The sequence below is a fragment of the Hordeum vulgare genome, chromosome 4H (genome assembly GCF_904849725.1).
Source record: "Hordeum vulgare subsp. vulgare chromosome 4H, MorexV3_pseudomolecules_assembly, whole genome shotgun sequence".
Taxonomy (NCBI): Eukaryota; Viridiplantae; Streptophyta; class Magnoliopsida; order Poales; family Poaceae; genus Hordeum; species Hordeum vulgare.
This window is the reverse complement of record NC_058521.1, coordinates 589,799,036-589,871,124: the sequence shown is the minus strand read 5'-3', so window position 1 is coordinate 589,871,124 and position 72,089 is coordinate 589,799,036. Positions and strand designations below refer to the sequence as shown.

The window sequence follows — 72,089 nt, the reverse complement described above, 5'->3', positions numbered from 1 at the left end:
TCCATCACACGGAGTGACAAATCCCAGTCTTGATCCATACTAACTCAACGGACACCTTCGGAGATACCTGTAGAGCATCTTTATAGTCACCCAGTTACGTTGTGATGTTTGATACACACAAAGCATTCCTCCGGTGTCAGTGAGTTATATGATCTCATGGTCATAGGAATAAATACTTGACACGCAGAAAACAGTAGCAACAAAATGACACGATCAACATGCTACGTCTATTAGTTTGGGTCTAGTCCATCACATGATTCTCCTAATGATGCGATCCCGTTATCAAGTGACAACACTTGCCTATGGTCAGGAAACCTAGACCATCTTTGATCAACGAGCTAGTCAACTAGAGGCTTACTAGGGACAGTGTTTTGTCTACATATCCACACAAGTATTGTGTTTCCAATCAATACAATTATAGCATGGATAATAAACGATCATCATGAACAAAGAAATATAATAATAACTAATTTATTATTGCCTCTAGGGCATATTTCCAACATAGGGAGCGTGTGATGTTTGATCACATCAACCTTGGAATTACTTCCAACACACATCGTCACCTCACCCTTGCTAGTATCCGTTTATTCCGTAGCTTTTATTTCAAGTTACTAACACTTAGCAACCGAACCGGTATCTAGTACCCTGGTGCTACTAGGAGTACTAGCAAAGTACACATCAATATCATGTATATCCAATATACTTTTGTCGACTTTGCCAGCATTCTCATCTACCAAGTAACTAGGGTTGTTCCGCTCTAGTGACCATTCCCCTCATAATAGAAGCACTTAGTCTCGGGTTTGGGTTTAACCTTGGATTTATTCACTAGAGCGGCAACTGGTTTGCCTTTCATGAAGTATCCCTTCTTGCCCTTGCCCTTCTTGAAACTAGTGGTTTTACTAACCATCAACACTTGATGCTCCTACTTGATTTCTACCTTCGCGGTGTCAAACATCGCGAATATCTCAAGGATCATCTTCTCTATTCCTGATATGTTATAGTTCATCACGAAGCTCTGTAGCTTGGTGGAAGTGACTTTGGAGAACTATGTCAATCACCATCTTATCTGGAAGATCAACTCACACTCTATTCAAGCGATTGTAGCACTCGGACAATCTGAGCACATGCTCAACGATTGAGCTTTTCTCCCTTACTTTGTAGACAAAGAATCTTGTCGGAGGTCTCGTACCTCTCAACATGGACACGAGCATGAAATCCCAATTTCATCTCGTGGAACATCTCGTATGTCCCGTGACATTCGCAACGTCTTCAACGCCTCAATTCTAAGCCGTTTAAGCATTACGCATTGAACTATCACGTAGTCATCAAAAATGTGTATGTCAGATGTTCGCAACATCCACAGACAACGCTCGAGGTTCAGCACACCGAGCAGTGCATTAAGTACATAAGCCTTCTGCGCAGCAATGAGGACAATCCTCAGTTTTACGGACCCAGTCCGCATAATTGGTACCATCATCTTTCAACTAAATTTTCTCTAGGAACATATCTAAAACAGTAGAGCTACATCGCAAGCTACAACATAATTTGCAAAGACCTTTTGACTATGTTCACGATAACGAGTTCACTTAATCATATTACTTAAGACCTCCCACTCAAATTGAAATCCCTCTAGTCATTCGAGTGTCGCATGATCCAAATTCACTAACTCAAGTCCGATCATCACGTGAGTTAAGTTTAGCTTCAATGGTGAACATCTCCATGTTGATCATATCCACTATATGACACATGCTCGACCTTTTGGTCTCCTGTGTTTCGAGGCCATGTCTGTACATGCTAGGCTCGTCAAGTTTAACCCGAGTGTTCCGCGTGTGCAAATGTTTTGCACCCGTTGTATGTGAACGTTGAGTCTATCACACCCGATCATCATGTGGTGTCTCGAAACGACAAACTGTCGCAATGGTGCACAGTCGGGGAGATCACAATTTTATCTTGAAATTTTAGTGAGGGGTCACCTTATAATGCTACCGTCGTCCTAAGAAAAAGAAGGTGCATAAAAGTATTACCATCACATGCAAATCATAAGTGATATGATATGGCCATGAACTTGTGCTTCTTGATTTCCATCACCATAGTACCGGCATGATCTCCATCGTCACCGGCATGACACCATGATCTCCATCATTGTGCTGCCATCGAGGTTGTCGCGCTAACTATGTTGTTACTACTAAAGCTACTACTAGCGATAAAGCAAAGCATCACCAAGGGCAAAATAATTAAAGACAACCCTATGGCTCCTGCCGGTTGCCGTAGCATCGACGTGCAAGTCGATATTTAACTATTACAACATGATCATCTCATAAATTCAACATATCATATCATGTCTTTGGCCATATCACATCACATGCATACCCTGCAAAAACAAGTTAGACGACCTCTAATTTGTTGTTGCATATTTTACGTGGCTGCTATGGGTATCCAGTATGGTTGCGTATTACTTACGCAAAACCACAACGGTGATATGCAAATTGCTCTTTAACCTTCTCCAAGGACCGCCTCGGTCAAATCCGATTCAACTAAAGTTGAAGAAACAGACAACCGCGAGTCATCTTTATGCAACAAGTTGCATGTTAGTCGATGAAACCGGTCTCTCGTAAGCGTACGAGTAATGTTGGTATCGGTCGCTTCAATCCAACAATACCGTTGAATCAAGAAAAGACTAAGGAGGACAACAAATTGAACATCAACGCCCATAAAAAATTTTGTGTTCTACTCGAGATATCATCTACGCATGAACCTAGCTCATGATGCCACAGTTGGGGAACATTGCATGGGAAACAAAAAAATTCCTACGCACACGCAAAACCTATTCATGGTGATGATCATCTACGAGACGGGAGAGTGAATCTACATACCCTTGTAGATCGCTAAGCGAAAGCGTATATAAAGCGGTTGCTCTAGTGGAACATCTTCGTGATCCAAATCGCAGCCTGTCCCGCGATCTCATCATGATCCGTCTCGCGATCCCATCACGATCCTTCCCGATCTAGTGCCGAAGGGACGGCACCTCCGCGTTCAGCACACGTATAGCTCGATGACGATCTACGCCTTCTTGATCAAGCTTGAGGGGCGGATAGGTAGATGAGTTCTCCAGCATGATGACGTGGTGGTGGTGGTGGTGAACTAATCCAGCAGGGCTTCGCCTAAGCACCGCAGAACTAGACTAGAGGAGAAACAGATCTAGAGAGAAGTAGAGGCAGCCGTGGCTGATTTCTGTGTCTCAAAAACCCTCAATACCTCTAGTATATATAGGAGGAGGGAGAGAGGGGGATTCCTTGGCCCCTCCTACAAGGAGGAGAGGTTCGGCCGAAGCTAAGGGAGAGTCCTCCTCCCACAGGGGAGGTGGACTCCCTTGGGAGGACTCTTCCTCCTTTCCTTTTAAAATTTCTTGCCTTATCCCTCCACTCCTAGCCGCATGGGCCTTTAGGGGAGGCTTTGGCAATCCCACCAAGGGATGGTACACCTCCTCTCGCAGCCCATGAAGCCCTTGGGTCGTCACACCCCTCCCTATGGTCCCCCGGTACCCTCCCGACACTCCCGATACACTATCGATGAGCCCAAAACTTTTCTGGTGACCAAAACAGGACTTTCTATATATCAACTTTACCTCCGGACCATTCCGGAGCTCCTCGTGATGTGCAGGATCTCATCCAGGACTCCGAACAACCTTCGGTAACCAACACGTATAACTCAACTATACCGAAACATCACCGAACCTTCAGTGTGCAGACCCTGCGGGTTCGAGAACTATGTAGACATGACCTGAGACATTCTCCACTCAATAACCAATAGCGGGACTTGGATTCCCATATTGGCTCCTACATATTCTACGAAGATCTTTATTGGTTGAACCTCTTTGTCAAGGATTCAGTTAATCCTGTATGTTGTTCCCTTTGTCCTTCGGTATGTTACTTGCCCGAGATTCGATCGTTGGTATCTCTATACCTAGTTCAATCTCGTTACCGGCAAGTCTCTTTACTCGTTTCGTAATACAAGATCATGTGACTAACTCCTTAGTCGCATTGCTTGCAAGGCTTGTTGTGATGTTGTATTACCGAGTGGGCCCTGAGATACCTCGCCGTCACACAGAGTGACAAATCCTAGTCTTGATCCACGCCAACCCAACAGACACCTTCGGAGATACCTGTAGAGCACCTTTATAGTCACCCAGTAACGTTGCGACGTTTGATACACACAAGGTATTCCTCCGGTGTCTGGGAGTTGCATGATCTCATTGTCATAGGAACAGATACATTGACATGCAGAAAACAGTAGCAATAAACTAACATGATCATATGCTACGTTTATAGTTTGGGTCTTGTCCATCACATCATTCTCCTAATGATGTGATCCTGTTATCAAATGACAACACTTGTCTATGTACAGGAAACCTTGGCCATCTTTGATCAACGGGCTAGTCAACTAGAGGCTCACTAGGGACAATGTATTGTCTATGTATCCACACATGTATTTGAGTTTCCAATCAATACAATTCTAGCATGGATAATAAACAATTATCATGAATAAGGAAATATAATAATAACCAATTTATTATTGCCTCTAGGATATATTTCCAACAAGTACCACCCACGAGCGGTAGTACTACCCGCTACTACTGCTCAACTACCGCCTAACCTTTTGGACTCGGAATTCTCTCAGCGGATATAGGGGCACAAGTAGGGCAAGGCACTACCACTCATATGCGGTAGTACCGCTACAACGGTACTACCTCCATTCCTACCTTAGTCTTTCGTCCATGGGCCATGTACTACAACCCCAACGATAGTACCGACTGTATCGCTGGGGCGAGCGGTAGTTTCGCTCTAGCGGCACTACCATCTCATAGCCCTGTGCCATTGCACTCTACAACAGGCACAACCGCCCAAGTAGTTGTACCGCTCCTATGAGCGATAGTACCACTTGTGTGCACGCTGAGAGGGGGTAACGGCTAGATTCTTTTCCCCACTATATAAAAGGGATCTTCTTCCCCAAGAAGACCACCTCTTCTTTCCTCAAGCTCCATTGTTGCTCCAAGCTCCATTTTCACCCGATCTCTCTCCCTAGCCAACAAAACATGTTGATTCTCTAGGGTTTGGTTGAGAGGGTCCCGATCTACACTTCCACCAAGAGAAATTTGATTTTCCCCACTAATCCCTTGTGTATCTTGTTACTCTTGGGTGTTTCAACACCCTAGATGGTCAAGGTCACCTCGGATCCACAATCCATCGTGGCGGAGCTTTGTGGTGGTGTTGGGAGCCTTCGATTAAGTTGTGGAGATTTCCCCAACCTTGTTTTTAAAGGTTCGATCGCCGCCTTGAAGGGAACCACTAGTGGAATCACGACATCTCGCATTGTGTGATGGCATGAGGAGAATATTGTGGCCCTAGTGGCTTCTTGGGGAGCATTGTGCCTCCACACTGCTCCAACAGAGACGTACTTCCCCTCAAAAGGAAGGAACTTCGGTAACACATCCTCGTCTCTATCGGCTCCACTTGTGCCTATTTCTTACCTTTACTTCGTGCAAGCTTTACTTGTGTTGTATCCTTTGCTTGCTTGCTATTTTAGTTGTTGCTACTATCATATAGGTTGTTCACCTAGTTGCATACTAGACAACCTATTTTTTGCTAAACCTAATTTGTTAAGAAAAGCTAAAGATTGGTAGTTGCCTATTCACACACACCCCTCTAGTCAACCATATTGATCCTTTCAGCAATGCTAACCTGTAATTTCTTAAATATGTTTGGGCTTATTTTCTTGTGGAAATTATGTCCTTTGTGTCGTTGTTCTGGTATTCTAGTAAATAACTTTTTCCTAATTTTCTCCTACATGGAAATTAAAGGATAAAAATCTTGCTTCAACAATAGCATGATTGAATGATTCACACGAATTGTTGTCCACTGATTCACAGTAGTAACCACTTGAAGAAATGTCCTAGCCCAATGCACTAGTTCTATTCTCATGATATCTTTTTCACCCTCTCGAGTTTCTTGAGCAAGTTTTGCTTTGTACTAATTGAAATCATGCTTGTTTGAAGCTTTGGCAACTACCCAAAACTTCTTCTGCCACTCATGTGCCCCGTGATTCTTCCTCCAGTTGGCATAGATGTGTCTAGTACAAATTCTATGCTCAGCACCAGGGAGGTAGTCCTTCATTGCATTAATGAGCCCCTTTTACAAATCAAAAATGAATACCCATCCATCACCATTGTTGTTAATGTCAAGATCCTTGATAAACAAACCAATAAACCACTTCTATGTTTCATTCGTCTCTTATCAACAACTCCTTAGACCTGTGGATACATTTCACTGTTGGCATCTCTAGCAATGGCACACATCAGCTCTCCTTTCAAAGATCCTTTCAAAAATAGCCATCTAACCCTATCACTCTCGTGTAGCCAGCTTTGAATCATAGCTTAAATCCATTAAAGCACAAATAAAAGCTTTGGAAAATGTTTTGGTCCATATTTTTTGGATCCAAACACCCCGCGACAGTGCTCCCAGGATTACTTCTAAGTAGATTCTCATGATAGTCAAATACCCTGTTATACTCACTCTTCATGCCATCCATTCATTTTTCCAGCACTAACTTTTTTGCATGCTTGCATTTGGAAGTTGAAACATCTGCAAACATATTTTGAAGCAATGTTGCTTTCATGCTTTCAATTTCCACATTGGATTTGCTAGAATGAAGTGCTCATATCTTTGGGCGATAACCTATGATGTCACTTGTTTGTTTTCCCTACTTTGTGGACACTACTGATCATCATTGAAGGTTATTATTTGAAATATTTTTGTTATTGAGTTATTTGCATTATATATCAATCAAGGGCAGCTGGACCATCCACACTTGGGCCTAACTCTGTTACTTTCATATTTCATGAACACTATGCTTCTCTTTGTTACAAAACCATATCTCTTGAATGCTTTGACAAGTTGGTTCTTGCTTCTAAAGACCATTTCCATGCTGAAATGAGGAATTTCTATGACATTGTTGTATCTTGGATACGTGCTCTTCCACCTCATTGTTTGTTCATCAGAGTCTTCACTATAAGAATAGTCTTCATCAGATGAATCATAGCCTCATTCATGCCCTTCTCCCACTATCTGTTCTTCCGTGTTTGCTAGTAGCTCTACCCGAATAGGAGTTGATGGACCACTTCCAATCTAGCTTTTTGTATCTCTCGTCTTCTTGAATTTTCTTGCATGTTTTCTAAGCTCAACAACTTCAGAGTCTTCCCTACTATCCTCACTATGTGGCGCATACTGAGGGCCAGACTCTGAATCAGTACCTGGAACTACACCTTGATGAGTTAGCATTGCAATATGATCACTAGCACCTCCTGCTACACTAGATGGCATCTGATGTTGAGCTTGATGTGGCTCTGCTGGCACTTGACTTGGATCATCTATTTGTGACACTGGTACCTGAGACCCAGACATTGCATAAACAACCTCCACTACTGTTAATTGCCTCCTTCTACCACTAACTTGCTTAACTGGACTAGTAATAACATGTGCTATCACACTGGCTAGTGTCTCCAGTAACAAGCACATTCTCAACTAACTGAACTTGTTGATCAGAATCTTTAGTTGGCTCTGCACTAATGACCATGTTAGGTTCTTCATCATCACTAAGATTCACAAACTCATCTTGTTCAAAGACACAACCACTTCCACTACCATTATTGTCTTCCTCTCCGTGATACTCAACATAAATATCTGCTACTCCTCCAACACAAATATACTCTTCCATTTGCACACATGTGTTGTCATCATTCAGAAACACGAGTCACTCACCAAGTGTTTTCCCATGCATCAGAAAATAAAATTCCGTAGACTCCTTCAATTTCATATGACCCTTCAAGAAACCTTTCAACTCTTGCAAATACATCTTGTCCCTCTCAATATCTCACATCTCCTCATTGCCCCCAACATACTGCAGATTAGGACAATTCCCCGCAAACTTTCCTCCAAAATAAAATGTGACACTCAAAATCTATGTCGGGTCCATGCTTCAAACTGCAATAAAACTGATAGAAATCAACAAAGGAGCAAAAAATTGCATCATTTTTTCATAAAAATCGCCGCTTTACCTACACCAGAACCCTCAATTTCGCACCCCCCCCCCGATGCCTCTACTACCGTCGTCGATAGACAACAATCGTCGTCGTTGCCACCGATCACCTCCCCGTGGCCACTGCCGCCGCGGAAGCAGAGACAGAACACCAGGGTACACCACCTCGAGCACTACAGCGGACAAGCCGCGTTAGTGCGGTATATTGGCCGCGCTACTGGACCGGGCCGGGCTACGGCGAAGAAATTCCCGTGCCGAACCGGCCTCTCCCACCCCCTCTCTCCCGCCGATCCTGCTCACACATGCCACGTCGGAAATCCCTGTTTGGGAATGCTGTGAAGGTTGAAATTAGACCGAGATTTGTGAGTTCAGTGTGCTTATCTCGGGGATTGTGAGTTCAAGGTTTGATTTCGCCAGCGTCTATGACTTCAAGGTTCTTTTTGGACTTTTTCCTTTTTGTAGTATTGATGTGAGTTATGGCTTTAAATGCCTGGTCACACTAGATAAAAAACGTGGCTGGATATAAAATTGTGTTCATATTGTTTACATGGTAGAGATAAAATCATATCTCATTGCACACATGAACAAATATATTTTATCAATTTCCGATCCAAGTCCACTCCATTTTCGATCTGAATCCGTAATCTGATAAAATCCGCATTCAAATTCGGTCATTCTCTTCTCTGCTCCGTATCCAACAAAAAAATATGGTAAATGATATGGGAAGGGCATTATCCAATCCGTTTACATCACTAGCTTCCAGGGCTTTGTAGCGCTTTCTGAATCTGCGTAGCGAACCACCATCACTGTCACCAACTCTAAATTGCATAATAGTACTACCAAGAGCAGTTCACCTCTGCTCGAAGTACTGGACGAATTACATCACACTGTTACAGCCTCCGCCTAAGCAAGCAAGACAAGGGTCATGAAGATACATCCAAACCCTGACGAACGCTGGCATATTGCTGATCAGATATGTATCCGCTGCAGCAAGGCTTGCCTTACACTCTGAAGTCTGAACTACCATTATTCATATTCTTAAATGCTTCCAATACAAAATACAGAAAGGCACACAACCCTGGTGCAAACTAAAGCACATTCAGGATGCCTGTTAGGCACCCCGTTGCAATATTACAAGGAGCTTGTCTGGGAGGGCCTCGTTGTACATGTAAGTGTACAATCGCGCTCGGTAAAAAAAAAAGGCGCTGTCTTCGACAAGAGACGGCGGACTGGACCATCGATGCGGTGCCGGAGAAATATACAGTACCCAGCACCCAGCGGTATCAACTGAAGGGGTGGTCCACCGGTACAGCACCGCTAGATAGTTCCATTCCGTGAAGTATCAATCATCTGGAGGATAGAGCAGCAAATGTGTTAGGACAGGGAGAGAAGAGGGTGGAGAACAACAGTTAGGAGTTAAAGGAACACCGAAGCTCACCACGACTATTTCGCAATTGTGTTGGATTCAGTTTTCCACACAATGTCTTTTAGTTCTGATGAGAAATTCTGGTAGAACTGCATGCAGTTTTGAGAAAACGGTGTTAATTGTTTCAGAATTCAGAATGGTTGGCAATTAGAATTGAAATGTAAAAATGATATCATACACTGTGAAACTCCAAGGTGTCTCCTCCAGTTTTACGAAGTTCAACCATATGGAGTGATGGAGCAACCTCAAAAACCTGCAACAGATTGTATGCAATCATCAGGCTAGTACTTACGCAAGTAAAAGGATCACACCCCAGAAAACCTAGCATGATTAGCACTTTGAATGAGAACTCAAAGCAAAAGTAGACGCAGCCTTATAGAGCAATCGTGGTGCCTTTTAAAATTACTTACTCCCTCCGATCCATATTAATTGCCGCTGATTTAGTATGGATTGGAGGGAGTATTGATTTCTGTTTTCAGATACAGTGCCTGGCTGAAGGATCTTTTAATTAGAGTTAGCAGCAGAATTTTAGTGGAACTTGTAAACAAGTTTTAATGTCTCGGTATCAGCAACAGAGTCGGTACCTCCGTTGCTACAGATAAATGACCTTTTCTTCCTGTCTTGTCACCTTTCAGTTTCATCTGGAAGTTCACAAACAGAAATCCATATCAGTACTGAACTGCTCAAATTCTAACAAACTCTTGAGGAACATAATGGTTACCTTATAATTTTGTTTCCGCACATTGAAACCAAGAGGGCCACAGGCTTCCTCTATTTTAGACATGATCTCTTGTGGTGTGCGTTGTGACGCAAAGGATGTTTCCCGCTTTACCATCCCCTATATAAGGAAAGATCAAATTATTTGCGAACCAACAAGGTTTAGTAATAATGCAAACTTGTGCCAAAAGAAGATGCCTAGATTTCTAGAAAGGGACAGTTAAGTGACTGGCATAATGATACACCCTGCTTGTCACTACTTCAGTAATGACATGCAGACAGTCAGGGATATCGAACTATCAAAACTATTCGATTATAAATCAACAGTTCTGTGAACCTACCATCATCTCTTTCTCAAACAAATTTCCGAGGTTGAATCCCGCCGACCTTGAAATAAGAGCAAATGCATTCATGGATTCTGGTTTTTCTCTTCTCTCCGCCACAAGGTGTTCCTATGAAATAGGAAACCAAAAGTCATAAATAAAGAGGAGCCTTTGAAACATATTTTTTCTGGGAGAACAGATATGCCAACTGCAGAACAGGAAAAGACATTCAGATTTTATTACCTCTGAACTATCGAATGCAGCGTCGACATCTTCAAGGCTCACATCTTCATTGTGCTCAGAAAGAGGTGGTTTATAGTCCTTCTTGAACCATTCATCTTCCAAAATTTGGGCGATTGTTATCCTCTGCAAAAAGAAAAGGAAAAGAGCAAGTGTAAACTAATTATTTTCTCATTCTCCGACGCAAGTAAAGCTTCTAAAGAAGGAAGTTTCAGATATAGAAGAATTCAAAGGTGAGCATAACAGGCACTTACAGTGTGAGGATTGGGATCGAGAATGCGCTTAATAAGATTTCTTGCACCCGTAGAAAACCAGGGTGGACAAGAAACATTAGCTCTGGAGATCTGTAGAGAAAACGGCAATAGTCTTGTTACTACCAATTTCACATGACAAGAAAGGCATGTCTACGGCAGCAACTTACCAATTTATACAGAGTCATTAAGTTAGGGTCATCAAAGGGCAAATATCCAGCCATAAGGACAAATAAGATTATGCCACAGGACCACACATCAGCAGCCATACCATCATAACCTTTATCAGCAAGCACCTAAAGAAAAAAAAATCAATAATTACACTGCTAAACATATTTTTTAGACAAGCTAGAAACACAAAGGCAAAAAAAATCACCTCAGGTGCAACATAATTTGGTGTTCCACAAGCAGTATGCAGAAGTCCATCATCCTAAAGTAAAAATAAAAACGAGGTGATCAATACTCTTTCCGTTAACTCTTTCTCGTGCTCAAGCACAGTACCTTATGTTTCTGAAAATGAAAAGAAATGCATACTTCTAGCTACTAGCCAACTAGGTAGAGATCATACTTTTGTTTGCGGAGAAAATGCGCTGAGACCGAAGTCTGAAACTTTGAGAGCTCCATATGAATCAAGGAGCAGGTTTTCTGGCTGCAAATGGCACATAAAACATCCATAAATTAGGAAATGTATCACGGAGCATCAACGTTTAAGCTACATACATATATCAGGAACTGGGTAGGATAACTGGACAAACCTTGAGATCTCTATGGTACACTCCACGACTATGACAATAATCGACCGCATTTATAAGTTGGTGGAAGTATCTTCTTGCTTCATCTTCTCCTAGCTTCCCGGAATTGACCTGATTATTGACAAAATAATGATGATTAATAAATGAGTAAAACAACTAAACCATTAATGTGGCGTTATATAACTGACCTACAAGATAAGCTCATGACATGTAAAAACGATTGCATGCAGAGTAAAAGGCATAAGTAACATCCAGCACGTGAAGTTTGAGGGTCTTACGATCTTATCAAAAAGCTCGCCTCCCTCAACAAACTCAAGAACCATGTATATCTTCGATTTGCTAGCCATCACCTATGAAATGCACACATGTTAATTAAGTGAGATGAAAGATATATAAAAGATGACGAAACAAAACTGTCTCTGCATAAAAACTAGAGTATACCTCATGCAGCTGGACCACATTTGGATGTCTTATTAGCTTCATTGTGGCGATCTCCCGTTTGATCTGAAAAGGTGGGAATAGATGTTTAGTGTTCACGATCAGACCAGATCTTCTGCACGGAGAGTACACTGGACAATTTGGGCGATTGTTATCCTCTGCAAAAAGAAAAGAAACACGAGATACAGTTGTAGAGCGTGCACCCTAAGAGATCCATTTTGCAGAGCTAACTACGTAGATTCGTCACAATTTTCAATTCGTATTCGTTAGCACCAACCTGTTTTAATTATTTTTTAACGTTGACGACAAAAGAAATCATCAGGTAGCGGCTGACGCCCTTGCGCTTGACATTTCCGCCCGGAGGAACAATAATAATCCCCACGGACGGACGGACGGACGGAGAGAGAATCTCGACCATGACAGAGACCTCGACGTCCCATGGTTATTTGGGACGTTCTTTTCGGATTAGGTGGTCGGTCCTCCGATGAATAAATTATACTACGAGATGATGCTCCGGTCATAATCTATATAGGGGTTTGTTCCTCAATTCGACGAATCATTAATTAATCAATTACGGTGCTTGTCCGGAGCGATTGGAGGAAGAAAGTGCAAGCAGGGAAGCAAAGAAGCGATGATGGTGGTGGTAGGGGGATTGATTGATTAGAGATTAGAGAGGGGCGGGGGGGGGGGGGGGGGGGGGGGGGCGGACGGACCTGCTCGACCATCTTGTGTCGGAGGACGTGGTTGCGGTCGAGCACCTTGATGGCGCAGGTGGCTCCGTTGCGGGTGTCCTTGGCGACCTTGACCTTGGCGAAGCTGCCCTCGCCGATGGTCTTGCCGAGCTCGTACGGCCCCACCCGCGTCGTCCGCCTCGGCCCCCCGCCCCTGCCCGCCGCCGCCATCCCTCCTAGCTTTCTCCACGGCGGTGGTGGCGGACCAATGAATCAACGATGGATCAGGTCAGGTGGGTCGCTGGTGTGGTCTCTGTCTCTCTCCTCCTGCCTCCCGTTGTTTTGCTTCGGAATTCACGGCCAGTTTATAAGAGAGAGAGAGAGGGGGGCAGAGGATAGAGCCGCGGGCGGGTGGAGGCGCGTGGAATGAGACGGATGGCGGCGGGCGGGCGCACTGAGTGCGCGGGTCCCATCCCGTCCTCTCCCCCGTGGGCCGCGCATGGGCGCCGCTTGGCTCTGGCTGTGGCTGGGCGTGGCGTGGATAACTCCTGCGGGCGGCGGTGACGGGACGGTTTGCAGCACGCGGTGGATAGCTTGGCCTTCGAGTAGCATGGTTTCGTGGGTGCGGGTAAAGATGAGGTTTCCCGCGTCTGTCTGTTCCGATCGTGTTTCTTGGTCGTCGATTTTTTCTATTTTGTTTTGGGGGGGTAGATGCAGCTTCGAGGAAGGAGCGGCGGCGTACGGGTGCGGGCCGTGCGCCAATCACGCACACGCTGAAAACGACCCTACATCTACTTTATCTTTATCCCGGCAACATCTCTCGGCATTGGCTGGTCGGTCAGTTAGGTCATCTCGTGGACGCGTCCCGCGAGTCCGCACTAGCTAGTCCTTGACTCGCAGCCTGCACATTCATGCGGTATCTTACATGACGGCTGCTACAAATCATGCAACGTCAATAAATAAAGGAAATTATTTAAAATCAACCGGATGAAAACTCTCTCTCTCTCCCTCTCGTAAGCACCCGTTTCCACACACCACGTGTCGCCGTGGAGCCCACCACCGCTCCCATCCCCTCCCCTTATTTTCTTCCCTGGCGTATCCTCCACCCATTTTATTTTATTTTCCTTTTCTCGTTCGTCAAGCGGCGTAGCGGAGGCACCACCGCATCGGAGGCGCTCGATTCAGCCTCACGCCGTCGGGCAGTAGAGCGCCAAGCAAGGTTGTTTGAAGCTTCGTTGCGGCTGCACTGAAGCTCCTCCAGGGATGCATGGCACCATTCCCGTGCTGCATCATAGCTTTCACCGTCATTGTCGTGCGCTGCGTCGTAGCTCCTGCCATGGCCGCCGCATGCTGCGTCGTGGCATCCGTCGTCATCTGCTACGTTCGAATGGAGCACGCCACGGGTTGCAATGGAGCACGTCGAGCCACCACGGCTGTAAGGGAGCTCCGCCGCGGTTACAATAAAGTTTCTCCAGTGTTACAATGGAGCACGGTCATGGCTGCAATGAAGCTTCGTCGGCCACGTCGTCGATGCGGCATTGATGATTTTTTATGCTTGGAGTTGCCATGTCCATGGCTGCAATGGACCAGCACCCTAGTACTCTCGGTGCTACATGTCGGTGCTCCCGGAGCGCCGCCCTGCGCTACAATGAAAGGATGCAAGCGATGCAGCGGCCGGTGATGGCTCTTAGAGATATATTGCAGCGCTCGCCAATGGTTCTAGCGCTGCGAGGACGGATTTGCCATGGCAGGTGTTGCGTTGCCCCCATGGAGAAAGATACGGGAAGAAGACATGAGCTGGGATTGTGTTGGTTGGATCCAATGGTCATCCAACGATAGATCGGATGGCTACCCACTCGGATGATTTCTCTAAGAAATCATGCGACTGATTTATAGCAGGTGCCACAAATAAAACTACGTAGATCATCAAATAAAGGAAAAGTCCAATTTAAACAACGTGAATAAGACTACGTAGATCATCAAATAAAGAAAAAAGCCTAATTTAAACCTTAAACTTGTATTGGTCGGACGGAATGAACCCTCAAGTCAAAACCCCTGTTGATTTCACCCTCAACTATGCAGTTCCGGTCTAAATCAAACCCTGACATCATATCAACCGAGATTCGTCTTGTGGGTCGCCCCGTCTTAATTTTTTCGTTCAAAATAATAAATTTCAAAGGAGGCACACCCTGCTGGGATGCGCCATCGCACAGGGTGCGTCCAACTGGGCTGGCCCATTGCGATGCACCGTGAGCGCATGTGAAAAACCGCAAAAACAAGAGTTAAAATAGTAGCAGCGGACGAAACACTATTTGAAACATTTCTGAATAACATTTCAATATTGTAGTAATTTTGTGGACTTACAAACAACTTTCTGGAATGGTGAACACATCTTGAAACTCCCCAACAAATGCCCTCAAGTGAACGCACGATGCACCACTTCGATGCCATGACCGTTGCCACTGGTTACCGCAACGCTGTAGAACAAATGGTTCAAGGGCCCAAGAATTATGGGCAGTCGGCTGATGAACGGCGACGACGAGATGTCGGCCACACACGAAGTACATCCTTGAGGGCATCCGCAAGCGGCTACCATTACCCGTCTATAATCAAGAAAACAGTCGTTTTCTTCAACTTTGATTACTTGTCGAGTGATGCATGCATGTGTTCTTGTAGTTGTGAGTATATTATGATTTTCTTTCTAATCTTGGTTAGTTTTGTAGTGATTTGTCATGATTTTATTGATTTTGAATTCTCACCGTAAATGTAATGCATACACCACGGGTTAACAACACTACGAGACAACGGATTCTCAAAAAAAAAAAACACTACAAGACAACGACTTTACAAAAGGAATCACTGCTCGACAGTCGATGTTGGTTTGTCTTCCCAAGACTGAAGCTTAAGCTCTACCTGGTCAGCACTTTTCTTAAATTCGTTAATTTTATTTGAAAACGATGATTCTTTTAAATAATTCATGCAGTGTGTTGGAACAAATCCTGTCGGCGATGAAGGCCCTAATAGCCTACATGTACGTACAATACGCACCATGACGATCCACACATATATGCACATGCACACGTAATATATAATAAATATTTTGGCAACCCACAATGAACTCTGTATAATATATGAGAAAATAAACAGTAACAAGAAAATAAAAAAGAAATCAAAAAATATAAAGTATAAAAATATATAATTGAAACAGAAAATAAAAATAAAAACAAAAGGAAAAAAATCAAAAAAGAAAAATATAAATAACAAATAACAAACGAAAAAGCAAAACAATACGCAGCAGGCGTTACCGTGAACTGGGCTGGCTCAATCTCGGTCATCCTCTCCACGTCAACAATCCCCGTTTAGAAAATGATCCGAAGGTTTGATTTAGACCGGAATTACATAGTTCAGGGTACAATCGGTCAGAATTTCGATTTGGGGGTTCATTCCGTCTGACCTCTACAAGTTCGATGTATAAAATAGACTTTTTTGTCAAATAAACATAGAATTAAACATCGTCAAAATGCATATTTCGATCACCAGCTGACCTCTAAACGACCACCAAAGTTCATATAATCTACTACATAAATGAAAAGTTTAAACTATATTAGTAAAAACTTGAAACTAAAGGTGAAGAAGGCGGATCTTCACCACTCTCTCGTCGACCCTTTACCCTTTCGATCACCAACGCTGCTCTAAGCATCCGAGTAGGCATCCACGTCACGAGGTGGGTCATTGGAGTTGGAGTCGTCACAAGAAGAAGAAGAAGAAGAAGAAGAAGAAGAAGAAAAGATGACAATGCATCCCTTCAAATGAAGGACTGTCGGTCCTGCTTGAGCTTGAGCTTTGCCACCCTCGTCGTCGCCTCCGTCACCTCACGCTCAAACTGCTCAATGACTAGCCAAAGTGCACTGGCGTTCTTCCTCTGAATCCGACGAGCGCCCATCTATGTGGTCGTAAGCGACCAGCGGTAGGCCCAAGCAAGGAGTTGCTCCTCCTCGTCAGGCACTGCCGGCAACCCATGACGACGCGAATGGATTGCTCCATCGCCTCCCTCTTCCTTGCCCGTTGCCTCCCACGGCGGCAATGCGTGCCCCCAACTCCGACGTGCGTGTCCGCGACTAACGGGGATGTGGACGACGGAGGGGCATCATGGATTGATCATCCCTCACAGAGTTGCGTGCAAGCTAGGAGGGTCAGCTCTGACATCCGTGCTGCATCGGTGGGCAAGCGGTGCCGGAGCAAATCCCGAACCGATCCATGTGTCCAGCTGTCGGTGTCAAATCTGGCATATCTCATAGTAGGGGTCCTATGCTAGGCGTCTTGGAGCGATGGTAACATGGACACGGGATTTTACTCAGGTTCGGGCTCTCTTAAGGAGATAATACCTCTCAGGTTTGATTGTATTGATATGGGGTTAATACATAGTACACGTATCTACCACGAGATTGTTGTAATGAATATGAGATTCTCCGATCGTCTGTTTACTAGTCTAGCCTCGACTTATATAATGTACCAGGGGTCTAGGGTTTAGGGGAGTCCTTGTCGTGTGCGCCAAGTCTTGAGGAATCTCCCTTGTATGCATCATGGGTTGTCCGACCTAGCCCATCAGTGAACCACCGTGGGGGTCCTCGGTCCAACCCACTGGTCGGGAGACGACATGGTGACCACCCCATAATCGAGGACACCATCAGTAGCCCCCTGAACCGGTCTTCAAGTTAGGGACTCTCCTCCGTTCTTTCAAACTTTTCTTCATCATCGGTCGCCGGTCTTGAAAACTGGTTCAATAAATCTTCACATCTTTGATCTTGAGGATCGCCGAGCTGAATCCGAAGAGTTCACACGTCGGGCATCCGAGGACCACTGGAAGGGTTCCGGAGGCCCACCGGGAGAGGCAACCAGCCCCACGAGGCTACATGGGCCAAGTGTGAGAGGGAACCAGCCCCTGGGTGGGCTGGTGCGCCCCCCACACCCAGCCCATGGCACCTAAGAAGGGAAAGGGGGAACCCTAGCGCAGGTGGGCCTAAGGCCCACCAAGGGGGCGCCACCCCTCCTCCCCTCCTGGCCGCCACCCCTCCCCCCATCTAGGGCTGCCCCCCTCAAGGGGGAAACCCTAAAGGGGGCGCCACCCTCCCTTCCCCCTATATATAGCGGGGGTTTTGACCATTGGAGACACGGTTTTCCATCTCTCTCTCGGCGCAGCCCTGCTCTTCTTCTTCCTCCTCTCCCATGGTGCTTGGCGAAACCCTGCCGGGAGACCTCGTCTCTCCATGGACACCACGTCGTCGTGCTGCCGGAGCTCTTCCCCAACCTCTGCCTCCTCCTTGTTTGATCAAGGTGTGGGAGACGTCACCGGGCTGCACGTGTGTTGAACACGGAGGTGCCGTGGTTTGGCACTAGATGGGAATCACACCGTGATCTGAATCGCAACGAGTACGAATCCATCAACCGCGTTCTAGCAACCCTTCCGTTTAGCGAACTTCAAAGGTATGAAGATGCTCTCACCCCTCTCTCGTTGCTGGTCTCTTCATAGAAAGATCTGAATATGGCGTAGGAAAATTTTGAATTTTTGCTACGTTACCCAACAGGTCAGTCATGTGAGAGTCAATCAATGGACCAAGGCCTCGCTGAATACCGCTAACATGAACCCTAGGAGTGAAAGTCACGACGCAATCTACCCACTCCCTAGTAAGTTGAAGGGGTCTTTCACTAGTGGGGACAGGGCCTTTAGTCCCGGCCCGTAAGGGGCTTTAGTCCCGGTTCATCAACCGGGACTAAAGGGCGGGACTAAAGGCCTAACCTTTAGTCTCGGCCCTGTTCCAAGTCGGGACCAAAGGTGCTCCACGTGGCCGCCTCGGAGGGACTACCTTTAGTCCCGGTTCTACTTACGAACCGGGACTAAAGGATCCGTTTGTTTTTTTTTTGTTTCTTTGATCCGAAAAGGTAGATTTAAAAAAAAATCAAATTTGAATATTTTTTTTATGTTTTATTCCAATTTTCTAATCTTTGAATTATTTGACAATTTAATCTCTAATCACCCATCCTCACTGCTCTAGCGTGGATCACTCATTTCAAATCGTCTAACTTCCCGGCCGATCACCGATCCTTTCACTGCTTCAGCCCGAGCACGCTTAACTTTCTGGTTCTATCGCCCCTAGTTGCCAAGTGTGCACTTATTGTTTTCCTGACAATAGTAAGCTATCAATCCTAAACAACTTGGGTCTTGATGTCATGTCACATGATTTAATTTTTTGAATTACAAACATTTATTAAAATAAACTTAATAAGTAACAATAATAGTGAATTTCAATGAAAACAACCTAATATTTTTAAATAAAATTATTTTTCTTGTTTTTCTAGAAAAAACTTCTTTTTGAAATAACTTTTTTTCCATTTGGAATTTTGAGCATATGAGAAAACTTCACCGGACAAGCCGGGGTGAAATCGAGTACCAATTTTTTCTAGTTTTTTTTATATATTAATTTTTTTTAACGTCGTATGCAAAAGTTATGGCCGTTTAATTTTTTTCCTTTTTTTGCAAAAACGGTCAAAATTCATATCTCAAAATTTCTATACCGACTAGACACTAAAACCTAACAACATCTCAAAGGATTTTATTTTTTGAAGATTTTATCATTTTTGTTTATTTTTTGAAGATTTTATCATTTTTGTTTATTTTCTACAAAACTCAAAGTATCAAGGTTTAAGACGAAAACCCATCTGCTACAAAGGCATTTTTTTAAAATTAATTGAACTGTAGATTTTTTTTGTGCATTAAATATGCACCATACTACAACATGTTAAAATTTACAGAAAGAACTAACTAAAAATAATAATAAACAACAATTAAATGACTAAAACAACTATATAAGCAAAACAATATTTTTTTAATTAAAATCCTAATTTAAATTATTCTAAAAATAACCAAATAAATCTTCCTCCATTTTATAGTGTAATTTGTCCGTGTTCTTAAGATTTAAGTATGATCATAAATTAAACCAACGTAATCAACTGTGACGTGAGTAAAAATTATCACGTTGGTTAAATCTATAATTAAACTTAAGTCTTAAAAAACACGAACGCACCATGTTATAAAATGAAGGGAGTATATCAACTTTCGCCTTTCCATTTGGTAAAAAGGAAAACGGCCTGACTGAATGTAGCACATCGCTCCAAAACATCGCCTTCTTGCCAACTTGCCATCTCCCTATCCCCCATGTGAACAAATCTACATACGTCTTTGAGAATCTAGGGTCGCGCTGTAAATTCTGCTTATGATCATTTTGGTAAATACTCACGCACAAGTTGAATGAACGTCCGCCTGATCCGCCAACCGGCCCGCCGTGACTAATCAGGCTGACGTGAGACGGTTTCAAGTGCAAACGAACGCAACAGCCAACTTGACGTGAGATGATTCCAAGTACTCCTACTTACAAACGAACGCAACAGCCAAGTCGACGGAGCCGCTTTCGTAATTTGCTGTTAGGCGGACAAAGCTGTGCCTAGCTGCAAGTTGATGTACCATCCCAATTCCCAAGTTCCCAAGGACCAGCGCAAATCTCTCCAAAACATATGTGGATGGTCCAATCAATCCAAACACACCTCGATCGATTTCTGCCGATGATTGCGGGGCCGGTCGAGAGCGACGGCGCATATGCACGGGGCCGGTCATGATTTTGCTGATGACCAATAATGCATCAGTCGACTGGCGCTTTGGTAGGCCGGCGGTCGCAGTCGCAAGTCCGAACCACTCCTCTCCGATCCGTGATAGCGCCGCGGCGGCGGCAGCCTCACGATCGACGGCGTCGCGGAATGGCCACACGTTGCGCTGCCAGCCGCGTCGCGCACGACAGCCATGGAATTGGAATTGGAATTGGAATGGATCCAGCTACTGCCTCGTGCCGTGTCCCGATCGCCGCCCGCACAGCCACATTCTCGCCATGCCGCGCCTGCGTTCGCTATCAGCAGCTCACTAACTGCGTTATGGACCGATGGTCTGTCACGGGGAATCTTTTATAGGCTCAATTATTTGCCGTTGTTTAGTGGCTGGTGTTGGAGTAGCAGGGGGTTTTCGCTGGGTTTGGACTTTGGAGGCAGAGACAGAGCAGTCGCTTAATCACGCAATGGTGATTACGTGGCATGGAGCGAGAGGTCCACATGTGGCTTGCTGCGTGCCCATGTTCTCTTGCAGCATATTCGTTCGGATCCATCCACATATTTTCCTTCCTTTGTCCAACCGGAATTTTCCCCTCTCCATTACTTTCGTGACGGAAATACGACAAGAAAGTGAGCTCAAGCATTATAAGGAAACCCGCTGCACATGTCCGCAGTCGGCACAGCTACGGGGTAAAAACCTAAGGCACTCTCTGATTTGCAGGAAATTCAGAACGTAGGAATATGAAAAACACATTATTTGAGTGACACGTTTATTTCAAACCTGTACGATTAGCAGAGTGTTTGATTCCACGGAAAAACAAAGAAATTCTATAACAGTGATTAGAGTGAATGCTTGATTTTTAATGAAATATAGTACGCTTGATTTCATAGGAAAAAATCATATAGGATTCAATCTTGTGAATCATACGACCAACGTATGAAAAAATCCTAAGGGTTCTAACCCTACAAAAATCCTATGAAATTCCTTTGAATCTAAGAGATTTTTCTTTCTATGTGAATGATCCACCGTGTCGTGTCCAGCTTATTGTCAAATGTAAAAAAGTGCTCGCCTTCAGTCCAGTAGAGTGGGCCGACCCAATGTAAGGCTGGTTCGAACCTTTCAGGGAGCAAAACCGAAGCGCCTTTTTGAGCAGACAGACGGTTATGGGAAGGTTCCGCCCCGTTGTCTCTCTCTTTTTTCTATTGGTTTTACTCTTTATTACTAGTAAAAGAGTCCGTGCGTTGCAACAGAATAGAAAATAACATCCGCTGTGAATGCAATATATTTTTACATGGCAACACATTTGTGTTGCCGACACTGGCCTCAGTGCTCACACAACAAAAACGCGTTTGAATGAGTCACTTGGAATAAGATGAAAAATATGTTGTTTCTCCCCCATGAGGTTATCCAAAGGTGTGCATGTGTGGTTAACGATGTTTTCTTTCCTCTCAATTTGGTTTTAATTTAATGAATGTTTATTGCAATTCGTATCATCGCTGGAAAGAGAGGGAAAAAAATGACCATGCACTACAGGTTAAGTTTGCATCAAAAATAATATTTAAAAAGTATTCAACTCCTAAAAATAACATCCTATTTAGATTCTACATTTTTTTAATTAAATTTTATATATAACATGTTAAAATCGGAGTTACGGTTTAAAAGATATGAATAATTTTATTTTAGGTAAAATGCGGATTAATTAACTGAAAAGTCAGGATTTTTTTGTTAAAACAAAAAACATTTCGGCTGACTTAAATACGGATGGCGGGTTGATTACTTGAAACATCACGGGGTTTTCTAAAAAATGCAAAAAAACGGTTTGGTCGTGACTTAAAGATGGACTGTGGGTTAATTATGAAAAAAGACAGTAATTTTTCTACAAGATAGTCACGACGAACAACAAAAGCACTACATGCTTTATTATTAGGGAGAGATCAGGTCTTTTATTTTCGTCTTGGTCTTCTTCGATTTATTTATTTTCCATATTTTCATTTTTTACGACATTTTTCCAAATAGGTGTTTTTTTTATTACACATTAAATATTTTTCAGATACAAGTTGAAGATTTTTTGTTTTTAAATGCACGTTGAACCTTCTTAAACAATTGTTCTGTGCACATCAAATATTTTCTGAACACACCTTAAATATTTTTCAGGCATAAGTTGAACTTTTTTCGAACACACGTTGAGCATTTTTTTAGTACATGTTGAACCTTGTTTTGAATACACATTGATCATTTTTAAACAATTTTTATATGCATGTTTAACATAGTTTTACTGCACGTTAAACTTTTTGAGACATATATTGGATATTTTTAGAATACACGGTTAACATTTTTTCTAAACACACATTGAACATTTATCGAATGCACGTCAAACGTTTTTCTAGTTATACGGTGCATTTGTTAATGCATGTACAAAACATTTTTTACATCCACGACCATTTTATATATATATATATATATATATATATATATATATATATATATATATATATATATATATATATATATATATATATATATATATATATATATATATATATATATATATTTGAACATGTGTATTTCGAAGATGCGGCATTTTGCCTGGCAGGTTATCTCAGGGTCTTTACCCACAAATGCAGAGAAGCTCAGGCGGCATATTGGGACTTCAGCTCACTGCAGTCTATGTGACAGAGAGGAGGAATCGTCATTCCATGCGCTACTAGTATGCCCTAATGCTGCTCACATGTGGGACACAATGCAGCTGTCATGGCATTTGCCTAATAGGTCGGATATCATATGTAGTGGCTCGGAATGGTTGATGCATCTTCTTGCTGAATCAGACGAACATATCAGAAGCAGGATCATCATGGTGCTATGGCGGACATGGCATCTTCGGAATGAACTTACGCATGGGAAAACCATCCCCCGAGTGGAAACATCTCGATCATTTCTTTCTAGCTATTACAACACATATCAACAAATCTCGCTGAATGTCGAGGAGATTTTGAAAGGGAAGACTCCGGTGATGGATGTGAGGCATGGTGCAGAGCCCCAAGTTGTGGAGAGAAAACCCCATCTGCTATGGCCAAGTCCGGCGGTGCATGAGGTAGCACTTTCAGTAGATGGCTCGTTTGAGTCTGAAGATGGGTCGGCTGGATCGGGCATGATTCTTAGGGACAGTAAGGGGGCTGTCATCTTTGCCTCGTACCGTAAGCTTTTCTATTGCAATGATGCCCTGGAGTTAGAACTACAAGCAATCAAAGAAGGTCTAAAGCTCGCGACTGGGCACTCTCATGCTACAATCATATTACAATCTGATTGTGTTGTGGCACTCAAGATGCTTGCGGATGTCTCCTCCAACAGACCAGCATATGGCCATTTGATGTCGGAAATCAAGAATTACATGAGTAATAGGGTTGTTATTCCTGTTAAAATTCTTCGTGAACAAAATAAGGTTGCACATTGTTTAGCGAACTTTGATAGATGTGGTGATAGCACAGCCTGTTGGTTGGGCCGTCCACCTCCATGCATCAGCAGTCTAGTCGCTGAAGATTGTAACACTATCATTTTGGAATAAAAACCCTATGATTCTTTGCAAAAAAAAGAAGGGAAAATCAAAAATAAAAATGTAGAAAAAAGCACAAAGACAAGAAAATAAGTAAGAACGGGGTGTTGGCTTAGCTCACAGCCTTTTATTTTCAGAAGAAGTGCATTGCTAGCCTTTCTTTTTGTGAGCAGGTCCTTTTTTCTCTTTTTTAGGCCTAATATAGGTAGCTAGATATATTTTTCCTATTTTTAGGGCCGTACTATCCCGTGTAAATAGCTGCCTCGGATGAGACCAAAGAAGTAGAGGAGAAGCATGCTCGTTGTGAGAGCAACTCTTACCGGCCGACCAATTTTATTCGTGCGTTTTCGTTTGGTTCAGCCTGGATCCAAATAAACGCGCGTCCGTTTTTTGTCCGCCTGTGATCCATTTCATGCTTAAATTATGGCCGCATTTGCATCGGCATGGACACGGGACAAAGCATGTAATGTCCTTCCTTCTTCTCCCCCTCGCCCACCACCTGGTGGCACGCACGCTAGGCTTCTCTTCCTCCCTTTGCCCCCGACTCACCCGGTCACCCCACCTCCCATCTCCGCCGCCCAGTTTCGCCGACGTCGTTATCCATCCGTCCATAGATAGGTCACCCTCCCGACCGCCTCATCTCCCGACGTCGTCGCCCAATTTCGCTGGGGATAAATGGACTTCAGCGACTAGTTCTTTTTGTACAACATTTTTTCCGATTTGGAGTAGGCAGTGACCGATGTTTAGGGGCTCAATACCGAGGCACTCGTCGGCATTGAATCACAGCCGAAAGAGTGGCAATTTCCTACTCTGGAAGAACTACTTCGAGACCCCAACCCGCTCTTCAAACATCACCTATTTCGGCGTCGTTTCCGTATGGCTAGGCATGTTTTCAACCGTATTCGGGAGGGGGTGGTTGGGCACGATGACTACTTCGAGTGAAAGACAGAAGCCCTGCGAAAGATTGGCTTGTCCGCTTTATCAAAAATGCGTTGCTACCATTCGGATGCTTCCATACAAAGTTCTTGGTGATCTCATTGATGAGTATGTCCGGATGAGTGAGTCTACCAGCCTTGAGTCCATGTATAGGTTCTGCAAGGTTTTCGTAGTTGTGTTTGGGTCGGAGTACTTGAGAGAGTCAACTCTTGCTGATACAACACGGTTGATGGCGATGAATGCTATAGGGGTTCCCGGGATGCTTGGTAGCATAGATTGTATGCACCGGGAGTGGAAAAATTGCCCTTCTTCTGGGCAGGGGTAGTATAAGGGCCATGTCCGAGCTTGCATCGTCATACTTGAGGCCGTTGCTTCACGAGATCTATGAATTTGACACTCTTTCTTCGGCATGGACGGATCTCACAATGACATAAATGTACTCTCGTGCTCTCCAATGTTTGCTAGGATGGTAGAAGGCAATTGCCCCGAGGTCAATGGTGAGACCAATGGCCATCACTACAACAAAGGATACTATCTAACTGACGGTATCTATCCACGGTGGACTACTCTTGTGAAAACAATCCCCAACCATGTAGGAGAGAAGAGAAAGAGCAAGAGAGTGCTAGAAAGGATGTGGAGCGTGTCTTTGGTGTTCTGCAATCTCGATGGGGCATTGTTCGGTATCCTGCAAGAACATGTGGCATCCAAAAGATTTTAAAGGTGATGATTGCTTGTGTGATCATGCACAACATGATCATAGAGGAAGACCGCCCAGAACGTCTCTATGACCAAGGATTTCAGTTTTAGGGTGACAATTTTATGCCTCAGCATGGAGGAGCGGCAAAGTTTGCACAATTCACCGAGTTTCATCGTCACGTGCATGATTGGAAAACTCACATTCCACTGCAAGATGATTTGGTTGAGCATATGTGGGCTCGTGTTGACAACCAATAGATGTATTGGTCACCTTTTCTTTCAAATGTATTTGAGATAATTTAATGTTTATTTCGTTTGTAAACTATGACATATTTATGTGATTTTTGAACTATGCAACATTTGTATTTTTACTGAACTATGTTAATCCAGGTTTATACATATGTGACAAAATGATCAAAAAATGAGCGCAATCCGGCCGCACGGACGAAAAATGGTTGGTGTGTTGGGCGCATAGCCGACCGAAGCAGAAAACGGGACGGACATGTCGACCCAAACGGACAAAATACGAACAAACCACGTGTTCATTTGGGTCGGTCAATTGGAGTTGCTCTTACATTTTGTCCCTCGGTCATTACTTCACCCCCCCCCCCCCCCCCCCCCCCCCCCGGCACGCACACATAGAAGGACGACCCTGGCAAAACAAATGCACCCCCACCCCATGCACGCTTTCAGCTGGTCCATTGCGGGACGGGCCTTTTTTCTTTGTTCTTTCAACTTCAAAATATGTTCACAATTTTAAAAATGCAAATTTGAAACAATACGGGATTTCAAAAAAGAAAAGAATTTGAAATATTTTACTGGATTTCCAAAAATCAATAATGACCTTAAAAATTATTTCTGATTTTTTAAAACTGTTAATAAATTGGAAAATGGTCCAAAATTAAAATGAGTCATAAATAGGGAAAATTTTATTGTATTTAAAATATCTTACAAATTTAAAATAATCTTCATGAATTTTGAAAATGTTCCATCTCAAATTTTAAACATATTAAAAAATATGAAAAATATCGATGAATTAGAAAACTAATACCATGGTTACAAAAATGTTCATGAAATTTAAATGGAAAAGAATAAACAAGTCAAAAAAGAAAAGAAGAAGGAAAATAAATGTGTGAGAAAAGTTCTAGAACCTTTTCAAAACTGGGAATGGGTCGGGGGCTATATAGGAAAGGGTACACGTTTGCCCCGTATAGGACGAGTACCATGCAACGTTTTATCTTTTACCTCCATTGTTTTTATGGGCAATGCTCTGTGTCGGCGCGTCGGTCGAAACTTTCGGCAGACCGCGCGCGGGCCGCACAATCCACCAACCCTCGCGCGTCCTCATCGTTGGATTTTCATGCAACATTTTTCTCCCCGGTGCAGCAAAAGTTCGATGCGATGCAGTAATTTTTTCAACGGTTGCAACAAAAAGCAAAATTTGTAGCAAAAAAAGTATCTACGTGATTGTAGCAAAAAAACAAAGTTGATGGTGCGTGGTAGCAAAAGTCAAACGCCGGTTGTAACAAATATTTACATGACGTGTATGCAACTTTTTTAGTAAACGGTTGCAGCAAAAAATAATGCCGGTTGTAGCAAAAATTAACACGGTTGTAGCAAAAATAAAAAACATCGATTGTAACGAAAAATCCGACGAACTGGAGTTGCAACCAAACGTATATGCAGCTTTTTTACTGGACGGTTGTAGCAAAAAAATAACGCTTGCAACAATTTAAACAAAAAAAATGTTGCATGCCCACTCCGCGGGCGCGGGCGCGCGGTCCCGTGCGGCCTGCCGAACGGTTCGGCCGGCGCGCTGGTCCTAAACGATTGCGTTTACATATTTTTACACCCTTTTTTCTTTTCCAGATATTCAAATGATTTGTTATATATTTTTTGCTTTGTTCCTTTCTCCTTATCTTCTTAGCTAATATTTTTAATACATGATTTTCAAAATATATTAACTTTTTATATATTTGTGACTTTAAAAATAATCATGAATATGATCTTCAAATATATTCGAAAAAGTTGAAGGAACGAGCTTGATCTTTGTGAGCAACTGATTTTTTTCATTTTTTTCCTTCAGAGCAAAACGTGCGGAGATCTAATCCTAGTCGACGACCACGCGTGTTAAGATGCTCAGGTGACGCCTGAGCGAGCAGAAATGGGTACACTTAGGGAATGCTTATTCCAGAGGTTTTTATATTTTCCCCACTTACAAAAGAACATGTTGTTGGAAGATTGGTTTTCCTTCAGTTTTTCTATATATTTTTTTGCAAAAATGTTTGGTGTGTGCTCAAAAAAGAAACATATCCATTTATTGTTCTTACTATATTTTTTTTATCTTGTATTAAAAACAGTCGTCAGTATATCTTGAAAAAGTTCACTGTATATTAGGAAATAGAAATTCATCGTATAGTTTTTGAGTCACTTATTTTGGGATGGAGGGAGTATATATATGCTCGGTACAAATTAAAAAAATCATCATGCATTTAAGAAAATCAAAATTAAAAAAGAAATGATAATACCAAAAAAAAGAAACAAAACCAAAACCAAATAAATATAAAGAAAAACCAAGCGAAAAACAAACAAAAGATCAGGTAGCAGCTTAGCGAATGCACAAATGGAAACCCGAACCCGGTTAGCCCAATTTCCCCCGCCCGTGGGTGTGGTCCCATCTATTTGCCGCTGACAGCAGCAAATAGGATCCACCCAAAAGTGTTTGTTTCTATGAAGTGAACGGGTTATTGGGCCGCCCCACCCATGGGTATACCTCCCATTGCAAAATCACTAATAGAGGTCACCAACCCCTAAAAAAAACTAATAGAGATCACCACCAATATACCATCTCCTATTCGCTGATTACAACGTGTTATTCTTCAAGGCAAATGGTGTAGGTGCTACCGAGGTGAACCAAGTGTTGGAAATATACAGTTAGGCAATAGGACAGAGAATTAATTATGCTAGGTCATCCATATTTTTCAGCAAGGGGGTGCATGACATTGTCTGTAATGAGATAAAAGGAGTGCTTAATGTTACCAATGAAACTTTGAATGAGAAGTAGTTGGGCATACCATTGAATTGAAAAGCATCAAACCGCTTTGCAAAAAGCTTCAACCGGATTTTTTTGCTGGAACCAAAAAGAGAGCGAAGGAGCTACAAGCAGCATGCTACCGGTTGCAAGATTGTTGCAATGCTATTTTTGAAAAGCTTCAACCGGAGAAACGGCATGCACAACCAGCTACAGCCAAAGGCAGTGATGTTTTTGGTGCAACCCGTTGTAGACTTTTGCTACAATCGGTGATACAAAATGCTACAACCGAACGGCCATGCTATGACCAGCGAGGTCATTTTGCTGGAGCGTGTGAGGTCGATTTTGCTACAACCGAGGCTATGACCAACGAGGCGTCTTCCTTGACAGTGACGGAAGACGGCGAGCGTAGATGGTCGGGGCCGAACGCGGGGTTCGCGGGGTAGCCAGTGAGCGCGGGTGACCGAGGACAAGCGCGAGGCTGTCGGCGAGCATCGCAATCATCCTTTTTTCCCTTCAAACGTATGCGAGAAGGGAGGAAGACGATGACCCAACCGATGCGTTAATCAGGGCCCTTAACGCGCACTTGATCGAACACTAGGGAGCCTACCGGTCAAAATTTCGACCGACGCGCCGACGCGTAACGGTCCCCATTAATGAAGCCATATCAGCTAGTAGTGCAATTTGATGAAGCTCGGGAAACCCAGCTCCACGTTTTCAGGAATCTGCAGTTTCTCTTATTTACGAATAGAATGCCACCTCGAAACAAAACACTTCGACCCTGCTATTCCTCGCTCAAACAGGTACACCACGACTACTTTCTCTAGCCCGAGCGCTAGGGTTACCCGCCACCGCCACCCCTCGTTAGCACGTGTAGCTGCCATGCCAGCTTCACAGCAACTTGCCTCGCCGCCTCCTCTCCTCCATGTTCCACCCCATTAGCGTGCCCCAAGTCCTTGATGCTCTAGTGCATATATAAAAACACTCTAGTCCGGCCATGATGGATGCATTTTTTTTATCTCCGTTGTTAATGAACAACAGTTTGTGCACTTTGACAAAATGGATTAGCGGTGAATAGGGCGACAAATTTGATGTTCACGTTGATGTGATTCAAGGTCTAAATCACCTGATTTGATGTGTAATATTGGTAGTAGTTATGGGTGTGTTTGGTTTGAAAATCGGGAAGCATGGAAAGGCATGGTCTCATTCCAAAGGAATGGGTTGGTTTCATTCTTGTCTTCCATTGAAGATGAAAAATGTCATGGGTTGGTTTCATTCTTGTGTTTGGTCATAGAGGTAAAATGACAAGAATCTGATTCAACTCACCTTGGTGCGATTACCTTTCATATGCATATCAAATATTTGACCTAAACCAAAAATCCCATAATAATACGCCAATCATGAAAAAAATAATCACAAAACAAAAAAATAACCATGAAAAAATAATCACAAAAAAGTATCACAAAAAAAATAACCATGAAAACTTTTGTTCGGGTGCGGGGTGAACGCGGTGAGAATTGCTTGGTTATTTCTCTTTTTCTTTGCTTTCATGGACGAATAACTAGTCGATTCCTCAAAATCGACGGAATCACTCGGAGAAGCATCTGGAGGAAATATTTCCTGCATGCAGATGACCCCATTCCGATTCTTAACCCAACTAAATACGAGAACGACTGCTAGGGAAGGAACCAACCCGTCCGATTTCACGTCATTGTGAAACCAAGCACACCCTGTGTGTCGAGTTTGTTTCTATGTGTGATTGAAGGTTGAAGACGACCTGTAGCGAAGGTGAGCTAGGTGGAAGGTTCCCTTACAATAGCCCAGCCGCCCCAATATGGCGTTAGAGAGGCCAGCAGCCACTGCAAGCCCAAGGTGGCGATGGAGAACTGTCCTTGTTGCAGAACGGATGAAAGTCGATGTGTGGAGATAGAAGCCAGGATGAGAAGCTGAAATTATGGAGTTTTGAGAAGCTAGAGAGTTTCAAACAGGACCGAAATATCCTCCTCGTAACTTTTATATGAATAACAAGATAACTTAGATATCACAAACTAGATAACTTATGTATCACGTTCGTGATAACTTTGCCATGGGGGAAGGGGATGATGAAATATCCCCCAATAACTTTGGATGAATAGCATGGTAACTCACAATCGCAGATCTGATAACTTATATGCCTCGGTCCTGATAACTTTGACGAGTGGGTTGTTTAAAAGCATACCCCCGATAACCTTCGTGTAAATAGTTTGGTACTATACGCATCATATACGTGACAAATCACACACAAATATTACGATAACTTTAAGCCAAGGTTTTTAAGAAGGTTAGAGCTGCAAAACGGAATTTCGATGGACCGACGGTTTTGAGTTGCAAACCATTTTGAAATTTTGAAATAGGGGAAAATCTAGAATGACATCAGCAATTATGTCCTCTAGTTCATTTGCATGCCGAGAGAAGGTTGAAGGACCATTTTTATGCCTTGTTAATTTATATTTAAACAAGATTTAACTTAGTTAACAAAGACATGATAACTTACTTAGCCCGAGCCTGGTAAATTTTGATAAAAGAAAGCGTTGGAACATATCAATATGGGATCTATTTTTAAAGGTATTGTCGCGACAAATCTTTTATGTGAAAACGAGTTTTCAATCAGACCGGTAGTTTAATCTACAAAATATTTTGAAGATTTAAAATATAGGGGAATCTAGGATAACATCAGTTATTCTATCCTCTAGTTCATTTGCCCATGGGGAGAAGGTGGGTTGATGATCCCCCCCCCCCCCCCCGCGGTAATTTCTATATGAAAAATATGGTAACTTATGAGGCAAAGACGTAATAACTTACATAGCTTCGGCTTGATAACTTTTGACCCAAAAAAACGTCGTCGGAACATATCAATATGAAATCTAATTTCAAAGATCTGCTTGCTATGAATATTTCATTTAAAAATGATTTTTCAATTAGAATGGCGGTTTGATTCACAAAACATTTTGAATTTTCGCATTGAGAGGAATCTTTTATGAAATCATTAACTTTGTTTTTTCTACATGTATATGACTAGTAGCAGATAATTAAGTGCTAGTGGATAACGGACACGAATAGAAAGTACAAATAAAATTAAGATGGAACTCATGCATGCAAGTTAAGGGCATCTCCAACTGTTTGGCCCTCGATGAAGCATTTTTTTTTCGTTGTTTGGGAGGTTGCCGACGAAAATTTTGGCCCGGGAAGACAATTTGTCCACTCGTTGCGTCCCCCGGGGATCGTGTTCGTATGTGCGTGGAGGGAGAGAGAGAGGATGGTTGTTTGCGGAGGGGAGCATGTGGGTGGGCCAGGGAGAGAAAGGGAGGAGAGAGGGAAGAGAGACGGTGGCGGGTGGGCCACCGCCTTCATGCCAGCGAAATTAGCCCCCCAAGTGCCCCAGCTCCCTGGGTTTGCCTCAGGGATGCCAACCCATTTTTTGGGTCAAATCCGGCAAAAAATGTAAAGATGGGGGCAATACTGGGAGACTTTTTTAGCGTCATTAGTTCAAAAATGCTTTTGGGGTCTGTTAGGCCGTGATTGAAGATGCTCTAAGAAAGAGAGAAATCACGGATGGTTCGGATATGTTACTGTGTGTCGATCAAACGGAACATAGTCTAGTCCAATTTAAAAATTGTTCAAGTTTCAACAATTGTTTGCAAAATGTCTATTTTTCGTGAGTTCAAAAAATGTTCCCGTTGAAAAAACTGGTCATTATTTGCAAAAAATCCTATTTTTCGATTTTTTTTTGTTTTTAAAAAATGTATCCACAAATTGAAAACTTGTTCATAAATTTCAAAAACTGGTAATGTTCTCTTATTCTTTAGGTGTTTCAAAAAATGTTCTAGTTTAAATTTTATGCACAATTTCTGAAAAATATTAGTATTTTCAAATTTTGTTCGGAAGTTTCAAAATATGTTTGCGTTTCCAAATCTTTTTCTGGAATTTCAAAAAATGTTCCTGTTTCAAAATAATTGGTAGTTATTTTTTCTGACGAATTTCAAAATGGCTTTTAGAAATTTCAGAATTAAAAAATGTATGTGAATTTTTAAAAATTGCTATCTATTTTCAAATATGGTTCTGTTTTCAAAACAATTGTTCGTGTTTTCAGATAATGTTCAATTTACAACAAAAAACTTCGGAATTTTTAACATTTTTTTATTTTTTTCGTTTTGTTCAGAATTTAAAATTTTCTCTACACTTTTAAATGTTCCTATTTCCTAAATATATTAGTACACTTTTGAATAATTGTTCTATATTTTTTCTCAAATTTAAAATATATTTTCAAACATTGTTTCTATTAAAGATATGGCGATATTTATGAAGCGAGAAAGCTAATGTCGAGTCGATCGAACTTAGCGACAGATCCATACGGCCTGGCAATCGCTCGAGCCTCTTCTCATGTACGATCCTCCGCTTCTCAAAATGGATGGGGAAGCTTCTTGTGGTGATGATGTACAGGTTCCCTACATGTTTGTACGAGAAGAGAGGTGACCGAAGAACAGATCGTGTGAAGGGATGAGGTTGGGCTCGAAGGCAACGTTATATGAAACCTGTGGGTGCTGCACTTAAGGACGTGGGATCCTTATCTAATTCAACGACACGAGCGCGGCCGGCTGAGCGTTCGGACAAACTGTTCGTTGTGATATATTTTCCATTTAAAATTTGCCATATGAGATGTTCGGTTGTGAAAAATAAAATTTAAGATTTAATCAACGTGTTCACAAGCATTTTGAGGGGACGAATTTAGTCTATCACGGCTGTAGTTGTCCTGGTTAGTGCAGTTGGATCGAAAGAGGCGGTCACAACTCGCGAGTTTGAATCACCGGGAGCGCGATTTTAGGTGCTCATTTAGCAAATGCCCTTCCCGTCGCCCTCAGACTACTCACAATAAAAAGTAAACCCTCCGTTTCAAAATATAAGTCTTTTAAGCAATTCTACTAGAAGTCTACATACGTAGCAAAATGAATAAATCTACACTCTAAAGTATGTCTATATACATCCGTATATAGTCTACTAGTGAAATCTCTAAAAAGACTTATTTTTAGGAACGGAGGGAGTAACATATAGTGGTTATTAGTTTAAGTTACTCGCTTCATAGTGGATAGTAACATAGTGATAGTAATATTGAATTTATCATTTATTAGACTATAGACTCATCTTGTCTTGCTATCCGTTATGTTACTCACAGAGCTAATAACATACTAGGTTATTTAATTTCTCTCTCTTCTCATTTATTAGTTGTCACATTATACTTTTTTTAGGCGACATTTATGTTACTACCTATGTTAGGCCAACTCCACCGCACGACCCCAAACCGACGTCCGGTTTCGTCTGAATTTTGTCTGTTTGGGATAGAAAAACGGACAGCGAACGCGAGACACAGGCCGAACAAAGTCCTTCCACCCAACGCTGCTACCCCATTTCTACCGCATTTTCTGAGAACTTGGTTCCGGCCGCTCCCGCGCCCGCGCCTTGAGCTCGAGGTTTGAATTTCTTCATAATAATAGTCCTACTGACTTCGGCTTTAGTAATGAATAAATTTGCTTTGTCGAAATCCCTATAATGAGTTGCCGTTGCCGCTGCCGCTCCTTGTGGTTGCCGCTCCCGTGCACGCGCCCTGCCGCTGCTGCGCCGCGCCCTGCCACGCCTGCACCCAGCGCCCCTCCCGCGCCCGCGCCCCGCCCCTGCCTCGGCGCCGCTCCCGTGCCCCACCCTGCCTCGTCGGGCCCGCGGCGCCGCGCCACGCCGCCGATGCATGGTAGTCGCGGGAGAGAAGATGGGGAGAAAGGGTGACATGTGGTCCAGAGGCGAACACAGGCGGACGAAGAGGACGCGAAGGCGGACGTTTTCTGTTCGCTTTGGTCCTAAACCAAAACCAACTTTGGTTTAGAAATAGGATAGAAACGGACCCAAACCGACGCCCGGTTTGTCCGGATTTTGTCCGTTTGGGATAGAAAAACGGACAGCGAACGTCAGACAGAGGCCGAACAAAGTCCTTCCATCCAACGCTCCTACCCCATTTTTACCCTTTTTCTAAGAATTTGGTTAGATCCGGCCGCTCCCGCGCCCGTGCCCTGAGCTCGAGGTCTGAATTTCTTCATAATAGTACTCCTACTGACTTCGGCTTTAGTAATGAATAAACTCGCTTTGTCGAAATCCTTATAATGAGTTGCCGTTGCCGCTGCCGCGCCCACGCCCTGCGGCTGCCGCTCCCGTGCGCGCGCCCTGCCGCTGCCGCGCCGCGCCCTGCCGCGCCTGCGCCCAACGCCCCTCCCGCGCCCGCGCCCCGCCCCTGCCTCACCGCCGCTCCCGCGCCCCGCCCTGCCTCGTCGCGCCCGCGCCGTCGCGCCACGCCGCCGCGCATGGTAGTCACAGGAGAGAAGATGGGGAGAAAGGGTGACATGTGGTCCAGACGCGAACACAGGCGGACGAAGAGGGCGCGAAGGCGGACGTTTTCTGTCCGCTTTGGCCCCAACCCAGACCAACTTTGCTGTAAAAATAGGGTAGAAACGGACACGGACATGGCAAAAAGCGGGTATGCTCCCGTACGGTGGGTCGTCTATTTTGTTCGTTTTACCTCAAACGGACACACCCGGATGATTTTGGATCGTGCAGTGGAGTTGGCCTTAGAGGGTGCTTGGATCCAAGGGGCTAAAACTAGTCTGACTAAAAATAGTCTCTTTAAGTTGCTAAAGTACCAAGCACCCCTGACTAAAGAGGGGCTAAAACTAGTCTTAAGACTAAAACTTTTTAGTCAGGGATACCCTACTAAAATGTGGATTAGTCCTCTCTCTTCTCATTTAACTCCTCTGCTTTAACACATGCGAGTTCTGGATTGAAGGGTTTGAAGAATAATAAATGTTCATTAACTTGATTTTAGTCTCTTTAATATTTGAATCCAAGCATGAATGAGGCTAGCAAATTTTAATCCCACTACTTTACGGAACTAAAACGTATCAAACACCCTCTTACTCGCATTATGGGTAGTCTCAGCCGTAAAGGACAAAGAGGTCAACACTGCCTCGTCCAATCATGGACACATCGAACACACAGATGGAATCAATTCAACGAGAGGAAACTGATCGCTTTCGTCGGGCCACGCAAGTTGCAGCTTGCAAGCTAGTCCCGGTTGATCGATCACCTTGCAACTCCGGCTGCCTAGTCAAGGTAGGCCGCCATGTTCACGTCACCACATGGCCGCCTTCCCGGGTCGACGCGGCACCGAGTGGCACCGGCCCCGGGGCCTCGCGCGCCCGCCCGTGACCGGCGCAGCATCGCATATATATCGGGACTCCACGCCGCCGGACCGGACCGGTTACCGTTGGCACGCAAAGTAAGAGGGTGTTCGGATCCATGGGACTAAAACTAGTCTGGTTAAAACTAGTAAGTTTCAAGCACCCCTGACTAAAGAGAGGCTAAAACTAATCTTAAGGCTAAAATCTTTTAGGGTGTGTTTCTTTCTAGAGACTTTTTTATGTAAAGAAAGTTTTTTTTTTAGTCTCATGTGAAAGAAACAGGAGGGACTTTTAAGGACTAAAAGGTGGGTATTTGGGACTAAAGAAGAAGTCCCTATGGAAGGACTTTTTGGCACTTTTTTGGCACTTTTTCTAACAGTGCCCCTACTTTTAGCATGTTATTTAATAACTTTTAGTATATTACTAGGGTTAACATGGTCTTTTTGCATGTCATTTAATGACCTCTAGTCCATGTTTAGTCCTTGGAAAAAAACGAATAGGGACTACAGACTTTTTAGTTGGGACTAAAAAAAAGTCCTAGGACTTTTTAAAGAAACAGGGCCTTAGTCAGGGGTACCCCTACTAAAAAGTGCATTAGTCCTCTCTCTCCTCATTTAACTCCTCATGCAAGTTCTGGATTGGATGGTTTGGAGGATAATAAATGCTCATTAACTTGATTTTAGTCTATTTAGTACTTGGATCCAAGCATGGATGAGGCTAGCAAGTTTTAGTCTCATTACTTTTAGTCATGGGACTGAAATGTATCCAAGCACCCTCTAAAGTTCCAAGCACCCCTGACTAAAAAGAGGCTAAAACTTGTCTTAAGGCTAAAATCTTTTAATCAGGGGTACCCTATTAAAATGTGCATTAGTCATCTCTCTCCTCATGTAACTCCTCGGGCAAATTCTGGATTGGAGGGTTTGGAGGATAATAAATGTTCATTAACTTGATTTTAGTCTCTTTAGTATTTGAATCCAAGCATGGATGAGGCTAATAAATTTTAGTCTCATTATTTATTATTTTTAGTTATGGAACTAAAACGTATCAAGCACCCTCTAGACCACCTTGCCTCAACCTCAGCTCGGAGTGTAGCTAGCTAGCTAGGCGGCTATGGCTATAGCCTGCCTGGCCAGGCATCGGAACTCGCAAGGTTCGCCGCCTGCTAGCTACCGTCGGGTATCCCCGTGTCGTTGCTCCTGTAGGCGATGCTCGATCGCTCCAGTGGGCAGGCAGGCATGCATGCATCCATCGCAGGAAACGGGATGCGAATCCACGAGTTGGATGGACAGCACGTTGTCGTTTGATTAACTAAAATTCGTGCTTACCCCTCCACTACCTAATTGTTAAATTCGTGCCTACCGCTCCACTACCTAATTGTTTCGCTGTAAGAGCAACCCAGCGAGGACCCATTTCGTCCGTCCAAGTCTGTATAGATCCACGAGTATAAAAATGATGGCCTAATGTGGAGACACATTTTCATTGTGTGTCCGTCTTGTGTCTTTACCAATCCATTTTTTACATAAATTTATCTCACGTTTGGATCAACGCCAGACACAAAACAAACGTTTTATGTGCTTGCGTCGTCCGCATGTGTCTGACCTGATCGTCTCTCCTACCCATCGCAAACGACCAGACAAGCCGTCCGTTAGAGACCGGTCACAAGAACTCAATTTAATCGGACCTCTCAAAACCCTTCTCACGAGAATGCGGCTCCGTCAGGTCCAGCATCGTCTCTTTCCCCTGTTGGTCGCTCCTTCACACACGACAATAATGAGTGCTATTGCCCGCGTCGCCGGCCCACACACACACTCCGAAATCGAAGGCGTGCACCACCTGCCGCGAGAGGCACCACGCAAGGGAAAGGGAAGCAGCAGAGAAGTCTGTGCTTCGTCGTCGCAGGATGCAGGTGGAGCCCGACGAGGATGAACGCCTTCACGAATAGATGTATAGTCGTCCCCTTACGACGGAGAAGACGACGCGCGCCGCCTCCGACGGAAGAACGCCAATGTGCTCCAGTTTTGCTATTAAACAGTCAAAACGCGAGGCGAAGGACACAGCGACGAAGGCGGCTCGGGTCGCCAAGTTAAGAGCATGTCTAGTAGAACCCTCAAACCCTTAAAGCAGTTTTAAGGGTTGAGAAGTGCCAGTTTTGGCATTTTTAAGGGTTAAAAAACAGGGGCAAAGGCTAGAACCCTTAAACCCAACCCTTAAACTACTTTAAGGGTTGGGTTTGAGGGTTCTAGTCTTTGCCTCAACCCCAAACTTTAAATCTATCATTTGACATCTCACAATTTATGACTACAAGAACACAATCAACCACTAAACAAACTACCAAATGACAATCATTGATGCATGGTTTAATAGTTTACATCACAAAATCATCATCTTCCCCCTCTCATCGGCACCATCACCAAAAAGTTGCACCTCGGCGCCATCTCCTAGACCACATGTGGGCTCCATCAAGCATCTCCATAGGCGCTGGTGGAGTCGTCCACACCACCATCGGCACAACTACTCATCGGAGTGTCACCTCGAAAAGTAGAGAACGCACCACACAACATCCTCTTCCTCTCCGCAATGTCCTCCTTGTAGTCCTTCCACCATTGCAATTGGTCTTGATCCATGTCCTTCTTGGACATCTTCATGTGCTCCTTCTCTTCCACCATGAGTTCTTTCCATACCTTTGCCTCTTTGAGCTTGATCATCCTCTCCTTCAAGTCGGCCTTACGCTTTGCTTCTTCACGCTTTGCTTCAACTTGTGCAAGCTTGACCTCTTTCTTCTTCTCGGTGATAAGAAGCTTCGTCTCCAATGTCTTCGTTGTCAATTCCTCTCCTGCCTTCATCATGTGCTCCATCTTCTCCCTTAGGCTTGACGCCTCTCCTTCCATCTTCACCCTTAGCTTGCCCTTCTTGGTTCCCTCGGGCTTGCCCAAGTTCCTCTCCTCCTCATCTTCACTATCATCCATCCTAAGCATTGCCGACTTCTTGGGTGCGGTCTCTTGATCCCTCAACTTCCACTTGTCAAAGGTTTGAAGAATTGCCCAAGCATGCTTAAATGGGAATGGCTTGCCCTTGGAAGCGGCCATCTCCTTGTACCTCATGCCGGCAATTGTCTCCTATCAACCACACATAATCACATAAAAACCCACCAATAGCATAGTACACACACATAATCAAAATAGTGAAGAGATATGTACTCACAGTCACTCTCCACGGTTCCACTAGGTGGTGCATCCCTCACTTGGTCCATGGCCGCACTCCAACGAGCACAAGCGGGCTTCATCAACTCCCACCGGCCTTGAAGCGACCAGTAAGTGCGAGAAATGAACCCACTATTCTTCGGCTTGATCCTACAATAGTTGTCCTCGATCCTTTGCCAATACCATTTACCAGTTTGATCGATGCCGGTGCTTGCATCCATCCCCACAGCTGTCCAAGCACGAACCAAGAGGATATCTTCCGCCTCGGTGTAGTTTGTCGACCGCGCGTGTGGGCGGGAAGCTGCGGTGAATGCCTCCTCCCCTATCTCGGCCACCTCCTCCTCGTCATCCCCTTCATCCTCCTCATCTTCCTCCAAGTCGTCACCAACCCTAAAGGGTTCTAGAGGCGGAGCCCCGAGGTCCACATCCGCGTCTTGGAGGAGGTCCATGAACAAGGATGGGGTTGCCATTTCCTCGAACACCTCGTGCGCGGCGGGAGGAGATTCGGCGACGACGGCGGGCGGGGCCGCGGGCTTCTTCCGCGGCTTGTTCACGGCCGAGGACGAGCCGACGACCTTGGAGGAAGCCCCTCGCAGCCCATGGGAGGCCGCCTTCGGCCAACTCTTCTTGGGAGTGGGCGCGGAGGCGGGGGCGGGCGCCGGGGCGGGGACGGGAGCCGGGGAGGCGGGAGGAGGCGGTGCGAGGCCCGCCCGGCGCCGCTTGGCCCCGACGTGGGTCGCCGCCACCACGTCGGCCACGGTCGGGGGCGGGGCGGGCGCGGCGGCGGCGGAGGCCTCCATGGCCGGCGCGGGGCGAGGCGGCGGGAGGAGCCGGGGAAGTGGGGATGAAATTTCCCTCCCGCGCGAGAGGAAAGGGGAGTGCGGGTTGGGGGGAGTTTTTCTTCCCAACACTCACTTCTACAGGTTGGGAAACAATTTGAGGGTTGGACCTCTAATTATTTTCACGGGTTTGAGCGTTTAGAGGTTTTAGTCCACGGTATTTTTTTGACAAAAACTGTAAAAAAAACAGTTATTTTTAGGGGTTTGAGGATTTGAGGGCTCTATTAAACTTGCTCTAAATGAGGAGCAAGATAGGGCGGTACGTTGGATAAAGGTGCTCATCATCCTCTCAAACTCTAGCACTCCAACAACTAAGACCCTCCATCGCTGTGGACGGCTACAGTTGCGTCGGCAACCCAAAGGGCAAAGGCCCGGCAAGGAAGCGGTGACCCCTGCATATGTTTCAATAGATTTTAGTTGTAGAAGTTTAAAAGCTTTGTCCCTTGAAACTAAAATGATTCTTAGATGATGTTTGATGTTCGTTCGTAGTTGATTTTATGTTTGTTTCCATTTAATTTTAGTGTTCAATGTTTAATCATGTAAAATAGCTTAATATTGCATGTGTAGTATGGAAATGGTTGAGTGTCGTGTTTTCGCTCTCGGCCTCAATGGAGGCCTTTTTTGAAAAATATCCAAAATTCAAAAATTTCAGTTTCGAATTTTCTTTTACAAAATTATACAAGTAAACAAGAATGTTATGCATGTGTGTAAATTTTCAAGATGAAGTACCTTAAAATACGATCTATACAAAAAACAAATCCATAGGCTGAAAGAATGAATAGTATCATGTGTTAAAAAGCTTAGATTTTACTTTTTTGCACAATCATCATTTCAACGTATTTTTTCATGAAACTCACACACTTATACATTATGCCTTTGAATATATTCATAATACTTTTCAGAATTCTTTGAGATGTTAAAACACAAATTTTAATGAATTTGATTCTTTTTCATCAATCGGCCTCATTGGGGCCCGGTTTTAAAAAGGATTTTTCGTAATGGGTGTTCGATATAAAATACACAAATTTTTTTTGAGACAAACATAAAATACACAGATGCAAAGTATTATTCCCTCCGTTCCTAAATATTGTATAAGTCTTGTTAAAGATTTCACTAATGAACTACATATGAAGCAAAATAAATAAATCTACACTCTAAAGTATGTCTATATACGTGTGTATGTGGTTTTGTACTGAAACCTCTGAAAAGACTTATACGTATTTAGAAACGAAGGGAGTAGTAATTATGAGGCGTGCGTCGCGTTTGAGGGGCCGAATTAATCCGGGGCCGACTTAATCCATCACAGCTCTAGACGCTCCAACCACTCTGAAACCTGTTGCAGATGCAGAAGCAGAAGGTAATTCTCTTTTCCTAAATATTTTTTTTACCCCGAAACCTGCACTGCCAAACGACTTTTTGGTGCGGCAGCCGTGGGCGCACGCGTGGACGAGAATCCAGCAGCGTATCCGATCGAGAAACACGTAGGAGTACACAAAAGCAGCGGCGCATGCAGTAGTCCCGAGACACGACGCACGGAAGCGATCCCCCCTCCGATCACGGCCGGATTCTTCCAGGTTAATTTGTCCGGTCGCAGCAGCCAGGCCGAGGCGGTACGGGTCCCGTGGCCCCTCCTCTGCACTCCTCTCCTTTTCGACCAGAGAGTTACGTTACGTACGCTACGTTGACAGCACGAGACATGCATGCGCGGCTTCTCTCCGAGGAGTCCACGTCGCCGGCCCATGCACCCCACGCAACACAAACTCGCTCACGCGTACCGACTGACATTGGCGTCAGACATTGAGCCACGCACGAGTTTGCCAAAGCCCGTCTCTTGCTCTCACTGACGCCGGAGCCCAGGCCGAGGCCGTGCATGATTGAATTTGAAGGCGACGACACAACAGTTGCCATCATTCCTTGACTGCGTCCGCAGAATCTCGAGTCCATCCAGTAGAATAGAGTACGTGGGGGAGGCTCCATCTGGAAGACGGATTACATATTTACATGTACGTTCCTAAATATAAGTCTTTAAAAATGTTTTATTAATGGACTACATACAAATGTATATAGACATACTTTAGAATGTAGATTCACTCATTTTGCTCCGTATGTAGACTTTTAGTTAAATATCTTAAAAGACTTATATTTAAGAACAGAGGAAGTATAATGCAATACCTACAAAAGTTTACATAAAAAGTATAATGCAATACCTACAAAAGTTTACATAAAAAACTTATATACAAACTAACGTAAAAGATTATGATTGGTAATAAGGGGATGAAGAGCCCATCATCATTGAAAATCAGGGGAAAAGAATTAGTTTAAATGGGTGAATAAAAAGAATTAGTTTGAATAAATGTCTGTAGGTCTAACATTGTTGATTTGATTTGCATGCATGCGTATTGGGGTCAGCGTATGTGAGGAGGAATTTACCACGTATGCGTGTGGATAGAATAAGCTGCGGGCCTAATAGTAAAAGCGCATATATTTTAGTACAAAAAAAATGTACTCATCCAACTAATCTGCGGGCATACCAACCAAATATACAAGGCAGAGGCAGAGAGATCGGATTCCCACTGCAGTACAGTAGCGGCAACTGTTGCTTACATTCCGATCATCTTAAACGACAAGAAACACCAACAACAGAGGAGTGTATAAGCTATGCTAACCATAAACCATGGCTGCCGCTGCAAGCGCGACCGAAAGGATATTTGATTTACACCCGGGATCATCAAGAGTCGGGACCCAATGAAACGCTGATCGATGCGTGCCCGCGGAGCTGCCGTGGCGGGATCGTTCGAGCGTGCGTGCGTGTGTCTCTCATGGCTCGGCCGGAGGCGGGTGGTGGTGGTGGGCGGTCCCGATGCGGCGGCATGCGCCGGAGGCGAAGAGGGAGAGCCAGGCGACGAGCGGGGTGCCGAGGAGGACGAGGCCGACGGGCACCATCCAGAGCTGCTCCCGCGCCGGGTGGAACGCCACCGCCCACCACACCAGCACGCCGGCCCCCGCGAGGCCCACCGCCGCCACGCCGGCCGCCACGGCGCAGCACGCCCACGACCACGCGCACCCCGCCTCCGCCGGCGCCCGCCCTGCTCTTCCCGCCCCGCCCATCTCCATGGCCGCGACGGCGCCGCCGGCCTTGCCGCCACGCGACGACCCCTGCTGCGGCGGCGCCATTGCGTGGTCTGCTCTCCTCTGCTCCGCCCCTCCTATGCGGCGCGCGCGCGTTCGGAGGCGGAGGAACGCGAGTGAGAGTGAATATACTGCGCGGGCGGGGGCGGGGGAAGGGTGGAAGTGGGCGGCCGAGGCCCGGGCGGGGTTATCTGGTGATGGCGACTCCGTTTCCTTCTTTTCCACGACGCGTCGTGGGATTTCATTTATTTACTGCTCTCCACGTCGGAGTTTACCCGAGCCCATCGCCAGCTGCCGTGCCCGTGGCCGTTTCCGGTCGTTGATCGCACGCTCCAGTCCGGCTCGCCGCTGTGTCCGGCTAATAATCCTGCCGTGTTGCTTTGCTTTCCGAGGACCAGGACCTGGGGCGCGACGACGACGACGGCCTTGGGTTGTCCGGTCGTCGGTCGGTCGGTCGGTCCTGGCGTGCCAGTGTCGCCTCCGTCTCCGTCTTCTTTCAGTTCGAAACAGGCTTTCGTCCCGCTTTACAGATAAAGTAAATCATCGGTGTTCTATCGTGTATCTCTGGATTTTGCGTCGAATTCACAGCAGTATTCCCGATCGCGATCCTCATCAATCAAACCGAACACAACAAAACAAATACCCTGGACTAATCCTCGGAATCAAAGTTGGCCAGCTCTGTCCTAGTATCTCCTACCCGCCAAGAATCCCACCCGAGCCGGGCCTACGCCCGTTTGTCTTGGGAATATTTTCTTCAAGAACGCGCCGCACTGTGCGGGTCAACATAAGTGGCGATCCATGCCGCCTGGCCATGGCGACGTCGCAACCACATCTCATCGTCCCAAAAGGCTGCTCAAACGAGACGCATGTGCTCTTCTCCAGGCCTCCTTTCCCCACGATTGATTCTGGCTGGACCAACGCCTATCCCCTGTGGGACTCTCGATCCGTGCCCAGGAATACAAGTTTCAGGTAAGATCGATGCCCGCACAGGCTTCACACTGAAGCCAGAGTCCGCATCTTGATTTGATTCTGCAAGGTGCTATCACAGTCTGAAATCTGATCTTGACGGTGTTTTCCACGGCATGGTTCTCTGTCTCGTCGAGTAAAATTTTGTCCGCAGCTGCTTCACGAAGAAGCTGGCCGTAAGATTCACCGCCGCACTGGCTGATGGCGCGACCGCACAGAAAACTTCTTCACCGACAATGATGCTGTCGCTCCTACTGACAAGGAACGTTCAGCCATCAGAAAACCGCACGACACATCCTCCTCGACACGGATGGAACGGCCAAACGAGCACGGGAGATGTTGCTGTCTCCTGGAGGCCGTGCCGCTGTCTGACGGCGCACCCGACGGAGGATTCTCGTACCGGGTGAGCATCAACCGTCCTTCAGGGCAACTCCAACGACACGATCACAAATAAACCGCGGTCCAACACGCGGAAGCAAACGAACAAATGTCCGTTTTTAATCCATTTTTGTTTAAGTTTGGACTGCGTTGGTGACCAAACTTACACGCGCAGACGGACGCGACGCGTGCCCTTGTCCGTCCTTGACCCGCCCGTCGGTGGCACATGCTTTTGTTTTTCAATTTCCTGTGGCACATGCTTTTCTTTTTCAATTTCCCCTTTTCCTGAGCTCTGGCACACCCCGTTCCTCTCCCTTCTCATCCCTAGCCGCCTCCGTCGCAGCCGTGTAGCTGTCGAACCCCCACCCCACCTTTAGCACAATCGGCGACTGGATTTGGAGTGAATCTAGCCAGATTTGTGTGCGGCAGGCCATTAAAGGCAATTTCGTGCCATGGACTAGCCGGGTACCGGTCCACACAAATCCCGATAATGCCCTCGGGCCACATGTAAGTACTGACTCCACCTCTAGCCGTTCGGATATACCTCGTCGGCGGTTCGGCAAATACACCAACGACCATCGTCCGGGCTCGGTTATGGCCCAAATGCTTGTCGGCACACCGATGTTGCTCATAAAGTGCACGTCTGTCCACGACACGACGGAGCATCCCGAATGGATGTTTGAAATGATGGTTGCACGTGTCTACAACGACGGAGCATCCCGGATGGATGTTTCAAATGATGGTTGCACGTGTCTACAACGACGGAGCATCCCGGATGGACGTTTCAAATGATGGGATACGTACTAGTTTAGCTTCGCTTGTGATTCTGGTTCGGTTTGTTTTACTTATAATCAAATATTTAATATGTAGGATGGATGCAATTTTTGATTTTGAAAAGAAATACATCGATGTATTAATAGCATTAATAACACGTAATTTAATAGATGTTCATGCACTTTTTGATATATTAGACCTTAGAGATGAGCGTAGTTGCGCTAAAGCAACGTCTAATTCTTTAGACTCAAAGAAAAAAAAGAAGCATTCAAGATCAAGACATCCCAGCATCGAGAAGGCACTAATTCAACTTGCGGGTGCAGTTATGAAAGTTGGATATCTTTTAAAATGCCTTCTTGTAGTTCTTGTTTTCTTTGGGCTTGCTATTCTAGCCATGAATGTATTTCAATCTATCACAATAATCGTTGGTGAAAATAATAGTAAAATAAAACAAAAATATATGCAGACAAGATGTGGCCGAATATGCGGCCGCGCGTTGGGCATCCGGCCGACGCAAACCCAAATCCAGACGAACACAGCCCTATTACCACCCCCAAACGAACGAAATGAAGAGGTATTGTAATGGAGCTCAAGACACCGGCTACAGATGCTGAGAAGCTGGTGATCGTTGCAGCATACCAACAGCAGTTCTTCCAGCAGCATTCAGGATATCTATCAACTGTCGTTCGTATTGGCTATGGAGGTGCTAAGGCCAGGGCTGCTTGATCAGGACGTACCTACCATTACCAAATGATGGATGGACGGTTGCTTCTACCATGCCTACAAGCTACTGCACTACATTGCTTCATCAGGGGACGACACCCTGCACACGCATCAGTGCTTAACTGTGATGCCACAAAAATTACCATGGGAGAAATGGAAAAAAAGTCCTTGATACACAATACTAGGGCAGTTTGAATGCCAATATGCCATCCTCGTGAAATAAAAGCAAAGCAATTCTTAGACCGTGTGCTTTTTCATACTTACAAATCCCCAAATGCATGATGGACCACCACGCGGGTGTATTGGTTACAGTTAGTAGTTGAGCTGAAGTTACAAAACATAGTTGGCAAAATGTATTGACCAAATGGACACAGCTCCCATGATTAGACTGACTCTTGCAAACCACTGTATGTACACAGCTCCCATGTATTTTATTTTTTGGTAAAAGCTCGTAAGTGATGTATCAAAAAACAAAAGCTCCCAAGTCAAAATTTCTAAGGAAAAACCCCAACTCAAAAAGCTGAGTGCAACGAAGTAAACAAAAAAAGAAGTTTCCAAAATCTCACAAAACTAAATAGTTAGACTAGCAAAAAATTCAGCAACATTTATCTTCAAAGCCAGCGCTATACAAAAAAATAAGCACTTAGTACAAAATTTAGCAAAAACAAGCCATCAAGTTCATCTTTATTGTCAGCAATGAATACTCATCATGCTAGGGATATTACCGCACTTACCAGGAAGCAAGTTGCTGAGTAAATTTAGAAAAGCGCCAATTTTGACCAATGCCATACATGGTATTTTGACCACACATGAACTTCCTCGACATTTATGCTGTCGCTCGTACTGATGAAGAAACTTCACCTATCAGCAAACAGCAGAACACATTCTCCTGTAGATGAATTGAGTAGACGAATGGAACGGCTAAACGAACACGCAGGATGTTGATACCAAAAACACATTTTGCTGTCTCAGGGAGACGGAGAATGCAAAGCTCCCATCAACGGTGTACCTGATGATGAATGATTCTCGTACCGGAGCAACATGGACAGTCCTTCAGGAGACACTGTGGAAAGGGATCTTGCAATGCTAAAGACACATGCTAACACATCGGGCACAGCAACTGAAAAGCTACTGATCCTTACAGCAGTACCTACAGCAGTTTTCCCAGATTTGAAATAGCATCCAGAATATCTATCAAACTGTTGTTCGTATTGGCTATGGCTGATCAGGACGTACCTAGCAAATGATGGATGGATGGCTTGCTTCTACCATAAACTTGTATTGTTTCATCATGGAAAACCCTACACAGCATCAGATGTGACGGTGCCAGCTAGACAATAAATAAACTAAAAATAGTATGTGATCAGCTTAATTGTGGTGCCACAAAATTACAACATGAGAAATGCAAAAAATAAATAAATGATCCACCGACAATGCTAGAGCAGTTCGAAACGTCCTCACCATGAATACAAACCAAAGGAAGCAACTCCTACATTGTGTGCGCACTTCTTACTTACAAATTACAATTTGGGTGGTGGATCTCAAACCGTACTAGTGTACATATTAGTTGATGAGCTGAGACCAAATGCACACATTATTTTCGGATGTTAAGCATTGCATCAGGACGAGCAAACATCCACTAGAAATAGAGGCGTAAGCTCAAAAAATTTATGCCCCAGCTAACATACTGGTAGCAACTCCCAATCAATCAATCAGAGTTCACTTTCTCCTCTATACTTGATTTGCTGAGGATGAACACGCCAAGAATGATCAAACTGGCACCTGCAAACCACTGTATGGACATAGCAACAAGTTAAAAAGGCTGAGTGCATTAAGTGAAAAAACAATTTCGAAATTTAGCAAAATTAAGTTATAAAATCTGTTAAAATTTAACAGCATTCATGTACGTAGTCAGTAGGAACCACTTCATGATGAAGCCAAATTAAGTCATCTACACTGAATTTTTCATTCTGTTGAGCAAGAAGCCAACTGCTATTGAGCAAGAAGCAAGTTGTTCAACAAACTTAGCAAAGTGCTACTTTTGACCGAGATCACAAACCAACGAAAATATAACAATAGCTCCCTTTAACATGCACAACCACCGTTATAGAAGTGAGTAAATGCAAAATTGTTAAATTAGTACCTTAGAAGGCAGAGGTTCCTGAAACAGGAAATACCCTGCAAGACCCGACGAGATGAAGTTGGCGGCGAAGTTGGTGACAGTTGCCTGGAGGGACGACAAAGCTTTGAGGCTGTTCACGTAGCACCCCCACATTGTCACATTGAAAAGTATCACCATGCCGTATTTGAGCAACTGAGGAAGGCAAGATCATAGTCAGTGACGGTCATTGTCAACCCTGCGTTCCGAAGCAGGGGAATTTTGTCAAAAAAATAAATAAATCAGGCAGGCAGCACTGATCTCAATCTAGGTGAAACTGAACCCTTTTATTCTCAAGCTACTTTACCCTGTAAGTTATGCTAGTCAACACTGCTGAGTAATTTCTTAATTCCTTTATGAAATAAATCGTAATTACAACACGAATTCAGTCTTGCTTCTACCAGTTCTAACTGATAAGGTCACAGGCTCACATCCACTATCGAATTCGCTAACTGGTAAATCGGGACAGCTATGTTGGAGATTCATGTAACATCCGGGAGGCTGGAGCAACCTAAATTAAGGCGAGAAGAAGTTCAGATCGGAGGGAAAGAAGAGAGGCTTGGTTCGGTACCATGGGGGCAAAGAACTTGGCTGATATAGCGGCGAGCGCGGCGTTGAGGCCCGCCGCGAGGGCCCAGGCGTATCCGCCTCCGCTCGCCATCGGAGCTCGTCTCGTTCTCGCCAGAGATCCACTCCCCTCGCTGCAGTAAACTAGCGAAGTGGTCGCCGATGCACCACGGAAGGGGAAGGCCGGCCACCGCCCCGGACGTGCATATGGGCCAACAAGGCTTATCTAAACATTTCAATCGTTCGAACACAACCAGGCCTTCTCGCAGCAATTACATGGGCCATGGGCTATGGGCCGGAGTTTAGTTCGTCGCCCATCTCGTACACAGCGCTAAGAGCGCTAATAAGAATGTGCAGAAGCCCAAGGCAGGTATGTGCCACCCTCCCTCAAAAAAAAAAACAAAACAACCCTATACATGAAAATCAAAGACCTATACATGATGGGGCGTAGAATTAACATTGGTTCGGGAGATCTAACCCGACAATGGAAATACTGTATCAATGGACTGACTCCGTTGTCTGATCAGTTTCCAAATCATTTTGACATTAGCAATGATCAAGATTGCACTATTTCCAGCTTCAAAAACATATTTGTCTCTACATTTTTTCGTAGAAGATTTGATCCCTCTTTTGCTGAGCAATGTCGTAACCTGTGCGATATAATTTATGTTGTTCAACTCTCTGAGGAGAAAGACTGTTTATTGGGGCCTTAATGATTCTGCTCGTTATACTATCAAGTCTATGTATAAATGGTTCCAAAACCCTCTTAGAGGCGACAATATCAAATGGATTTGGAAGGCTAAACTGCCACTTAAAATCCAGATCTTTCTCTCCCTAATAATAAAGCAGCAATGGCTTTTGTCGTCCATTGTTGGCACTTTTGCACAAAAGTCCCTCCGCTTCTGGGTATTCAACCCGCAGTCCCTATGTAAGTGGATCGATAAAATGCTTCATTCTTTCAAAACGCCCCTACATTTGTAAGAATTTTAATCGCGATCCTTTATTTCATCTTATCCAGACACTCCCTCTCCAGCTGCGGCGACGTGAGGGGCGGCGCAGGAGGAGGGGGTCGCCTCCATCTGGCCATCGCCGGCCGTGCTCGCGTGAGGGGAGGGAGGCCGTCTGCATCAAATTGCTGCCCCGCACGAGGACGCGAGGGTTTCCTCCGCCGCCGCGACTCCATATCCCTCGCTCCACGATGCCCATCCTCATTCCGCGGTTGTCGAGTCCGGACGAGATCGGCAGGATCCGCTCACAGGCGAGGTTTTTCTCTCTATAAGTCGTTGTCGGGACCCATGGTAACTCCAACGAACGGAGTACACGCCGGCAGCCGGCGGTCCGGCGGATCGGCTCTAGCCGCCTCCACCCTCACCTCCTCCTCCATGACCTATGCAGCCCGGACGCCCGAGGTGACCGCGTGTTGTGAGTGTGTGTTTGCCCGCCGCTGCGTGCGTACATGGCTCGCGTGCGTGTGTCTTCTTTTAGTTTTTGAACCTCTTGCTTTAGAAGTTCATTCGCATCTCTGAAACTCTCAAGGTTTTCTGAAGACACGGAGCTCGGAGAACTTTGGTACGACATTCTTAAAAATTGTGAAGGATATCTGGGGTCATTCGAGTATCCATTTGTTACTGTAAAACCTGCATTGTGCAGGTCATCTGATCCGATGAATGGGACATCGTTCATGTGCAAAATTACACGGAACTGCGGCGAATGGTCAGACCTTTTTGTCTGCTTTGCTGCCTTCACATCCAAGCTCTTGATCATATCCAAACTGGTAGATGAGGCATCACGGTTAGACTTTGTGTCCATTCTCCCAGCCTTGGTGTCACCTGGTATGTGAGGTATGGTGTCAGGGTTAGCTGGACAACACACTTGAAATTAGATACAGAATGAGTCCACAGTTCTGCATATCACACTAGAACAATTTTGATAATGGACTAGCACAAGTACAATTACGCTACTAGCAGCCAAAAGAACATCAAACAAAAAGTGGCAATAGAACAAACAAGCAACATTGGGCAGAATCATCGGATTTGTACTTGTTGATGTTATGAGCTACTTTTAGACATTATTGTATGCTAATTCTCCCATGTCATGCTGCATATTAGTATATGAACTGCATGTGGGAATTTTTGTAACAGTGGTCCACATAAATATACTAGAGTAAGTTGTTGCAAATTTAACTGACTATTTGTTATCTCTTCTCTCTAGATCAGAGAAGATGTTATTTTTTTCAGAAAAAGGAAAGTAGGATTTGTACACCATCTGCAAGTCCTCCATATGAGAGGTACCCCATTGTACAACATGAGTACTAGATTTTGTCCATATGAGAGGTACCCCATTGTACAACATGAGTACTAGATTTTGTATGATCATGAATAACCTGAAAGTAGCATGCTCCCTTGCTGTTGTAATTCTCGGCATGTACTTTTGCTTGACAATCTGGTCTGATTTATGATAGGTAGTAACTATGTGATTTATATTTATGTGTTGTTAGTTTGATCCAACTGAAACTTCTTACTATTCTAGAATGACCCTTCGTGATGTAAAGATGTCAATTTTAAGTCGGGGTCGTGAAGGGCCTAATCTATCCACTCTTAAGTTTCAGAAATATGGTAGTAGTCCATATAGAGTACACGAGCTGACCAATGTGGAGGCATGAAGCAGAATGACTATGGAAATACCCAGGCTCATGCTTTTATTCTCGATCCAGTTGATGAAACTATCCCATGATGGTTGATGCAAAGGAGTGAAAGGCGTATGGAGTTTCAACTAGATTGGGTGGCCATCAACGTCCACTAGGTTCGAGAGCAACATGGCAGACTGTTGGCACATCTGCACACATCCTTGACATTCATCATGAGTCGCTTCACATCCATACCCCTGATACATCACATGTCTACGAGTGCAGGTATTGGCTTCATGAAGTTCTACTTTTTACATACTGGACCACAATTTTGTGTATTAGGATGCATTCTTATAACTTATTTAGTAATGTTTGCTGCATGGATGATGTCCTCAAATACTTTTGGAGACCATGGGGATCATACAATTACTTTTAGGGAACTAAGCGAAGAGAGGATTAAACTGGAATAGTTTGGTGCGTGAGTAGTCTGTCACTCTTTCTTTGGTATTCATAATTTGACACCTTCCTTTTTATTTACCTTAGATGTGCAATTTTTTTTGTTTCGGTCTATTGGTAGTGACTTTATATGCAATGTGGAGGTCAAGAAGAATTAGGTGACCTTATTACACTAGAATTTTAAAAGCCACGAGTGTGTGCTGGACAGTTTTATTTGTCTACTGTCATTTGTCTGCCAGTTGGCTCATACAAGTGAGATGACTGTAAGAACACGAGGGAGGGGGAGGGATGCGCCGATTTTTCAAATACAAAATTCATCATCGAAAAGTCAACAATCTAACCTGGTGCAACACACGGGCACTTTTACTAGTTTATGACAATTGTTTCAAGATGCGGTATTAACTAGGCAGGTTATGAAACATATACGGTGGCCTGGGAATCCAAGTTGTTCTTTTTGCAAGAAGGTTGAAACATCCCAACACCTCTTCTTCACTTGCCCGGTTGCTCGTGTGATTTGGCGCTTTGTTGAAGTCTCGTTAGGGACGAACCTAGGGATGAACAACAATTGCAATATTATGTCTGGTGTCACTTTCCTTCGTGGGAGGATTTTTTTTTACACTATGGGCTTGGCTGCAATAACTTGGGCCATTTGGTTGGCTCAAAATCGAACCACGTTTGAGAAAAAGATGATCAAATCTACTTTTGAGGTTGTGTTTACCACGTGTTTGTTTCTTTTGTACTAGATAGGTTTGCGAACAGAGGGAGATGCGAAGAGGATGCAAACTGGACTAAGGTCGTTCGCGCGAGCACAATGACGTCGGTCAAGCTCTCTGATGCTGGATACTAATGGCGACTTGGATGTTAACGTTGCTTTGCTCTAAGTTTCTTTTGCGTCTACTGTTGGATTGAATGACTTGTGAATTTTGTCTTGATTGATTGGTGGCTACGCCTGAGCTGTAATAGGCTAGATGATGATGGTTACTAGGTTTTCGCGAGTCAATCGCAAGAAACTACCACATTTGTGCCCAGCTTTGCACGAAACTACCAACTCATTAATCCGTGAAAAAAACACCGAACTATTTGTTAAGCTATTGCAAAAAACACCGATCGGGCGTTTAGCCGTGTTTGAACTCATTTCTGATAGGTGGGTCCGAAAAACGCATATGTGGCTTAACGGTGGGCAGATGGCGCCGCTTGGATATAGACAGTCAAGGCCCCGCATGTGTTGGTCGTGGACAGGCAGTCCCCCCACCCCGCGCCCCTCTCCTTTCTTTCTTCCTCTCCTTTCTCGCCCTTGCTCACCGTCGGTGACCAGCCTGCTCGCCACCGTCCGCCATGGTTTCTTGGAACGACAGGACACCAGCGATGACTCCGCCACCTAGTACCTCTCCTTAGGTGGCTCCCCTATCAAGTTCAGTGTTGTCCAGGATTAGATTTCCTCGGTCTAGGGTTTCGAATGGGGGATTTTGGTTTTCCGGTCAATTTGAACTTGTTAGTTGAATATAAATCCCAACTACAATCGAGGACCCGAACTACGCTGGTATTGACGATGATTTGATGGTGATGTGAGAGCATGGCAAGACGACGGAGAAGTTTGTTGCATTCAAAGGGATTAGCACTGGGAGGAGGTTCCTAGCTTGTTCACTTGATGTACGTTGTAGATAATTTCTGTAATTTATTAGTTGGTAGTTAATTTTCAGCAGAAGAGATAGAGTGTTCATCGGTAGTATTCATTTGTCATCATCACTATTCACTCAACAATGCAGTTAACTGTATGTTAATGTACCATAGTGTGATGTTGTATACTCTGATGTGCTTGTTTTGTTGATGAGCATGTTTGCAGTATAACTTTTGTGCAAAGATGACCAAGTTTAGTGTACTGTGATGTATAGTATAATTATTCAGCTACAAGATGTAGTGAACTTTGTTGTTAAATTTTCATATATAAAATTAGTTTAAATTTCAATATTGAATTGAATTGAATTTAAAATTAGTTAGGTTTAATTTCATTACTGAAATTAAGTGGACAAAACTAGTAGTTGTATCGAATTTGAGTGAATTGAAAATACACTAAGTCAATTTATATTGGTTGTTTTGCAGCAATCAAGAAGTTTTGGTTTAGTTAAGTGGGTAGATGATGAGTGGTGAGAGCACTTCTAGTATGCTCTCCACAAATTATGGCTGACGTATGAGCAAAGCAAGGATGATAATAGGATGGCATGCCTGGAATATTCGTCTATTGTCCACAATCTCACAGATCAGAAAAACAAGCTGTAGGAGACTTATGAGAAGCTTGTGGAAGATGTGAACAACCTCCTTAATTCACGGGATAACCTTCCACATCAAGATCACCAGGAGTTTGTTGAGAACAAAATCAGTGTGGACAACAACATGGTAGACATGAATGAACAACTTGTTGCAAAGGATGCTGAGATCACTAAATTGAAGGATGTTGTTAACGAGTTGAAGTTCCTTCATGTTGCTCAAGGCAACGTCATTAGAAATTTGAAGTTCAATCATCTTAAAGAGAAGGAGACGATGAGCTCTAATAATATGACTTTGAAGTTTTGCTGGGCTGACCTGAAGAAAGAGAAGGAGAAGTTGGATGGTTGCATTGCCGAGTTGATGAATGACAAGGAGAAGTTGAGCATTGAGAAGAGTACTATGGAGTGATGCATTGCTGACCTAAATAAAGAGGGTGAAAATAACAAGAGGAAGCTGAAGGAAATCAAGGGTATTTGTGATGAAGAATAAATTGTGATGCGATCTTACCATGTGGGTCATTGTCTTTATTTACAAGCTTTGAACTATGGCTTGCAATGTGTGAACTTTGAATCTCATCATGGGTTACTTATGTAGCTTTGAACCATGGCTTGTATGTTGTTTGTTGAATACCTTAATTAAGGTTACTTTTAGTGTTATGCTATGAATTGTTTATGATGAAATTAGGTCAGCTTGTAGTAGTATGTGATGAATTGTGTCTGATGAAATTAGGCCTGTTTGTAGAGTTATGTGGTGGAGATGAATTGTGTGTGATATTGCTAAAATTAGGTTATTGATGTATACCACGCAACTTTATTCTTGTATACGTTGTTGGGCCTCCAAGTGCAGAGTTTTGTAGGACATTGGCAAATTTCCCTCAAGTGGATGACCTAAGGTTTATCAATCCATGGGAGGTGTAGGATGAAGATGGTCTCTCTCAACCAACCCTGCAGTCAAATACAAGAAATCTATTATGTCTCCAACACATCCAATACAATGGAAATTTGTATAGGTGCACTAGTTCGGCGAAGAGATGGTGATACAAGTGTAGTATGGATAGTAGAAATAGATTTTTATAATCTAAATAAGTAAAAATGACGAGGTAACAAGTAGTAAACAACAAGCAAGACGTTATATAAATGTTTGCAAATAAGGCCTAGGGTTCATACTTTCACTAGTGCAATCTCTCAAAGATACTAACATAATAGAATCGTATGATCATCCCTCAACGTGCAACAAAGAATCACTCCAAAGTCCATAAGTAGCGGAGAACATAAGATGAAGTTGTTGTAGGCTGCGAACCACCACAAAGTTATCCTTTTCGATAAACCTATTGAGCTATTCCTATAAGTGTCACAAACAACCCTAGAGTTCGTACTAGAATAACACCTATGATACATATCAGTCAACCCTAATGTCACCTACATACTCCAACATCAATATTCGACATGCATCAAACAATTTTAGATTCATCATATTCAATCCAACATAAACAACTTCAAAGCGTACCCCAAGATTTCTATTGGAGAAAGTAGGCCAAGAAGGTGTAGCAACCTCTATGCATAGATTACCCCAATGTCACGTCGGAATTTAGTGAGTTGAGTACCAAAACATATATCAAGTGAATCAATTGAACACCCCATTGTCACCACGTGTATCCACATCCAAGACATACATCAAGTGATCTCGAATCCAATATTCAATATGACATAACAAAATCTTAAAGGGAAATATTCAATTCATCACATCAGGATAGCAAGGGACAAACACCATATGATCTAACTGTTGGGGAACGTCGCATGGGAAACAAAAAATTTCCTACGCGCACGAAGACCTATCATGGTGATGTCCATCTACGAGAGGGGATGAGTGATCTACGTACCCTTGTAGATCGTACAGCAGAAGCGATTAGAGATCGCAGTTGATGTAGTGGAACGTCCTCACGTCCCTCGATCCGCCCCGCGAACAATCCCGCGATCAGTCCCACGATCTAGTACCGAACGGACGGCACCTCCGCGTTCAGCACACGTACAGCTCGACGATGATCTCGGCCTTCTTGATCCAGCAAGAGAGACGGAGAGGTAGAAGAGTTCTCCGGCAGCGTGACGGCGCTCCGGAGGTTGGTGATGATCTCGTCTCAGCAGGGCTCCGCCCGAGCTCCGCAGAAACACGATCTAGAGGAAAAACTATGGAGGTATGTGGTCGGGCAGCCGTGAGAAAGTCGTCTCAAATCTGCCCTAAAAGCCCCATATATATAGGAGGAGGGAGGGGGACCTTGCCTTGGGGTCCAAGGGAACCCCAAGGGGTCGGCCGAGCCAGGGGGGAGGACTCTCCCCCCCCCAAACCGAGTCCTACTTGGTTTGGTGGGAGGGAGTCCTTCCCCCTTCCCACTTCTTCCCTTTTTTTTTCTTTCTTCCTTTGATTTTTATTCCTTGGCGCATAGGATTTGGTGGGCTGTCCCACCAGCCCACTAAGGGCTGGTGTGACCCCCACAAATACCTATGGGCTTCCCCGGAGTGGGTTGCCCCCTTCCGGTGAACTCCCGGAACCCATTCGTCATTCCCGGTACATTCCCGGTAATTCCGAAAACCTTCCGGTAATCAAATGAGGTCATCCTATATATCAATCTTCGTTTCCGGACCGTTCCGGAAACCCTCGTGACGTCCGTGATCTCATCCGGGACTCCGAACAACATTCGGTAACCAACCATATAACTCAAATACGCATAAAACAACGTCGAACCTTAAGTGTGCAGACCCTGCGGGTTCGAGAACTATGTAGACATGACCCGAGAGACTCCTCGGTCAATATCCAATAGCGGGACCTGGATGCCCATATTGGATCCTACATATTCTACGAAGATCTTATCGTTTGAACCTCAGTGCCAAGGATTCGTATAATCCCGTATGTCATTCCCTTTGTCCTTCGGTATGTTACTTGCCCGAGATTCGATCGTCAGTATCCGCATACCTATTTCAATCTCGTTTACCGGCAAGTCTCTTTACTCGTTCCGTAATACAAGATCCCGCAACTTACACTAAGTTACATTGCTTGCAAGGCTTGTGTGTGATGTTGTATTACCGAGTGGGCCCCGAGATACCTCTCCGTCACACGGAGTGATAAATCCCAGTCTTGATCCATACTAACTCAACTAACACCTTCGGAGATACCTGTAGAGCATCTTTATAGTCACCCAGTTACGTTGCGACGTTTGATACACACAAAGCATTCCTCCGGTGTCAGTGAGTTATATGAGCTCATGGTCATAGGAATAAATACTTGACACGCAGAAAACAGTAGCAACAAAATGACACGATCAACATGCTACGTCTATTAGTTTGGGTCTAGTCCATCACGTGATTCTCCCAATGACGTGATCCAGTTATCAAGCAACAACACCTTGTTCATAATCAGAAGACACTGACTATCATTGATCAACTGGCTAGCCAACTAGAGGCATGCTAGGGACGGTGTTTTGTCTATGTATCCACACATGTAAATGAGTCTTCATTCAATACAATTATAGCATGGATAATAAACTATTATCTTGATACATGAATTATAATAATAACTATACATTTATTATTGCCTCTAGGGCATAATTCCAACAGTCTCCCACTTGCACTAGAGTCAATAATCTAGCCCTCACATCACCATGTGAATTACATTGTAATAAATCTAACACCCATACAGTTCTGGTGTCGATCATGTTTTGGCCGTGGAAGAGGTTTAGTCAGCGGGTCTGCTACATTCAGATCCGTGTGCACGTTGCATATATTTACGTCCTCCTCCTCGACGTAGTCGCGGATGAGGTTGAAGCGTCGTTTGATGTGTCTGGTCTTCTTGTGAAACCTTGGTTCCTTTGCTAAGGCAATGGCACCAGTGTTGTCACAGAACAAGGTTATTGGATCCAGTGCACTTGGCACCACTCCAAGATCCGTCATGAACTGCTTCATCCAGACACCCTCCTTAGCCGCCTCCGAGGCAGCCATGTACTCTGCTTCACATGTAGAATCTGCTACAATGCTTTGCTTGGAACTGCACCAGCTTACTGCACCCCCATTAAGAATAAATACGTATCCGGTTTGCGACTTAGAGTCGTCCGGATCTGTGTCAAAGCTTGCATCGACGTAACCTTTTACGGCGAGCTCTTCGTCACCTCCATACACGAGAAACATCTCCTTAGTCCTTTTCAGGTACTTCAGGATATTCTTGACCGCCGTCCAGTGATCCACTCCTGGATTACTCTGGAACCTACCTGCCATACTTATGGCCAGGCTAACATCCGGTCTAGTGCACAGCATTGCATACATGATAGAGCCTATGGCTGAAGCATAGGGGACGGAGCGCATATGCTCTCTATCTTCATCAGTTGCTGGGCACTGAGTCTTACTCAATCTCGTACCTTGTAACACTGGCAAGAACCCTTTCTTGGACTGTTCCATTTTGAACCTCTTCAAAACTTTATCAAGGTATGTGCTTTGTGAAAGTCCTATCAGGCGTTTTGATCTATCCCTATAGATCTTAATGCCTAGAATGTAAGCAGCTTCTCCTAGGTCCTTCATAGAGAAACTTTTATTCAAGTAACCTTTTATGCTCTCCAAAAGCTCTACGTTGTTTCCAATCAGTAATATGTCATCCACATATAATATTAGAAACGCCACAGAGCTCCCACTCACTTTCTTGTAAATACAAGATTCTCCAACCACTTGTATAAACCCAAATGCTTTGATCACCTCATCAAAGCGTTTATTCCAACTCCGAGATGCTTGCACCAGTCCATAAATGGATCGCTGGAGCTTGCACACCTTGTCAGCATTTTTAGGATCGACAAAACCTTCGGGTTGCATCATATACAACTCTTCCTTAAGGAAACCGTTAAGGAACGCCGTTTTGACATCCATCTGCCAAATTTCATAATCGAAAAATGCAGCTATTGCTAACATGATTCTGACGGACTTAAGCATCGCTACGGGAGAGAAAGTCTCATCGTAGTCAATTCCTGGAACTTGTGAAAAACCCTTTGCCACAAGTCGAGCTTTATAAACGGTCACATTACCGTCAGCGTCCGTCTTCTTCTTAAAGATCCATTTGTTCTGAATAGCCTTGCGGCCCTCAGGTAGTATCTCCAAAGTCTATACTTTGTTCTCATACATGGATCCTATCTCGGATTTCATGGCTTCCAGCCATTTGTTGGAATCTAGGCCCACCATTGCTTCTTCATAACTTGCAGGTTCATTGTTGTCTAACAACATGATTGTCAAGACGGGATTACCGTACCACTCTGGAGCAGCGCGTGATCTCGTCGACCTGCGTGGTTCAATAGAAACTTGAACTGGAGTTTCATGATCATCATCATTAACTTCCTCCTCAACCGGCGTCGCAATCACAGGGGTTTCCCCTTGCCCTGCGCCACCATCCAGAGGGATGAGAGGTTCGACAACCTCGTCAAGTTCTATCTTCCTCCCACTCAATTCTCTCGAGAGAAACTCCTTCTCTAGAAAAGTTCCGTTCTTAGCAACAAACACTTTGCCCTCGGATTTGAGATAGAAGGTGTACCCAACTGTCTCTTTTGGGTAACCTATGAAGACGCACTTTTCCGCTTTGGGTTCCAGCTTTTCAGGCTGAAGCTTTTTGACATAAGCATCACATCCCCAAACTTTAAGAAACGACAACTTTGGCCTTTTGCCATACCACAGTTCGTATGGTGTCGTCTCAACGGACTTCGATGGTGCCCTATTTAAAGTGAATGCAGCTGTTTCTAATGCATAACCCCAAAACGATAACGGCAAATCAGTAAGAGACATCATAGATCGCACCATCTCTAACAAAGTACGATTACGACGTTCGGACACACCATTACGCTGTGGTGTTCCAGGCGGTGTTAACTGCGAAACAATTCCACATTGTCTTAAGTGAGTACCAAACTCGAAACTCAGATATTCACCCCCATGATCAGACCGTAGGAATTTGATCTTCTTGTTACGATGATTTTCTACTTCATTCTGAAATTGCTTGAACTTTTCAAATGTTTCAGACTTGTGCTTCATTAAGTAGACATAACCATATCTACTCAAATCGTCAGTGAAGGTGAGAAAATAACGATATCCGCCGCGTGCCTCCACGCTCATCGGACCACACACATCGGTATGTATGATTTCCAACAAGTCACTTGCACGCTCCATTGTTCCGGAGAACGGAGTTTTAGTCATCTTGCCCATGAGGCATGGTTCGCACGTGTCAAGTGAATCAAAGTCAAGTGACTCCAAAAGTCCATCAGCATGGAGTTTCTTCATGCGCTTTACACCAATATGACCCAAGCGGCAGTGCCACAAAATATGGCGCTATCATTGTTTACTCTAACTCTTTTGGTCTCAATGTTATGTATATGCGTATCGCTATCGAGATTCAATATGAACAATCCTCTCACATTCGGTGCATGACCATAAAAGATGTTACTCATAGAAATAGAACAACCATTATTCTCAGACTTAAAAGAGTAACCGTCTCGCAATAAACAAGATCCAGATATAATGTTCATGCTCAACGCAGGCACTAAATAACAATGATTTAAGTTCATCACTAATCCCGATGGTAGTTGAAGTGACACGGTGCCGACGGCGATTGCATCAACCTTGGAACCGTTTCCTACGCGCATCGTCACTTCGTCTTTCGCCAGCCTCCGTCTATTCCGCAGTTCCTGCTTCGAGTTGCAAATGTGAGCAACAGAACCGGTATCGAATACCCAGGCACCACTACGAGAGCTGGTTAAGTACACATCAATAACATGTATATCAAATATACCTGATTTTTCTTTGCCCGCCTTCTTATCTGCCAGATACTTGGGGCAATTGCGCTTCCAATGACCCATACCCTTGCAATAGAAGCACTCTGTTTCAGGCTTAGGTCCAGCCTTGGGTTTCTTCGGCGGATTGGCAACGGGCTTGCCGCTCTTCTTCGAATTGCCCTTCTTGCCTTTGCCGTTTCTCTTGAAACTAGTGGTCTTGCTCACCATCAACACTTGATGTTCTTTACGGAGTTCAGACTCTGCGACTTTCAGCATCGCAAACAACTCGCCGGGAGACTTGTTCATCCCTTGCATGTTGTAGTTCAACACAAAGCTTTTATAGCTTGGCGGCAGTGATTGGAGGATTCTGTCAGTGATAGCTTCTTGCGGGAGTTCAATCCCCAGTTCAGCTAGACGGTTTGAGTATCCAGACATTTTGAGCACATGTTCACTGACAGACGAGTTTTCCTCCATCTTGCAAGCATAGAATTTATCGGAGGTCTCATACCTCTCGATCCGGGCATTCTTCTGAAAGATGAACTTCAACTCCTGGAACATCTCAAATGCTCCATGACGCTCAAAGCGACGTTGAAGTCCCGGTTCTAAGCCATACAAGACTGCACATTGAACTATTGAGTAGTCCTCCTTACGCGCTAACCAAGCGTTCTTAACATCCTGATCAACCGTAGCGGGTGGTTCATCTCCTAGCGCAACATTAAGGACATAATCCTTCTTTCCAGCTTGTAAGATTAGCTTAAGATTACGAGCCCAGTCTACAAAGTTGCTTCCATCATCTTTCAACTTAGCTTTCTCTAGGAACGTATTAAAATTGAGGATGACACTTGCGTGAGCCATGATCTACAACACAAATACATTCAAAATGGACTTAGACTATGTTCAAGATAATTAGAGTTCAACTTAATCAAATTATATGCTAAACTCCCACTCAAAAAGTACATCTCTCTAGTCATTTGAGTGGTTCATGATCCACCTACACTATCCCAAGTCCGATCATCACGTGAGTCGGGAGTAGTTTCAGTGGTAAGCATCCCTATGCTAATCATATCATCTATATGATTCATGATCGACCTTTCGGTCTCATGTGTTCCGAGGCCATGTCTGCACATGCTAGGCTCGTCAAGCTTAACCCGAGTGTTCCGCGTGCGCAAATGTTTTGCACCCGTTGTATGTGAACATTGAGTCTATCACACCCGATCATCACGTGGTGTCTCGAAACGACGAACTGTAGCAACGGTGCACAGTCGGGGAGAACACAATTTCGTCTTGAAATTTTAGTGAGAGATCACCTCATAATGCTACCGTCGTTCTAAGCAAAAAAAGGTGCATAAAAGGATTAACATCACATGCAATTCATAAGTGACATGATATGGCCATCATCACGTGCTTCTTGATCTCCATCACCAAAGCACCTGGCACGATCTTCCTGTCACCGGCGCCACACCATGATCTCCATCATCATGATCTCCATCAACGTGTCGCCATCGGGGTTGTCATGCTACTTATGCTATCACTACTAAAGCTACATCCTAGCAAAATAGTAAACGCATCTGCAAGCACATATGTTAGTATAAAGACAACCCTATGGCTCCTGCCGGTTGCCGTACCATCGACGTGCAAGTCGATATTTCTATTACAACATGATCATCTCATACATCCAATATATCACATCACATCATTGGCCATATCACATCACAATCATACCCTGCAAAAACAAGTTAGACGTCCTCTAATTTTGTTCTTGCATGTTTTACGTGGTGACCAAGGGTATCTAGTAGGATCGCATCTTACTTACGCAAACACCACAACGGAGATATATGAGTTGCTATTTAACCTCATCCAAGGACCTCCTCGGTCAAATCCGATTCAACTAAAGTTGGAGAAACCGTCACTTGCCAGTCATCTTTGAGCAAAGGGGGTTACTCGTAACGATGAAACCAGTCTCTCGTAAGCGTACGAGTAATGTCGGTCCAAGCCGCTTCAATCCAACAATACCGCGGAATCAAGAAAAGACTAAGGAGGGCAGCAAAACGCACATCACCGCCCACAAAACCTTTTGTGTTCTACTCGAGAAGACATCTACGCATGAACCTAGCTCTGATACCACTGTTGGGGAACGTCGCATGGGAAACAAAAATTTTCCTACGCGCACGAAGACCTATCATGGTGATGTCCATCTACGAGAGGGGATGAGTGATCTACGTACCCTTGTAGATCGTACAGCAGAAGCGATTAGAGATCGCGGTTGATGTAGTGGAACGTCCTCACGTCCCTCGATCCGCCCCGCGAACAATCCCGCGATCAGTCCCACGATCTAGTACCGAACGGACGGCACCTCCGCGTTCAGCACACGTACAGCTCGACGATGATCTCGGCCTTCTTGATCCAGCAAGAGAGACGGAGAGGTAGAAGAGTTCTCCGGCAGCGTGACGGCGCTCCGGAGGTTGGTGATGATCTCGTCTCAGCAGGGCTCCGCCCGAGCTCCGCAGAAACACGATCTAGAGGAAAAACTATGGAGGTATGTGGTCGGGCAGCCATGAGAAAGTCGTCTCAAATCTGCCCTAAAAGCCCCATATATATAGGAGGAGGGAGGGGGACCTTGCCTTGGGGTCCAAGGGAACCCCAAGGGGTCGGCCGAGCCAGGGGGGAGGACTCTCCCCCCCCAAACCGAGTCCTACTTGGTTTGGTGGGAGGAAGTCCTTCCCCCTTCCCACTTCTTCCCTTTTTTTTTCTTTCTTCCTTTGATTTTTATTCCTTGGCGCATAGGATTTGGTGGGCTGTCCCACCAGCCCACTAAGGGCTGGTGTGACCCACACAAATACCTATGGGCTTCCCCGGTGTGGGTTGCCCCCTTCCGGTGAACTCCCGGAACCCATTCGTCATTCCCGGTACATTCCCGGTAATTCCGAAAACCTTCCGGTAATCAAATGAGGTCATCCTATATATCAATCTTCGTTTCCGGACCGTTCCGGAAACCCTCGTGACGTCCGTGATCTCATCCGGGACTCTGAACAACATTCGGTAACCAACCATATAACTCAAATACGCATAAAACAACGTCCCTAGCATGCCTCTAGTTGGCTAGCCAGTTGATCAATGATAGTCAGTGTCTTCTGATTATGAACAAGGTGTTGTTGCTTGATAACGGGATCACATCATTAGGAGAATCATGTGATGGACTAGACCCAAACTAATAGACGTAGCATGTTGATCGTGTCATTTTGTTGCTACTGTTTTCTGCGTGTCAAGTATTTGTTCCTATGACCATGAGATCATATAACTCACGGACACCGGAGGAATGCTTTGTGTGTATCAAACGTCGCAACGTAACTGGGTGACTATAAAGATGCTCTATAGGTATCTCCGAAGGTGTTCGTTGAGTTAGTATGGATCAAGACTGGGATTTGTCACTCCGTGTGACGGAGAGGTATCTCGGGGCCCACTCGGTAATGCAACATCACACACAAGCCTTGCAAGCAATGTGACTTAGTGTAAGTTACGGGATCTTGTATTACAGAACGAGTAAAGAGACTTGCCGGTAAACGAGATTGAAATAGGTATGTGGATACTGACGATCGAATCTCGGGCAAGTAACATACCGAAGGACAAAGGGAATGACATACGGGATTATATGAATCCTTGGCACTGAGGTTCAAACGATAAGATCTTCGTAGAATATGTAGGATCCAATATGGGCATCCAGGTCCCGCTATTGGATATTGACCGAGGAGTCTCTCGGGTCATGTCTACATAGTTCTCGAACCCGCAGGGTCTGCACACTTAAGGTTCGACGTTGTTTTATGCGTATTTGAGTTATATGGTTGGTTACCGAATGTTGTTTGGAGTCCCGGATGAGATCACGGACGTCACGAGGGTTTCCGGAATGGTCCGGAAACGAAGATTGATATATAGGATGACCTCATTTGGTTACCGGAAGGTTTTCGTGCATTACCGGAAAAGTTTCGGGCTCATCGGTAGTGTACTGGGAGTGTCGGGAGGGGTGCCGGGGACCATGAGGAGGGGTGTCACGCCCCAAGGGGTCTCATGGGCTATGGGAAGAGATAAACCAGCCCCTAGTGGGCTGGAATAAGTTCCCACTAAGGCCCATAAGGTTTGAGAAGGAAAAAATACAAGGTGGAAAGAGTTTCCAAGTGGGAAGGTGGAATCCTACTCCAAGTAGGATTGGAGTAGGACTCCTCCACCTCCAATTTCGGCCAAACCTTTAGGTTTTGAGGCTGCCTCCTCCCCTCCCTCCCTCCTATATATAGTGGGGTTTTAGGGCTGATTTGAGACGACTTTGCCACGGCAGCCCGACCACATATCTCCACGGTTTCACCTCTAGATCGCGTTTCTGCGGAGCTCGGGCGGAGCCCTGCTGAGACAAGATCATCACCAACCTCCGGAGCGCCGTCACGCTGCCGGAGAACTCTTCTACCTCTCCGTCTCTCTTGCTGGATCAAGAAGGCCGAGATCATCGTCGAGCTGTACGTGTGCTGAACGCGGAGGTGTCGTCCGTTCGGCACTAGATCGTGGGACTGTTCGCGGGATAGTTCGCGGGGCGGATCGAGGGACGTGAAGACGTTCCACTACATCAACCGCGTTCACTAACGCTTCTGCTGTACGGTCTACAAGGGTACGTAGATCACACATCCCCTCTCGTAGATGGACATCACCATGATAGGTCTTCGTGCGCGTAGGAAAGTTTTTGTTTCCCATGCGACGTTCCCCAACTGTGATAGTGCCCATCCTAGATGTACCCTTTGGAGCTGGCTTTTCAAACTTGTTCTTTCTCCTCTTTGTCTGGCTATTTCCCGGCTTCTCTTTGAAAACCGGTGGTTCAATGTCAAGGGTTCTTGTCTTTGGCCACATATCAGGCCGATACGTCTCTGTTGTATCTACTTTTCCGAACTCTTTTGCCCTTGTTTTGGACTCTAATTAGCATGATTTGAATGGAACTAACCCGGACTGACGCTGTTTTTAGCAGAATTGCCATGGTGTTGTTTTTGTGCAGAAATAAAAGTTCTCGGAATGTCCTGAAAATTTACGAAGATTTTTTCTGGAATAAAAGAAAAATACCTGCGTAAAGATCCACCGTAGGGGGCGTGCCAGTGGGCCACAAGACCACTAGCCACGACCACCCCCTATGGCCGCGCCATGCAGGCTTGTGGGGCCCACGTGGCACCACCGTCCCCAAACTCAGCTCTATATCTTCCGTCTCGCCCGAAAAAAAATCAGAGAGAAGGTTTCATTGCGTTTTGCGATACGGAGGCGTCGTCACATCCTGTTCTTCATCTGGAGGGTAGATCTGGAGTCTGTTTTGGGCTCCGGAGAGGGGAAATCGTCGCCATCGTCATCATCAACCTTTCTCCATCGACAATTCCATGATTCTCTTCATCGTTCGTGAGTAATCTCATCGTAGGCTTGCTGGACGGTGATGAGTTGGATGAGATCTATCATGTAATCGAGTTAGTTCTTGACGGGGATTGATCCCTAGTATCCACTATGTTCTAGATTGATGTTTCTACTACTTGGCTATGCTTAATGCTTGTCACTAGGGCCCGAGTGCCTTGATTTCCGATCTGAACCTATTATGTTGTCGCCAATATATGTGTGTTTTAGATCCTATCTTGCAAGTTGTAGTCACCTACTATGCGTTATGACCCGGCAACCCCGGAGTGACAATAGCCGGAACCACTCCCGGAGATGACCATAGTATGAGGATTTCATGTATTCATCGCGTGTTAATGCGTTGGTCCGGTTCTTTATTAAAAGGAGAACCTTAATATCCCGTAGTTTCCATTAGGACCCCGCTGCCACGGGAGGGATGGACAATAGATGTCATGCAAGTTCTTTTTCCTAAGCATGTATGACTACATATGGAATACATGCCTACATTAGATTGACGAATGGGAGCTAGTTACTTATCTCTCCGTGTTATAGCTGTTACATGATGAATCACATCCGTCATACTCATCCATCACCGATCCACTGCCTACGAGTCTTTTACTACTGGTTCTCTGTAATGCCCCATGTGTAGAACCTACCCTATTTGGACCTACTTCATGTGGGACCACCTTGTCTTTGATATGAGAGTGCCCTATGCTTGGATGATTTCATGTGTCCTTTTATTTCTTCCCTTGCTTGCATGCATATCATATCATTTCATGTGTTAGGTGTTGGTGCATGTGGTCATATGATTCCATGTGGTGCTTTTAATCTTGTGGCCATGTATCTTGTGATTTCATGTGTTGATGCATATGTGATGTTGTGGTGTGAAGTAATGAGGGTGTGGTGCTTGGCATCATTTACAAACCCCCTTGTGTAGTTCCAAACCCGTTTTTATCTTTTTTCCCAAGTTCAAATCCTTTTGCTCCTATGTTGTTATAAAAATGTTACACCTTTCGAGCATTGTAGTTGGTATGTGGGTATGAAGCAGAGGGGTTTTTAAACTTATTTTGTTTGGGGTTTTTCCTTTATTTTCAGATTATTTTAATCTGATTGACAATTATTTTTAGTTGTCAAAATATCATTTTGGTATTTTAGAAATTTGGAGCATAAATCCCTTGTGCCCAGGAGTATTTGTTTTTTTCTAAGGCCTCAGTTTTTCTTGGTGTTTTATTTGTTGTGGTGGCGTTTTTAAATGGGAGAGGGCCAGGTTCCCTCTTCTCTCCCTGGCGTTTGCGGCCCATTACCTCCCTGGCCCAAGTCCCTTCGCGCCAGCAGCCCGCTCGACGTCCCTCGTCTTCCTCCTGGGACGTCACGCTCGTACGATCAAAGCTCCGCCACCGATCTTCCTTCCCCTCGATCTGGTGGCTCCGAGCTCGCCTCCCGAGACGTTATAAGGAACCAGCCTCCTCCCCACAACCCTAGGGCACCGTTCTTTCCCTCCCCTCGTCCCTCGCGCCGCCAAGACAGGAACCCGCAGGCCGCCATGGGAGGAGTTCGTTGAGCTCGTAGCGGCAGCAGGAGGCGTCGCCTCGCCCCGTCAGCAGTGCCAGGAGGACGCGGTGGCCGAGGAGGCCGCGTCCTCGCAGCCACACGTCGACGTCCTCGACGTCCGCGTCTTCCCCGACCGGCCACCTCCTCTGCATCGACTCGCTCCCCCTCCTTCCTCTCCGTTCGTTCCCGTAGGTGAGTGAGGTGAGCTGTAGTGCCTTTCCTTCGCTCCCCCTCTCGGCATAGCATGCGTAGGAGAGGAGAGACCGTCCCCCTGCCGGAGTAGACGGTAGACCGGCGTCGTTGCAGTAGCAGCAGCTCCGGTGCAGTCACGGGAAGCCAAGCGGGCACCTTTTCCCGTGCTCAGATCAGGAATGGAACCCCTGGGTCCCCCGCGTCCCCCGCCGAGGGTTCCCCCTGCCGTAGATGGCCGAGAGAGGCGCCGCCAGCTCCCTCTGGTTCGGTCGCCGGCGGTACTCCTCGTAGCAGCAGAGAGGCTTCTTCTATTTCCACAACACGATAGAGCGAGTCGTCGTTCTGTAGCGTGGTGGTAGTGGTAGTGCTGTCAGTGCCTGTTGCCTGTAGGAGGGCGTGGGTTCGAGTCCCCCCCCCTCGGCACCTTCTTTTTGGGCTAAATTGTTTTCGGTTTAGTGAACTGCAGGGAGACCTTACCCTGCTTGTTCCACCTCCCTTGTCAACAGCAGTAGCAACAACGCAGTGGATGGGTGTGGTGTGTTGCACCAGGGGCTCTGGGGTTCGAATCCCAGAGAGCCCCCAATTCTTTTTCCTTTTTCTTTCTTTCTATTTTTTTTGTTGTTTTCCCTTGCTTTGTGTGCTACTCCATGCCTAGATCAATGGGGTTCCAATGCCTTATATTTTTTTACATCCCTGTTGTTTGATGGAGGAGTGAGAGAGGGCATGTATGTAGGGTTCATGTGTGATAGTAGTAGTGGTGTAGATTTATGTGTGTGTGAGTTTGTGCTTGAGCTTGAGTGTGTGTACAAGTGTGTGTGTAACCCTACACACATGCTTGTGCAATTGCACAAGTCCTTGAGATTTAAGCCTTGGTGGTGGTAGTTTGTGCATGTGAGTGTGTTTTCCTTATGCTTGGAGTTGGGATCTTGCTCCATGTGGTGCTAGTGTGTTTGATGTGTGTGTGAGCCTCACACATGTCAAGGCATGATGTGCATTGATGTGCACATGAGTAAGCTTGGGTGTGATGGTGTTGGAATCATGATGGGAGTGTAGCTGTTGTATGTTCTAACTAGATTGAGTAGGACTAGTTTTATGTTATGCTTGACATATGTGTGTGTGTGGACCTTCCCACCTTTGCAAGTTGTGCACCTCCTCATGTTTAATATGAGAGAGAGCATGTTGTGTGTGGGGTTGGTTTGTGATAAGTATTGGTGTTGTTGATGTGCATGACACAAACATGGGGTTCAAACCCCCATGTCACTTTGTCATTGTGCACATGAACTCTACCTTGGTAGTTGTTGTCTTAGTAGGGTGCTTTATGGAGTTGCATATTCAGTTTTGTTGCAAGTTTGATCTTTGATTCCATGGAATAGGTGGAGCCCAAGGGCATGAGTTTTGGTGTGATAGTAGTAGGGGTTCTGCTCTACACCATAGTGGTGTCAATTACCTCTTGGTATTATGGGTGTGCAAACTATGCCTAGACAAAGTGGGCATGTGGCTAAAAAATTCCAGATTAATGAACTCTGAAATTTCACTAAGTCTGGGATTCTGGAAACATTTTCTTCCCCTATAGATGAGGATGTGCTGGTCATTCTGTTGATAACTAGCCTTAGTTCAGTGCTAGGATTTTGAACCTGGTATGTATGTGTAGCTCCCTGTCAAATTTCAAATCATTTGGAGTCCATTATATTGTGTCTTAATTGCTGTCAAAAGGCTTCAGAACAGAGACAGAAACTCAGGTGCAGGAATTTTCACTAAGTCCCTGAGATCTGATGGTTTTGGGAAAGTTTGTGGCCTTGTATCTTCTAGAGTTTAATTCCTTTTGCTGTGATTCTTGCTGGTGCTTGTAGTATTCTTGGTTGGCAACAGCCACATATATTATTTGTCATGTTTGAAGACCTGTAGCTATGTTGCATGCAGCTCCCAAATAGCTAAGATGCAGTTTATGGCAGATTATGTAGTTTGGTCTTTTTGATCAAAGTGTGTGCTTAATTGTTGTTGTGGTGTTCTTTCTTGCTCCAATCCATTCATGTTGGGTTGTTACATGTCTTGGCAACCTGGGAATACCAGATTTGTGCCAATTGTGAGTGTGGTGTTGAATCTTCCACGTAGAGCTTCATATCTTGTTCCGTTGATTCCCGTTGATCCGTAGCTCCGTTTGCAATGATCTTTATATGGTTTTGCACCGTTTTCACGAGCCGCATCTGTCCATGTCATTCTCATGCATGTCAAAATAGCTTAGTGTACAATTCTGTCCAGAAACTTGCAGTAGTTATTTTGCTTGTGCTAGTGATAGAAATATTGGTGCATGCTCAATTTTCATCTCATGCATCATGTGATTGTTGCATCTTGTGGTGATGCTGTTCATTGGCTGTTATTCTTATGTTGGATAGCACCGGGATCGGAGAACGAATACGTGGAGTTAGGAGAGTACGTGCAGGACGAACCAGAACCATTCCAAGCTGAGGATATCACAGGCAAGATGATATGACCTTGATTCCATCTCTAGACTTGTTATGTTAGTTTCGTTTCCATGTCATATTGCTCGCTGCCTACCACTGTAATTAAATTGCCTCTTCATATGCCATGAGCCCAAACACCGTACTCCTTCCTAGCAAATTTGTATGGCTAAGTAGGCTTGCTCAGCTACTAATGTTAGCGTTGCTAGTTGCAGGTGTTTTTGACTCATGTCATAACATGAGCTTGATATCATTACATTAAATTCTGTTATTTATTTAATGCACCTATATACTTGGTAAATGACGGGAGGCCTAGCCTTTTGCCGGGTGCTTTGTTCCGTTATTGCCGCCTTAGTTACCGGTTACCGGTGTTTGATTCCATAATGATCGCTCCTAAGACGTTCGGGGTTGTTATGGGGACCCCCTCGATAAATCGCGTAGTGCTAAGGCTTGTCCGGTAGGACCCAACATTGGTGTTAATTTGCTAACAACTTAATAATAATCTGCATAGGGAGTAGCTATCCCGAGGACTTTAGTCAACAACCCGGTCCAGTGCTCCTCATGAGTGTTGGTCCAAACCAGAGCAGCTTATTACGCTCTCCGGGGCAACTCGGTGTTTTGGCGGGGTAACCATCGCTCATACGGCGTGTCCTGAGACTGAGATACGCGGCTCTTATCAGGGTCGTCGACACGTCGGGAGGTCCTGCTAGCCTTGTCTTACCTTAGCGGTATATCTTGCGTATAGGAATCCCAGTGAAGCTTTGGGTTCCCCCAGAGTTGAGGTTTTCCTCTAAGGAATCCGACGAGATCACGAGATTCGTGATAGAGGATGCCTTTGCGGTTTGTGTTCGTTTGTGATGGACTAGTTGGAGCACCCCTGCAGGGTTTAATCTTTCGGAAAGCCGTGCCCGTGGTTATGTGGCAACTTGGAATATTTTGATAACATCCGGTATTAGAGAACTTAAACATAAACAAATAAAAAAAATGCCAACTGTGTGCATAACCGTGACTGTCCCTTCGAAGATCTCTCTTCGATCGGGAACACGGTGGGGTTATGAATACCGTAGGTAGGTGTTCAGGATCACTTACTGATCAAGTAAATCCGACCGCTAGTGTAGACCACCTTTACTTCTATTTTGCGTAAGTTAGCCACTTAATCAAGCATAGGTTGCTGCAGCCTGATACACTTCATCCTTACCCTACCTAATAACATGACTAGTTCTGGCACCAAGGTCTTAGATTGCTGAGTCCCCGTGGCTCACGGATTCCTCCGAAACTCCTAGCAGGTACAGGTACCCTAGAGATAGATGATCCCGACGTCACCCAGCTGGCGTGGTAGTACGACGAGGAGACAGACCGCCTCTACGTGAACTATCCCGAGGACTGAGGCATGGTCGTGATCGTGGGCCTGCAGCAGGGTAGCATAGCATTTTCCATGTTTTGTAGTCTGTACCGGAACTACCTTGTTTGTATCTGTGTTGTACTCTGAGTTTAATAAGAAGACAGTTGAATCCCGAATTGTCTACTTTTATTATCATTTGTGCTATGTTACTTGCTTGCGAAACGCTTAGATGCGCTTCTTTC

At 44.8% G+C, this 72,089-nt stretch overlaps 3 protein-coding genes and 1 pseudogene across 3 annotated transcripts; 1 reads left to right on the top strand and 3 right to left on the bottom strand.

Moving 5' to 3' along the window:
* Window positions 1–8,898: 8,898 nt before the first annotated feature.
* On the bottom strand, window positions 8,899–13,505 carry LOC123449814 (CBL-interacting protein kinase 9). The gene is made up of 15 exons (XM_045127153.1): window positions 12,952–13,505; window positions 12,242–12,304; window positions 12,079–12,150; window positions 11,804–11,911; window positions 11,617–11,697; window positions 11,425–11,478; window positions 11,219–11,344; window positions 11,052–11,141; window positions 10,801–10,923; window positions 10,576–10,686; window positions 10,239–10,355; window positions 10,102–10,158; window positions 9,696–9,770; window positions 9,530–9,606; window positions 8,899–9,441 (listed from the first exon to the last, which is right to left on the bottom strand). The coding sequence occupies exons 1-14, from the start codon at window positions 13,138–13,140 to the stop codon at window positions 9,535–9,537; spliced, it is 1,338 nt and encodes a 445-aa protein (XP_044983088.1). The 5' UTR covers window positions 13,141–13,505; the 3' UTR covers window positions 8,899–9,441; window positions 9,530–9,534.
* Window positions 13,506–42,535: 29,030 nt separating this feature from the next.
* LOC123447349 lies at window positions 42,536–43,739 on the bottom strand. Its single transcript, XM_045123945.1, has one exon. The coding sequence runs from the start codon at window positions 43,243–43,245 to the stop codon at window positions 42,889–42,891; it is 357 nt and encodes a 118-aa protein (XP_044979880.1). The 5' UTR covers window positions 43,246–43,739; the 3' UTR covers window positions 42,536–42,888.
* A 3,644-nt stretch (window positions 43,740–47,383) lies between these two features.
* On the bottom strand, window positions 47,384–48,970 carry LOC123449812. The gene is made up of 3 exons (XM_045127152.1): window positions 48,771–48,970; window positions 48,185–48,355; window positions 47,384–47,833 (listed from the first exon to the last, which is right to left on the bottom strand). Exons 1-3 carry the CDS (start codon window positions 48,858–48,860, stop codon window positions 47,750–47,752), a joined length of 345 nt encoding a protein of 114 aa, XP_044983087.1. The 5' UTR covers window positions 48,861–48,970; the 3' UTR covers window positions 47,384–47,749.
* Window positions 48,971–50,061: 1,091 nt separating this feature from the next.
* Window positions 50,062–54,602, top strand: LOC123450852 (annotated as a pseudogene).
* Window positions 54,603–72,089: the final 17,487 nt, after the last annotated feature.

Coding starts and splice junctions, on each gene's coding strand:
- LOC123449814 (XM_045127153.1), bottom strand. CDS start 13,140: ATGGCGGCGGCGGGCAGGGGCGGGGGGCCGAGGCGGACGACGCGGGTG. Junction 11,912..12,078: donor GCGAGCTTTTTGATAAGATC/GTAAGACCCTCA, acceptor GTCAATAATCAG/GTCAATTCCGGGAAGCTAGG. Junction 11,479..11,616: donor CATTTTCTCCGCAAACAAAA/GTATGATCTCTA, acceptor TTTTTACTTTAG/GATGATGGACTTCTGCATAC.
- LOC123447349 (XM_045123945.1), bottom strand. CDS start 43,245: ATGGCGCCGCCGCAGCAGGGGTCGTCGCGTGGCGGCAAGGCCGGCGGC.
- LOC123449812 (XM_045127152.1), bottom strand. CDS start 48,860: ATGGCGAGCGGAGGCGGATACGCCTGGGCCCTCGCGGCGGGCCTCAAC. Junction 48,356..48,770: donor CCAAGTTCTTTGCCCCCATG/GTACCGAACCAA, acceptor TGCCTTCCTCAG/TTGCTCAAATACGGCATGGT. Junction 47,834..48,184: donor AGGAACCTCTGCCTTCTAAG/GTACTAATTTAA, acceptor ATGTCCATACAG/TGGTTTGCAGGTGCCAGTTT.